At 49.6% G+C, this 60,401-nt stretch overlaps 1 protein-coding gene and 1 pseudogene across 1 annotated transcript; both read left to right on the top strand.

Annotated features, from left to right (window-relative positions):
- Window positions 1-7,003: 7,003 nt before the first annotated feature.
- On the top strand, window positions 7,004-42,372 carry POLE (DNA polymerase epsilon, catalytic subunit). The gene is made up of 48 exons (XM_066331107.1): window positions 7,004-7,234; window positions 7,688-7,768; window positions 7,846-7,890; window positions 8,029-8,121; window positions 8,643-8,797; window positions 11,709-11,850; window positions 12,146-12,226; window positions 12,475-12,582; window positions 12,986-13,096; window positions 13,366-13,451; window positions 14,748-14,867; window positions 15,602-15,734; window positions 16,354-16,467; window positions 17,238-17,450; window positions 18,156-18,263; window positions 18,936-19,064; window positions 19,958-20,060; window positions 20,155-20,301; window positions 20,879-21,024; window positions 21,793-21,941; window positions 22,313-22,405; window positions 23,061-23,205; window positions 23,669-23,826; window positions 25,764-25,959; window positions 28,147-28,361; window positions 28,620-28,722; window positions 28,893-28,973; window positions 29,048-29,170; window positions 29,258-29,476; window positions 30,888-31,097; window positions 32,227-32,370; window positions 32,690-32,830; window positions 35,271-35,424; window positions 35,505-35,611; window positions 36,635-36,811; window positions 37,191-37,414; window positions 37,562-37,782; window positions 38,354-38,558; window positions 38,979-39,152; window positions 39,412-39,537; window positions 39,833-39,965; window positions 40,059-40,248; window positions 40,339-40,470; window positions 40,578-40,771; window positions 40,977-41,177; window positions 41,464-41,589; window positions 41,715-41,804; window positions 42,011-42,372. The coding sequence occupies exons 1-48, from the start codon at window positions 7,004-7,006 to the stop codon at window positions 42,122-42,124; spliced, it is 6,891 nt and encodes a 2,296-aa protein (XP_066187204.1). The 3' UTR covers window positions 42,125-42,372.
- Window positions 42,373-50,662: 8,290 nt separating this feature from the next.
- On the top strand, window positions 50,663-51,409 carry LOC136369124 (olfactory receptor 6F1-like; annotated as a pseudogene).
- Window positions 51,410-60,401: the final 8,992 nt, after the last annotated feature.

The raw sequence follows: 60,401 nt of genomic DNA, 5'->3' as shown, positions 1-60,401 counted from the left end.
ACAGAAATCTCACAGAACTGCTGGGTGGTGTGTGCACCCATGATTGTTGTTTCTTGGGCTCCTGGCACTGGCCCCATTACCCTGACACCACTCCCACACTGAGCACTGCCTGCACTGCAGTGTTGGTCACTGAAATGTCACCGATAGGTCCTGCCCCAGTAGGTCCTACCCAGCTCCTGAGCTGACCCAGTCACCCCATGGTGATTGGTGGGGTGCTCAGCCATGCTGCTGGCAATGGGTGGCAATGGGTGCTCTGGGGCCCAGCTTGCAGCTCCACCACAAGTGGGACAGCCCCTCACTGCAGGGCTGACAGGGCTGTGCCAGCAGTGCCAGGCAGCTGCTCACTGTGCTGCAAACCCTTAGCTCTCTGCTATCTCTGCAGGTCTCAAGGAGATGACAACTTGCAGCCCTTCACCTCCCACTACCCCAGAATTAACACCTCATCATGCCACTGAAGCAAGGACAAGGGCGAGAGGTGTCCTATGCAGCCTGGGGCAGGCAGAGACTGCCCAGCCCAGGCACATGCTGGGATGCCAGGAAGATGCAGGGAGCAGGGTCATGGGCAGCTGCTGAAGTGACCTCATAACCCGATGGTGGAGCCTTCAGCATTCCCAGACCGGCTTTCCAGGCTGGATTGAAGTCTGTGCTTCAATGTTTCCTTGCAAGAGAACTTGTGCCGTTGCCTGCACAGCCCTGCCCTGCCTTTCCCTTGGAAGGAAGTCCTGGAAGAGGAGTCGGGTGGGGGAGGAGAAAGGGAAGGGAACAAGGGAGAGAGGCTGTGCAAATGGGCAGCCCAGGGAAGGGAGCAGGTGCAGGCAGGGCCATGGGCAGAAGAAGGAGCATTCAGCTGGGACATGAAGGTGCTTTGACAGTGGATCAGCCTTGACATTACCCGGCACTTCCAGTTTCTTGGGAAGTGACAGAGCCAGAGCTTTGGATCTTCTGGGATGGCTGGGACATATGCCATGGCACAGCAGCAGACCACAGCTGACAGCCCCGGCCAGCTCTGCATTTTCATCAGGACTTTGTGTAGTAGAATGTCCACGGGGCTGGTGCCTCCATGCAAGAGCTCCAGGCACTGGGCTTCTCCCAGCCCCCCCAGATGGGAAGGCTGCACTACAACAGAAGGCAGATGGAGATCGTCCTGACCCTGCAGAACCACAAAATCATCTCCAGATGCTTTCTGTGCAGTATACCGACAAGTAAGTGCAGGGTGAACTGGGGGGAGTGAGTGAAGATTTGTCCAAAAGGGGGGAGGGGGAGTATATGCAGATCGGGATGGTTCCTGGAGAGGGACCCTAGCCAGGAGCGCAGGCAGGAGGGAAGGAGCCAGGTGGCTGTGGCTCTGTGTGCACCAGGGTGGTGTGAGAAGGAATCATCAGGTCAGGTCATGCCCTGGTCCTCACTGACAGCCTGGTGAGTGGGCTGCTGGAGCTGCAGGGTCATGGGGGAGGATGTGGAAGTCACAAGCACATGCGAGAGTATACAGTGGCACCTGAGGGGACTTGTGCAGCTAATAGGATCAGGAAGGCTGGGTGAAAATTGCTGAAGGATGGCTTCTTCTCACAAATATGAGGCATAAAGGATAAAATCGTCCTATTGTTCCAGACACAGATTGAGGAGCTGGTGACCAGCCTTTGCACACTTCTGACAGATGCTCCTTGAGGAGCACAGAGGGGCAGTCTCACCTGAAGCTGAGGTGCCTAAGGAAAGAGCACTGCAGGGCTGGGGGAAGGCAGGACTGCAGCACATGGGTCACTGTGGATGGGGGTCCAGCGTTACACATAGGAGCACCACATCATGTGGCAGGAGCTGCCCTCGATCCCAGGAGAGGGACAGACCCTGGTGGTGGGCTAGATGGGCTCAGTGCCCATGCCAGCCCAGTTCCATCCTGCAGGAGCAAGGAGAAGGGCCAGAACCACACTTGGTCCTGGGGCTGCTGTTCATGTTCTCAGATTTCTCCGCCTGCCTCCAGCAGGTCAGGCCTTTGCCAGTCTTGGTGTGGTGTCCTGGGGTGACTTTTTGATGCTTGTATCCCCAGTTGTCTGTTCTGTTTATGTTAGATATTATATTCTGTACCTTTAAGACCAGCTGCGAGAGCGAAGCAGGGAGAAAGAGAAGCATGTAGTTTGTTTTCAGAAACAGCACTCACTCCTCCACATTCCACTCCTGGACTGTGTTTGTCTGTAGCACAGACAGGCATCTCCTGTGCTTTTAGTTAGTTCAGCTAGCTGAGGCAGACAAGTTCCCTAGACTATTTTTTTTCTTTTTCTTGGGACTGTTTAAACCTGTTCTGGACTGAAAAACCCAAAAGAGCATCAGGAGTTCGCTGGAGCCTGGACTTTGGCATTTTCCAGTACTGCAGGGACTGGTAAGAGACTGAGCAAGCTACACCCATGTCAAGGACTTCTCTCAGTTTTGCCATCTCTCTTCGGAGAGGCAAGAGGTTTTATTGTTTCATATTATTAGTTTTTTATGCTTGTGGGCACTTTGCTTGTTAAATAAATAGTTTTTTCCACTTTTATCTGAGATGATTTTCTCCCAGACTGGTTGGGGGAGGGGCCTTCTGGATTTTGCTTCCCAGAGGGATCGTATTCGGAGGTTTTCTCACAGATCTGCCCTATACCAGGACACCTGTTTAATGGAACAGGAGGATCTAGAATTGAGAAAGTGGGTAAGGGTTTAACCCAGCCTCCTGTTTAACTGGTACCAAGGAACGAAACCTAAAGAAAACTCTTGATTGTGTGGTAAATGTAATGGATACATTCATGTATCAAAGATTTGTTCTACTAAAAAGCTACTCCAGGGCATCTCTGAGATTCCAAGACCTGTGGTGCAGGGTGCGAAACCACAACGTTTGCAACAGAAATGACATGGCCGGACTGGAGATGGCCCATTCATCAATGATGGGCCTCCACTTCACAGCTGCTCGACATCTGATATCAATCTTGATAGGGGATCCAGAGGATGATCATATCAGCCCCCCAAAGACGAGATCCGGGAAGACTATCAACGTCTTTTCATACTTATGGGAACCCCTTTCAAGACCTTGCTTGGAAATAAAAAGACACATGAATATTTGGACTTTCAATGGACTTAGCCTCAAGACAAATAAACCATATAAAAAGACTTTACGCCAGACCTAGAGTGTGTGGCTGAGGTTGGAAGGTTGTTACTGTCACTCTGCCCACCCAACATTTGATTGATGTTGTCCAATTTTATTGGGGTTTTAAATTTTTTTTTTTTAATTTGCTAAATAAATTCTGTTATTTTGAATTGGCTTCTTATCATTTATAACAACTGTATCCACGTAACAGATCACCAGACCCGAGCTAGGGAGGATTTACAGCATACCCCATGGCCAAATGGAGAAAGGTGTTTATTGATGGATCTTCAAGAGTAATAGGAGGAAAATGAGTTTCTGGATATGATATGTTATAAATAACGAGTCAAATTTCTTACAAGAATGCAAATTTTTGGATAAAATTTTGCGAAATAGAATTTTATGGAAAAAAGCCAAAATCAATTGGACAGCACGGATGCCGGGATCGATGCTGGGTGAACCTCAGATCCAACTGCGTGCTGTATCCCTCCCCATTCACAAATTCTGCCCGTGCACAGTCCAGTTTTATACAGTTTTTCTTGCTTGAGGCAAAAAGTTGCCTCACCCCATTGTCCACTCTGTTGGTGTTTCAAATTCATATTTCCTTTCTTTCCCTCTGCTGGTCTGGTGAATGGTTTTCTGGGCAGTGTTGGGGCTCCTTATTAAATTTATTAAATTTAAATTCACACGCCCACTGGATGTAGATAAGATCCCAATCAGGTGATGATCACCGGGTCGTTGGCAATCCCATCTCCTGGTGGGGACTCCCTTCTTTGTTTTGCATATGAATGGCTCTCCTATTCCTGGAAGCAGCTTGTAGTTGCACCACACTTTTATTTCAAGGAGGCGGAGGCATTTGATACAGTATATATTTTTATACAGGATATCTATCTAAAAAGAATGAATTAATTCCCCAATATTTATAACATGGTATAATAGGAAGGGAATTACAAGAAGAGAGGAAGCTGTCATGCACGTGGTCAGCAGAGACTACAGAATTATATGCCTTAATAAAAGCTTGAAAAGTGTATCAAGGAAAGGTAGTGAATATATACAGATTAAAAGTATGCATGTGGGGTGGTACCTGAGCTTGGAATACTGGGAAGAGGGAGGTTTGTTATCTTGCAGGGAAAACAAAGCCCACTCATGAGGGCTCAATTACTTGCCTATTGGAGGTGGTGAATTTACAGAAAGAGGTAGAAATTATACATGTTAGGGGACATCAGGCAGGGTACTCAGAAACAACAGGGAATCAGCTGGCCGGTGAAGAGGTTCTGAAGGCAGTACTTCCGCCAGAGGTCTCTGGGATCCTCCCTTTGCTCCCTGTGGCTCAGCCATTGCCAGGGGGAGGGGGAAGTGATGGTGGTGCTGCTGTCTTTCCCACCAGAGGAACTGGAGATAATAAAAGGTGGTGGCTCAGAAGAAAGAGGGGAAAATTGATTTACAGAGGACCATAAACAATGGATGCCAGGAGGTTTGACCCTGCAAATATTGAAACATCTCTGTGGGGGGAGTCTTTGAGGCTCTCAAGGATTGGCAGAGATCTTCCTCAAGATGTTCTGCTTTGGGTCTTTTTGTTTTAGCAAAACGAGCGATTGAAGGGTGCCTGGCTAAAGTTAATAGCCAGACTACAAAGGATTGCAAGGCAGGGGAGTGACCCTGGGCTATAAGTCCTTCCAGTGACGTTGGGTGTATTTGAGATGCCCCGAGCAAGAGGGTTAAATATCCGCTGGTAGTGGTATGCCAGCTGGTAACGTGGCCAGAGGTGTTCCTAGCTGCTTCAGCAACTTATTTGATTAGTTAACAAATGATTTCTGAATATGGGATTGTGAAGGTAGTGGACTCGGACAGGGGCACTCATTTTACAGAGGGGTCCTTCAAAGGATTACGGTTGCTTTGAGAATTAAGTGAGACCTCCATACCCCCAGCCGCCTCAGAATTCAGGTCAAATAGAAAGGATGAACATGTCATCGAAACTGGGACGAAAACAAAAAACTCTCCAACAACAATTTTTAGTGTTAGAGAATCAAGGCATTACTTTTTTCTGGCCAGAATGCACAACAGAAATAATTTCACCCACACATTGCCCAGATGAGCAGAGAAAATCATTCCATGACACATATTTTTTACTATATTTTCCCTAGTAAAATAAATTCCTACTATATTTTACACAGTTGAACTCACAGAATTTCATTGGTTCAATGTGCATTAGTCCCAAGTTACAAGTTCTTAGTATTTGGTTTCCTATTGTTTATGGATTTCTTTGCCTCCAAGGCTTAATCTGGTCCTCATTCCTTGGTTCTCTTATCAGTCTTTTCCAGACCAGGTCTCTCCAGCCATGCCAGGGGACAGTGTCTGGGTATGATGGTTGATGTTTCTTAATGTTCATTGAAGGTTGCCTATCTGCTGATATCTGTGCCTAGTGGCTATTCCCAATCTATGCAGATGTTAAATTCACCAGTTTTTGCTCAGTGAAAGAGTAATTTGAAAAGAAACCTCAATTCCTTTTCCCCCTGGACCAACTAACCTGACCAAAGTTACATTTTAAAAAAAGTTAAACTTTGTATCATTTCCAACACTCTGTCTCCTTTAAATACACTGGCTTTTCATGGTGAGATTTTCTATACAAAGGGGACCTACTAATCCATGGGCTATCCAGAAACCCATTAGGGTTGACCCTTCCAGAAGGATCTGCCTGGGCTTGCCGCTGCTGAACATGTGAAGCAGGAGGACGCCAGACACGGGAAAGGATGTGGGAGTGGCGGTTGGGGTGTGATGTGGGTACTGTGCACGATACTGATGACAGCAGCACCTTGCAGGTGGCCGTCTGTGTGTCCGGTGCCTGTGAGTCCTGGGTGTCCTGTGTTTGCATCCATGTGTGTGTCTCTGGGATGTGTTTGTCTTTTGAAGCCCAAAACTGGGCAAGAAAATGAAACTCTATAGTCAGACAACTACAGAGCACATATTTGTTTATTCAGTGCTGGGAGTGAGAGGAGCCTCTCCGGCAAAAACTCACTTAATCTTCTTTAGCTTTCAGTTACATTTTAAAAGTCCTTCCATGCAATGTCACAATTACAACATATCATTAGCATACGCATATTTGCATTAAGCTGTGTCATGGTTTTACAACAGTTTGTTGCTTTTGCGCATGCATCAGTTCCTTCTGTGGTGGTCGTCAGCCTTCTAGCAGTCTTTTGATGAAGGCTTCTGTACTCTTCCTCACATTTGAACTTTCTATCTCTATCTTCAGCGCATTCCTGGTGCTTGTTTTTCAGTCCTAACTTGTTTTTAGCTAATTTTGCAGTTTGCAAGTTCCGTTCAATCTTGCTATCTTGCTCTTAATGGCCTTTGTTATCTCACTTGCCCTGCTATCTTGTTTTTCTTTACTATCTTGTTGTTTTACCTGCACATCTTTTTACAATATTACTTGTGGTTAACACTTTGTTACATACCACTTAGGATTCACTCTGGGACCTGTGCTCAGCTTCGCTGCTAGTTGAATTCGCAGTGGGGCAAGCAGAAGCCACATCCTGTGCCTGGGCAGAACCCGGCTCCAGCAGGCGGGCAGGAGGTCCCGCCGGGTGCACGAAGCCGCCCTTCCCACCGCCGGCTGGGGCCGCCCCGCGCAGCCCGGCAGCCGCTGCCGCCACACCGCGGAGACCCGCTCCGCCCGCTCGCCGCAGTGGGGCGGGGGGCGCTCGCCGGGGGCGGGACGTGGGGGGGGCCAGAGATGAGAGCTCCGCCTGTCATTGGTGGGATGTGCCCGCGGGGGAGCCGGGCCGCGTTCTGATTGGTGCTCTCGCCTCAGGGCACGGTGAGGGGTTCGTTCTCGCGAGAACCGGGCGCAGCGCGGGAAATTCCTCCCGCGGCGCCGTTGAGGCGTGGCCTGGGCCGGCCGGGATGGGGTTGCGGGACGGCGCCGAGCCCGAGGCGGCGCGGCGGGGGCGGCGGCCAGGCGGACCCCGGGATCCGGCGGAGGGCGCAGGGTCCAGCCGTGACGATGCCCCCGCGCTGTCTGCACTCAAGCGCCTGGAGCGGGCACAGCGCACGGACCGACTGGACGCGCTGTTCGGCTTCGAGCGGCCCGCGGAGCCCGGTGAGCGCACGGGCTGGCTCATCAACATGCACCCGGTACGGGCCGGCGCGGCGGGTCCCGTGGGGTGATCCCCGATAGGGCCTGGGGTAGGGTTTCCCACAGAGACACCCCAGCCGTACCAGGGATGGGAGTCCCAAGGAATTATCGCCGGTACGGCTGGGGACAAGGGTCCTATGCGGAGACCCCCGACACAGCCTGGGGTGTGGGGGAAGTCACCGGGGAGATACCCTACATAGGGCGTAGGGGAGGAAGTCCCTTGGGGAGACCTATGGTAGAGCCGAGCGACGCAGTTTCTACAGACAGATCCCGGCCCTTCTCGGGGGAGGAGGTTCAATGTCCCTGCTAGGCCTCCTATGTTTCCCTGGCCCTACCGGGAAGGAAGTCCCACACGGAGACTTTCGGTAAGCCCCGGGGAGAAAGGGTCCCGTGGTGCGGTCTCGGTATAGTCTCATGGAAGGACCTTGTTGAGTCCTGGTGCCCATGGGCAGACGGAGGTGCTGGATGAGGACCGGCGGTCAGTGAGCGCAGTGGACTACTACTTCATCCAGGAGGATGGGAGCCGCTTCAAGGTGGGTACTGGGGGGACTAAGTGGGTACGGTGTCCCAGAAAGGAACCTCTGATCATCATCTGCCTGCTCCTTCCTAGGTGGCCCTACCCTACAAGCCATATTTCTACATTGCCACCCAGAAGGTGAGGAGGGGCAGGGCTGAGCTCCCCAGGGAAGGAGACAGCATCTTGGGGAGCTCAAGACCTGCTGGCCAGGCTGCTTTGGGATGATCTCCTCCCAAGGACGGAGATGCACATCTCAGCCCCAGGGTCTCTTGACAGGGCTGCGAGCAGGAAGTGTCCTCCTTCCTCTCCAAGAAGTTCCAAGGGAAGATTGCAAAGCTGGAAACTGTTCCCAAAGAGGACTTGGATCTGGTCTGTATCCCTCTGTGGTGTTTTTTTTGGACCTTGCACAGCTCTAGTGATGTAGGAAGGGATGAGCAGGGAGAGAATGCAGCATGCTTGACTTAAGTCTCCTGGTGCTGTGGCATCTCAGAAGTGTGTTTACTATGGCTAATTGCTTTTCAGCAGTAATTACATTCCTCTCCTTGAACATAACAGCCGTTTCAGACAATGTGTTCAGGACATTAATCTCTGAAATTAAAGTGGTTGGAGGAAGAAGGATACTGCAGGAGGGGGATGCTGCTCATGCTCAACCCATTTTTCCTCTTTTTCCCTGGGTAAATCCCACTCGTGAGTGCCTGCACAAGCAGCAGGGCTCTTGCTGTGCGACTCTTGTGCTCTTGACACACCAGAATCTCTCCTCAGTGCTTTACTGTCCCACCCCTCAGCACTTCTTTTTTGGCCAATCTTTCCACCTGCATCAGTCTTGTTGGCCTTCCACCTCTCTCTCATGGTGCCCATCCCTGAGTTGCCATTTTCCTGCTGCTTTGCAGCCAAACCACTTGGTGGGCCTGAAGAGGAACTATATCAAGCTGTCCTTCAACACGGTGGAGGACTTGGTGAAGGTGCGGAAGGAGATCTCTCCTGCTGTGAGAAAAAACAGGGAGCAGGACCAGGCGAGTGATGTCTACACAACCATGCTGTCAAGGTGGGAGCTCCCTGCAGGGACTCAGTCAGTCTCTCATGTTCATAATTCATAGAACAATGGAATAGTTTGGGTTGTAAGGGTCTTCTAAAGGCTGCCTAGTCCAACCCACCTGTGATGAGCAGGGACACATTCCTCTAGACCACATTGCTCCAAGCCCTATCCAACCTGGCCTTGAGCACTTCCAGGGATGGGGCAGCCCCAGCTTCTCTGGGCAGTCTATGCCAGTGCCTCACCACCCACTTAATAGACTCTCTTGATTATTTCCCAGCTGTCCTCAGAGTTGTTGTCTTGCCTGGGTCTTACCCCTCCTATGCCTCTCTGCCACCCATCTTCATGGTGGTTTGTCCAGCTCTGTGCTGCACATTAAGAGGCCCCAGAGCTGATGGGATGTGGTGGTATCCCTGGTTGCCTGTCAAATAGTTTGCCTGTTCCCTGTGAAAGGATCCAGAGAGGCAATGCCTCTTCTAGTTGTGATCAAGACAGAAATAATCTGACATTTTCTATTTCTCTCCTATCCCTGACTCCTGCTGCCAGTGTCACCAGTGCCAGTAGGTGTCCCTGGTAGATGGACACCAGGGGAGGGACTATACTAGACCGGTTGTTTACAAGTAGAGATGGGCTGGTGGGAGGTGTAGTGGTTGGAGGCCATTTGGGCCATAGTGATTATGAAATTATAGTTCTTGATATTTGTTGAAATAAGGAGAAGCTTTGAAAAAATTTTCACAATGAACTTCTGGAGGGCAGACTTTGGCCTATTTAGGAGACTTATTCAGAGAGTTCCGTGAGAAGCAGCCCTTTAAAACAAAGGAGTCCAGGAAGGGTGAGTGTGCTTCAAAACAGAGATCTGAGGGCACAGGAACAGCCTGTCCCTGTGTGCTGAAAGATGAGTCAACGTAGCAAACATCCAGCCTGGATGGGCAAGGAGGTTTTGAAGCAACTTAGAATAAAAAGAGGATGTATCATCTTTGGAAGGAGGGTCAGGTATCTCAAGAAATATTTAAGGGGGTTGCTAAGGCATGTAGGAAAAAAGTAAGAGAGGCCAAAGTTCAGTTAGTACTTAATTTGTTGACTTTTGTGAAGGCTAATAAACAGTGTTTTTACAAATATAGTAACAGCAAAAGGAAGGGTAAGACCAACCTCAGTTCTCTACTGGATGCAGGAGGGAATTTAGTGACTGCAGATGGGGAGAAGGCAGGGGTGTTTAATGCCTTCTTTGCCTCAGTCTTTAGTGGGAAAGTGGCTTCTCCTCAGGACAGCTGCCCTCCTGGGCTGGTAGAGGGTGTCAGGGAGCAGAATGGTGCCCCTGTTATCCAGGAGGAGGCAGTCAGAGAACTGCTGAGCCACTTGGATGTTCACCAATCCATGGGCCCAGATGGGATCCACCCCAGGGTGATGAGGGAGCTGGCAGATGAGCTTGTGAAGCTGCTCTCCATCATTTACCAACAGTCCTGGCTCACTGATGAGGTTCCAGATGACTGGAAGCTGGCCAGTGTGATGCCCATTCACAAAAAGGGTAGGAAGGAGGATCTTGGAAATTACAGGCCAGTTAGTCTAACCTTGGTGTACCTGGTAAGGTCATGGAGCAGTTCATACTGAGTGTCATCACACAGCACCTACAGCATCACCAGGGTATCAGAGGCAGCCAGCATGGATTTAGGAGGAGTAGGTTGTGTTTGACCAACCTGAGATCTCCTTTTATGACCAGGTGACTTGCCTGGTGGATGCAGGAAGGGCTGTGGATGCTGTCTGTTTGGACTTCGGCAGGGCCTTTGACACTGTCTCCCACAGCACACTCCTGGATAAGCTGGCAGCCCACGGCTTGGACAGGAGCACTCTGTGCTGGGCTAAGAACTGGTGGGATGGCCAAGCCCAGAGAATGGTGGTGAATGGTGCTGCATCCAGCTGGGGACAGTCACCAGTGGTGTCCCTCTGGGATCTATACTGGAGCCAGTTCTATTTAATGTTTTTATTGATGACATGGATGGGAGTGTTCAGTCTATCATTAGTAATTTTGCAGACTACATCAAGCTGGGAGCATGTGTCGATCTGTTGGAAGGTAGGAGGCTCTGCAGAGAGACCTGGAATGATTGGGTGGATGGGCAGAGTCCAGTAAGATGAAGTTGACTAATTCCAGATGCTGAGTCCTGCATTTTCACCACAATAGCCCCCTGCAACGTTTTAGGCTGGGGATGGTGTGGCTGGACAGTGCCCAGACAGAAAGGGACCTGGGGCACTGATGGACAGCAGGCTGGACATGAGGCAGCAGTGTGCCCAGGTGGCCAAGAGGGCCAATGGCACCTGGCCCGGGTCAGGAGTAGTGTGCCCAGCAGGACTAGGGAGGTCATTCTTCCCCCGTACTTGGCACTTGTGAGGCTGCACCTCGAATGCTGTGTCCAGTTCTGGGCCCCTCTGTTTAGAAAGGACGTTGAGACACTTGAATGCATCCAGAGGAGAGCAATAAGGCTGGTGAAGGGCTTGGAACACAAGCCCTGTGAGGAACGACTCAGGGAGCTGGGGTTGTTTAGCCTGGAGAAAAGGAGACTCAGAGGTGATTTTATCACTCTCTACAGCTACCTCAAGGGTGATTGTAGTCAAGTGGGGGTTGGTCTCTTTTTCCAGGCAACAGTGGACAGAATGAGAGGACACAGTCTTTAGCTGTGCCAAGGGAAATTTAGTTTGGATGTTAGGAAAAAGTTTTTTACTGAAAGAGTGATAAAGTACTGGAATCATCTGCCCAGGGAGGTGGTGGAGTCACCATCCCTGAATGTATTTAAAAAAAGATGTGGCACTCAGTGCCATGGTTTAGTTTTGGTATTAGGGCATGGGTTGGACTCAATCTTAAAGGTCTCTTCTAACCTAATGATTCTGTGTGACACATGGGAAAGGCAGCTGCTTCCCTCTCCTCTTGCAGTGCTCTGACTGGGGGCAGTCTAAGCACAGATGAGGAAGGAGCCTCCAAAAAAATTGCCAACCAGATGGACAACATCGTGGATATGCGGGAGTATGATGTACCCTACCACATTCGCCTTTCCATTGATCTGAAGATCCATGTGGTGAGCTTTGCTTTCCCAGTCACACTACTGAAGCATAGAAAAGTTTTTTCTCTCCTACACCTTTACAAAAAGTATTTGTGACAATGACTTTATGTCTAGAGCTCAGTTCTGTTCTACTGGGCTTCTCCTTAGTTAATGGCGCACAGAAAAGCTACATGATTAATGCATGGCCATAGTTTGAGCCTTTTTTTCTGGGCTGCCTGTGATTGCCATAGTTCCATCCCCAGCAACTGGACAGAGTGACCTGGGGATGTGGTTCTGCCGTAAGGCCCTGCCCACCCTCATCTCTCCACAGGCTCACTGGTACAACGTGCGATACCGAGGCAACACGTACCCTCCTGAAATCACCCGCCGAGACGACCTTGTGGAGCGGCCGGTGAGCACTGGGCACGTGTCCTCTGTGCAGGTGTCTGCCCCAGCGGATTGGCGTCTGACACACTGCCAGTGTAAAACCATGGTGGCAGGGGAAATGCTGGGCTTGGGTAATGATTTTTGGGTTGATAGGGCACTAAAATGATTAACGGGGATGTTCTGATTCATTTACTGGACCAACATTGGGTTTTATGGGAACCACCCTTTCACGTCAGCTCTGGAATATTTTCTAATGGATTTGGTCCTGCCTAGGATCCTGTTGTTCTTGCCTTTGATATTGAAACAACCAAACTCCCATTGAAGTTTCCTGATGCAGACACAGACCAGATCATGATGATCTCCTACATGATTGATGGACAGGTAAGGATACCAGGATGATTTCCTTCAGGCTAGGGCAGCAAAGCCAGGAGGCAGCCCAGCATTCCCCTCCAATCCTGCTGTCTCCAGGCTTGCCATGCTGTCAGCTGCATGATGTGTGGCTGAGGGGATAGCATTAAAGCCTAGGTGTACAGGATGCCAAGTTTCATGGAACCCAGCCCAGGTTGCTGGTGCTCCTCTGCAGGAGAGAGACAATACTGGTGTCCGATGTCTCTCCATGGCCTCCTTTTCTGATGGTCAATAGTGCTCTTCAGTGAATGACTCCCAAAATGCTCTCACTTGACAGAAGCTCTGGCTTTCAAGAGGAAAGCATCCCATTGTTTGGACAGCATTTTTTAGTTGTCTGCAACCCCAGTCCTCAACTGCCTCCTTGTCACTTCTTCAGGGCTACCTGATCACAAACAGGGAGATTGTCTCAGAGAACATTGAAGACTTTGAGTTTACTCCCAAGCCAGAGTATGAGGGTCCATTTTGTGTCTTTAACGAACCAGATGAGGTAAGTCAGTTTTACTCTGCAGAATTTTGCCTGCCTGGAGCTTTTCTTGGCCAGAGATTCATTCCCTGGTAGATTGCCTCCCTGGGGAACACAGCAAGTCCAGCAGGGCTGCTTGTGCTTTTGTTTCTTGGGAATAAGGGTGAGAGAGATCAGGTTTGGGCTAGGTGCAGAGGAAAGTGGAAGGGTGGAACAAACTGTGTGGTGTCCACCACCTCTCTGTGGAGGAGATGAAGTTCCTTCAAATAAATGTCTTTTCCATTTCATTACAGGCTCATTTAATCCAGAGATGGTTTGAACACGTCCAGGAGACCAAACCCACCATCATTGTCACATATAATGGAGACTTCTTTGACTGGTAAGATCAGGGATGATGACTAAACTGGCAAGGTGTCACCTGACCTAGAGGGCAAGGTCACTTTGGATCCTCAACATCCTTCTATAGCTCAGACAGTGTGGGCAGGCCACATGTGGAGCAGCCATGTCCTGCACCTCACCAAATCCTGTGATCATTGGCTTGGCAGTAGGACTTTCTGAAGAGTCCCTTCCACTTGCCTGAACTGCTTTTAAACCCCTGGCAATGTAGGAATGTTAGCGTATGGATGAGCTTGGTTGTGGGAGAGCAGGGAAAGGGTAAAAAGAGACCTGGAGGATATTGGAAGAGGTGCGCAGACAAGTCTGGGGAAGCAGGAGAGGGACCACACACCTCTGCCTCCAGATGCAAGCAGGTTTGCCTCTTGAACCACAAAATGGTTTGGGTTGGAAGAGACCTTAAAAAAGTCATCTTGTTCCAACCTTGTTGTCATGACCAGAGACACCTTCCAGTAGAGCAGGTTGTTTCAAGTCCCACCTGGTTTTGAAGACTTCCAGGAATGATATGTCTACTTGTGCTGCAGGAAGTTTTCCCTGTGATCAGATACACAGATAAATCACAAGAAAAACTCTTTAGGCAGTTTTATAACAAAGTGGTTATGGAACCATTGCTGAAGATGCAGGAAAATGGCTGTTCTGCTCCTTCTTGTTCCTAGGGAGGAATGTAGAAGAGAATTTTTGAGAGAATCAAAAGTGATTCAAATTTGCAGAGCTGAATGCAAACAAAACAATTTAGTGCCTTATATTTGGTTGGCACCAGAACAAGTTGGGGAAAAAAACCAAAAAAATACTGTGCTAAAAGATTTGCTTGGAAATTAAGAATGGAAAAGAAAATGCCTTAAAAAAACCCAAACAAACAAACAAACAAAAAACCCCAAAAAAACCAAACCAAAAAAAAAAACAAACCAAAAAAAACCACCAAAGAAAAAGCATGAAGTTAAATCGGGTATCATGTTCATATCTTATTTAGTTTGCCTTTAGCAATGCAACCTTACCTGTCAATCAACCAAAGACCAATGTTTGGAGATCAGTAGTGTTGTAGCATTCCTTTGTTCGATAATAGTTTAAGGGAAATATGGGGTTCAATCAAATGTTATGTCTATGCTTTTTCGCTTCCCTTGCTTTTAGTAGTGCAAATTTGCCAGTTAGACAACCTAAACCAAATGTCTGGGCAGCTTTAGCCAATGCATCAGATTTAGATAGCATATGTCTGTTCAATATAATTCCAGAAAAGCCATTTTCAGCTTGTTTACATAGTTCTTCATGCTGCCTCTTTCCACAGGCCCTTTATGGAAGCAAGAGCAGCAGCTCATGGAATTAATATGTATCAGGAAATTGGGTTTCAGAAAGATAGCCAGGGAGAGTACAAAGCATCCCAGTGCATCCACATGGACTGTCTGAGGTACTGAGTGCTGCCGCTCTACTACATAGCTGTGTCTTTATCTCTTCAGTTCAGATAAAATACTTAGGGTTGTATTTGATTACTGTTCTCGCATTCTCTCTGTTGGAAGCTTTGTGTAACCTTCTTCATCTTTGTGATAATCCATTTCTGTGTTGTCTTCTTCCACATGGCATGCTACATCCCACAGGAGCTGCCAAGTCTTCCTCTGAAGGGCCCCCAGGCTGCTCTTGCCCTGCAGCCTTGGGTGTTTAATTGCTGATTTGGGAGGACAGAGAATGGAAGAGGAAGTGGGTTAAGATCTGGTCATTGGAGCAGGGACTATAGCCTCACCCATCAGCCTCCTGACACAGAGGGAAGAGGAAAGGACACATGGGAGAGACAGAACTTTGGGGTTTTATGTGGGTTTTCCTCCCTGGAGCAGTCTGGGCTCTGGAGCACAGCTGGATATCCTTGCAGTTCTTGCAGGTGGGGTCTTCAGTGGTGAAATATTTATCTTAAAGCCACTGAGGGAACTGGAAGGTAGAAATTATGAGAAGTGGTGGTGGGATGGACAGTGGGGGTTGTTCTGGTTGGGCTGCTAAAGTTGGACAGCCTTGTACTCCACTGTTCTTGGATGCTGGGCTGTCCTTGATGAGAGATCCTCATGGTAGTTGAGGTCCCCTTCACCCTGATACTGTTTTGAAGGTCAGGGCTGGTTCCTCTGCACAAACTGATATTTTCCTGATTCTGTCCAGGTGGGTGAAGAGAGACAGTTACCTCCCAGTGGGAAGTCACAACCTGAAAGCAGCAGCTAAAGCAAAGCTGGGTTACGATCCAGTGGAGCTGGACCCTGAGGAGATGTGCCGGATGGCCACAGAGGAGCCTCAGGTATTCCCTCCCTGTGCTCTATGAGAAAACATACCTAGAGCAACTGCACTATGACTGAATCTGTAAGTTAGAGTGGATTTTGAGAAATTAATGGAATCTGTCTCCCCAGACTTCCAGTGGCTTAGAGCTCACAGGGAGAAGGAATAGGATTCCCCTGAAGTGGTTCTGGCCCTGGCATTGCACTGTACATTCTCTGTATTTATATACATCACTGTGAGGTGAAAAGAACCGCAGAAATCAGAAACACCACAAAGAACTGAGACCTGCTGGGGGAACAGGAAAGGATTAGTGCTCCAGATGTCACTGGCAGGAGGTTCTGCTGAGCCCTTTAGCAGCTTCCTGAGACCCAGACTGGCAAATTCTGTGCCTTCAGCTCATCTTCCCTGTTCCTTCTCAGTTAGAGCTGACATGTTGCTGTTTGATTAGAGCTAAAGCAGGATAGCCTCAGAAGCAAACACATTATTCTTTGCAACTTAGGCTATGGAGAAATATACCTTTTCCTTCTTCTTGCTGATAGGAGAATGTCCATCAGGAAGCAATGAAAGATTATTGTCATTGAGCCACTCTGTCACATGGGATTAATTAATTTTCTTAATTTTCTTCTCTCATTCCTTGACAGACCCTGGCCACCTACTCAGTGTCTGATGCTGTTGCTACTTATTACATGTATATGAAGTATGTGCATCCCTTCATTTTTGCCTTGTGTACCATCATTCCCATGGAGCCTGATGAGGTGAGTGCTTCCCCAAAATGATGATCTCTTTGCTGGGTGAAGTGCCATGATTCCCATGCTGAAGGGATGCTCTGGCCACAGATCTGATTCCCACTGCCTAGCCACTCTGCATCTGTGGCAGGAAGGGATGGTGGATTTAGAGGCTACTCCTTTCTCCTACAGCTGAGGGGTGTTTGGAGACAAGTTTTTATAAGAAAAAGACACCTGAGATTTGGCAGTGCAGGGCTGGAGCAAGAAAGTGTGGCTGATACTCCATGCTCAGCCAAGTTCACTTGCAGTTGCGGCCATGCAAAGTTGGGTCTCCTGATCGCTGTTGTCAGCTGTAGAGAAGATGATGAGGAAGCTGTCAGTGCTAAGCATGTGAAAGATGGCAGTCTGTTCCCACCAGGTTGAGTGACAAAGGCACTTGATGGAGTGGTGTTGCAGATGTGTCACCAGCTGAAGCTGTCCAGCTCATTGTGTGACAGTCCAGTCTTGTCAGTGCTGGGACAGCATTTCTACAGAATCACAGACTGGTTTGGGTTGGAAGAGATCTCAAAGATAATCTCATCCACCCTCCTGTGAAGGGCAGTGACACTTTCCAGTAGACCAGACTGCTCCAAGCCCTGCCCAACCTAGCCTGGAGCACTTCCAGGAATGATGCAGCTACAGCTTCTCTAGGGAACCTGTGCCAGTCCAGTGCCTCACCAACCTCACAGGGAAGAATTTCCTCCTCATATCTAAATATACTGTTTTTGAATTTGAAACCAGATTTCATTTCTCATGTGCAGGTGTTAAGAAAAGGATCTGGGACACTGTGCGAGGCACTGCTGATGGTTCAGGCCTACCATGCCAACATCATCTTCCCCAACAAGCAGGAGCAGGAATTCAACAAACTTACAGAAGATGGACATGTGCTGGACTCTGAGACCTACGTGGGAGGCCATGTGGAAGCACTGGAATCTGGGGTCTTCCGCAGTGACATTCCCTGCCGCTTCAAAATGGTAATGGGCCAGCAGCCAGCCCTTGTCCTTGTGGAGCAGCATTGTGGGGAGGGATAGCATTTCCACTGTTGTTGGCATCTGCAGTGTATACCTGATGGGCTTCTAGGGCAGCACTTAGCATCATGGAAATCAGTAAGGTTGGAAAAGCTCTTTAATGTTGCCAAGTCCAACTGTTAACCCAGCATTGCCAAGTCCCCATAAACCATGTCCCCAAATGCCACGTCTGCATGTTTTCTGATCACCTCCATGATGGTGATTTCACTGGCCTCAACAGCCTGTTCCAATGCTTGGCAACCTCCAGGAGACTCTTGCTACCTGAAGCTGGGCTGGGACAGGATGGGGGGAGATATCTAAGTGGCCATCTGTGCCTCACTGGGAGAGCAAGAAATCCAGAGCTTATTGACAGCAGGGGATTGTGGTGAAGTAGGGTTTTGTGTTTGTTTTTTAGCCAGTGGTTCTTGGAAGTTATGCCTCTGTCTCTTGGGGTCCTGTCCTCTCTCCCAAATGGAGCTTCGTCTGAACCCTTCCTGAGGGTTTTTTACGTGTTTTTGCTACCTCCATCACCTCTCCCAGTGCTTCAACATGTCCCTTACAGAGCTTAGAGGTCCCCAAGCCAAGCAGGGACAGGGGTGCAGGACAGAAGCTGCCAGTCTGCAGCCAGGGACAGCTGCCTATGGCCTCACTGCCATCTCCATATCCCTGTAGAATCCTGCTGCCTTTGACTTCCTGGTGCAGCATGTGGAGAAGACCCTGCAGCACGCCATCGAGGAAGAGGAGGGCCTGCCCTTAGATGAGGTCACCAACTTCCAGGAGGTACAGCACCTGCAGCACGGCTGAGTTGGGCAGGAAACTAAGACTGCTGCAGCTCTAAAATGCTTGTTTGGGTTTGGTTTATGCTCTACGAAGAGAGATTTAGAAGCCCATCTACAGGCTGAGTCCTGCAGCTCAGCCTGTGGATCAGGGTCTCTGCCCCATCTGAGGAACGCAGCTTCTGATTTTCCCTTCACAGGTTCAACCAGGAGCAAAGCTCTGAGAGAGCTGGGAAAGAATTTAGGGAGAAGACAGATCCCTCAGATATCCCAAATCGCTTGTTCCCCACTTCTTATCAGCTACAAAAGTGCAGATTGCCCTTTTCCAAATCCAAGTCTAGGATTTCTTGGGAGGGCAGCACTGGACTGGGGACCTCTGGTCTTTGCTGTTGTCTCCCATTAACCCATTTGCACCGAGAAGGTGCTCAATCAAGTCATATTTGGAAATCAGCTGCTCCCACTTGCCAGGTATCCCTACAGAAAAGCTTACCCTGGAGGTCCGAATGAAAACCTAAAGCACCAGTGGTTAGAGAGTTCCTGATCTGGTTCTTTGGTCCTTTAGATCCATCCCCAGAGCCTGTGGCAAGTGTCCCTCTGAAGAAGAACCAAATTCAAAAAGTATTTGATTCATTAATTCCTTCCTGCCCTAGTTTCAGTTCTGTTTATATCACCACAGGTTTGTGATGAAATCAAGGCCAAGCTGAATTCTCTGAAAGATGTTCCCAATAGAATTGAGTGTCCTCTTATCTATCATCTGGATGTGGGGGCCATGTACCCCAACATCATTCTGACCAACAGGTTGCAGGTGGGTAACATCAACCTTGTCTCTCCTAATCTGACTTCCAGATAACCTTCATGGTCCCTCTGGATCCCCTTAAAAGCAAGGGCTGAACTTTCTGCACAAAGCAGGGGAAGCAGATAAGGCTGGGTGTGAAATTTGGTCAAGCTGACATGGAATTGTGGAATCATGGAATTATTTTGGTTGGAAAAGCCCTCTAAGACCATTGAGTCCAACCACTCTGCTAGCATCACCACCACTAACCCATGTCCCTAAGTGGCACATCCACGTAGCTTTTAAATGCGTTCAGGAGAATGCCACTCTGGGCAGCCTGTGCCAGTGTCTGATCGCCCTTTCAGTGAAAGACTTTTCCTCAGTATCCAACCTAAACATCTTCTGGCACAACTGGAGGCTGTTTCCTCACTTGTTTCTTGGGAGCAGAGCCTGACTCCCACCTGTCTGCACCCTTCTATCAGGGTTGGAATAAGCAGGTTGGAATATTCCGCTCTCCTCAGTGATCATTCCCACAGTGGTGTTTTGGGGTTTTTTGAGATAGGGATTCTCTTGTAGGAACAAGAATGTCCTCCCTGAGCCTACTTTTCTTCAGGCTGAGCCCCCCAGCTTCCTCAGCTACTCCTCATCAGACTTGTGCTCCAGCCCCTTCCCCATCTGTATTGTCCTTCTCTAGATGGCCAGATCTTCAGAGGCTCAGCTACAGCTTTAGTTAGAGCTCTTCCCAAAAAGCCAGCTGTTGTTTCGTGGGGCTCATTCTCATGAAAGGTTCTGCAAAGGGGAGCTCACTGAGTACCGTCTCTGATGTTCAAACCTGAGCTCCCCTGCCACTCAACACCTGTTCTAGCATGAGTTGTCATTTGGGTACCTGACCCCTCTAACACCTGTGTGTCTGTTACTGCATCCAGCCCTCAGCCATGGTAGATGAGGCCACATGTGCTGCCTGTGACTTCAACAAGCCAGGCGCCAACTGTCAGCGCCGGATGACGTGGCAGTGGAGAGGAGAATTCAGTAAGTACAGGAAGGACCATGTAGTCTAGCCCACAGAGATGGAGCCAAATTCCTGCTCTTCCCCTGAGAGATTGATCACTGCCCTCCTCTGCAGTGCCTGCCAACCGCAGCGAGTATCACCGCATCCAGCAGCAGCTGGAGTCAGAGAAATTCCCTCCCTTGTTCCCTGATGGACCACCCCGTGCCTTCCATGAGCTCTCTCGGGAAGAACAAGCCAAGTATGAGAAAAAGCGCCTGGCAGGTAAAAAAATTAATCAAGGTCATAATTCTGGCAGTGTTTTGCAACCTGGACTGTGAGCAATGTTCAGCAGTAGTGACCCCTCCTAGGGCTATGGGGTGAGATCAGGCTGGTCACGGAACTTCTCCAGGATCTCAACAGACTCATGTGTGCTTCCTAAGAGGAGCCAGGCCACTGGTGTCTGTTAATGTTTCCCTTTGTCTTGGAGAGCCACAGATTTGAGCTGAAATATAAATGGCTCTGTTTTTTGTAAGGCTGCTAAATAAAGCCAGTTAATAGAAGGGAAACATCACATTATCCTATCACCTGGAGTGATACTGTCCAGCAGAACCACCTGCCTGGCTGGGGGCAGAGCCTGGTAGGTGGGCCATATGATTAATTTGTTGTCCACCTTGCTCTCCACCTCCATAAAGAGGTGCTGCATCTTTCCATACTGGGACCTTGCTCTCCTTTTGCAGTAGGACTGACCCCCACTCACCCATGCCTTATGCTTAGGTGCCTCCCTATCCTTACTCTGCTCATCCCTCTGTAGCACAGCACCCATCCCTGAGAACCTCCCTCTGCCTCGTTCTTTGACCAGATTACTGCCGCAAAGCGTACAAGAAGATCCATGTCACCAAGGTGGAGGAGCGAGTCACCACCATTTGCCAACGAGAAAATTCTTTTTATGTGGACACGGTGCGAGCATTCCGGGACCGCCGATATGAGTTCAAGGGGCTGCACAAGGTACTGAGCTTGGGTGCTGGTCAAATGGTCTTGCCAAGCCTGGAGACCTCTTGTGGCGCACTGGAAACCTCATAGGATTGCTCTGTTGGCTTCCCACTGATAGAGAGCAAGGTTGTATTATTGGGAAGAAATTCTTTGCTATGAGGGAAGTAAGGCACTGTCAAAAGTTGAGGGATGGTGCAGCCACAGCTCCTCTGGTCAAAGTGTCCGAGGCCAGTTGGGTTGGATGGGACTTAAAGCAACCTGGTCTAGTAAGAGTTGTTCCTGCTCAAGGCAGGGGCTGGGATGAGATGAGCTGTGAGGTCTCTTATAATCCAAACTATTCCAGGAGGCTTTGAGGCTCTTTGTCTGGCAGAGTTAATTAAAGAGCCTGTTGCTTTGCAGTTCCTCCCAGCTCCCTATTTTGCCATGATCCCCAGGGCTGACAGAGGCACTTTTCCTACACTGGTGGTTTTACTGTTAGCCAGGCATCACTGCAGCAAGCAGTATATTGAGTTCTTCCCTGCACACATATGGTGTAGCACAGCTGGTGCTGGTTGAATTCCAATCAATTATGGGAGCTGCAAGTCTCTTCTGACAAGTGACAAAGTGCCTCTGGCCAAATCCTCCTGTGCTGTAAAAGAAAATGGGTTGTTTTACTCACAATGCTGATCTTTGGCAAAGATATTTCTGTAGAGCTACAATGCTATACTGGGACTCAGTGGAAACCAGTTCGATGCCACCAGAGGTGATATGTAGAATTGTCCTGACTCTGCCCTTGGCATATAGGTGTGGAAAAAGAAGCTGTCTGCAGCAGTGGAGACAGGAGATGCCTCAGAAGTAAAACGCTGCAAGAACATGGAGATTCTCTATGACTCCCTGCAGCTGGCCCACAAGTGCATCCTCAACTCCTTCTACGGATATGTCATGCGGAAAGGGTAAGTCTCCCCTGGCCCATCCAGGATCCTCTAGAGAGGATCCTTGGAAACTAGGGTTGTACTGGTGAGGTAGTCACTTCCTGAAGCACCAAGATGAAAGTAGGGCTTGCCTGTAACACTCATCTCTTGCTTCTACCCATTACTCCTTTTCCTGGAGACTCTTACCAGACATTAAATGATAGGAATATTGTCTGTTAGTGGGTTTTCAGCTTTTCTGGAGCATCGTAAGTAGAGACTTTCATAGGAGAACAATGTTCCAAGGCCCAGTGTTGTGTTTCTTGCCCTTCTTCCCCTGGAAATCCTCCTGCCTTTCCATAGCTGAGTTTTGGAGGGAGCATGTAATGCTTTAACCATGACTCCTCTGCCCACAGAGCTCGCTGGTACTCCATGGAAATGGCTGGCATTGTCTGCTTCACGGGGGCAAATATCATCACCCAGGCCAGAGAGCTGATCGAACAGATTGGGTGAGTGTGTGCTGAACTGAAGAAGGTCTGTCTGCATCTAGGACAGATGTGGGAGCATGTTAAACACTCAAGTTTTCAGAGGGATGGAACACATTTCCTATGACGAAGGACTGAGAAAGCTGTGGGCCTTCATCCTGGAGAAAAGAAGGCTCCAGGGAGACCTTAGAGCCTCTTTAAGTGCTTAAAGAGACTCCAAGAAAGGTATAGACAGGTTTTGGGCGATGACCAGGAGTGGTGGGACAAGAGGGAATGGCTTCCCACTGCCAGAGGGCAGGGTTAGATGGAATATTGGGAAGAAATTCTTCTCTGCACAGGTTGCCCAGAAAAGCTGTAGCCACCCCATCCCTGGAAGTATTTCAAGGCCAGGTTGGACAGGGCTTGGAGTAACCTGGTCTAGGGGAAATTGTCCCTGCTTATTACAAGGAGCTGTTGGGATGAGATGACCTTTAAGGTACCTTCTAACCTCAAGTGCTCTGTGATTCTTTGATTCTGGGAGCATTCAGATTCCTGACACTGCCACTGTATTTGAGGGTTTGCTTTGCAGAAGGGAACAGAGTGAATGCAACAGGCTGCTGCTGTCTTCATCGGGGACACAGAGCTGATCCTCACCTCCGATCCATTGTGCTCCTGACAGTGGCCTTCCTTCCTTCCTTAGGAGACCTCTAGAACTGGATACCGATGGGATTTGGTGTGTCCTTCCCAACAGCTTCCCAGAGAACTTTGTCATCAAGTCAACCAATATCAAGAAGCCAAAGGTGACCATCTCTTACCCAGGTGCCATGCTGAACATCCTGGTGAAGGTGAGTCTGGCACCTGTCCAGGCCAGGTCTGTAGCCTGGGAAAAGGAGATGGAGTGCTGATGAGTAGAGAGAGACTCTCTTCCATCTCCACTCCCTATGTAGTGAATGAGATGTCAGGGGTGATGGTCCTGGAGAGCAGCTGAGTGGAGAAAGAGGCTTAATTTTCACCATGAGAGGGAGGGAGTCTGTAAGAGGCCAGGTTAAGTGCATGCTTATCTGTGCAGGTAGGAAGTCCAGCACAAGGTCTGAACCTATCCTCTGCTCACTCCAGGCTCTGTAAGACAAGAAAACATCATTTTAGGGTCCAAAGCCTTTTTCTCAACAGGCAAGTGTTTTGACTTTTGAGTCTAAATTGTGCTGTAGCTCTCAGAAGGGTGTTTTGGGCAGGGTGTGTCCTGGGGGCATCTCCTGGTGTGACCAGAAAACTGTGGATTGAACCTGTTCTCCTGGGGCTATGCCACAGGAGGGCTTCACAAATGACCAGTACCAGGAGCTGCAAGATCCAGCCTCACTCACCTACATCACACGCTCAGAGAACAGCATCTTTTTTGAAGTGGATGGTCCATACCTGGCCATGATCCTTCCAGCCTCCAAAGAGGAGGGCAAGAAGCTGAAGAAAAGGTGAGATTTCAAAGCTTGAAATATTGCCTCTTTCCCTGGGTTAAGCAGACTAAGGGTCTCAGTGCCTTTGTGCATGTGGGGCGTGGTGGTCCTTGTCTCCAGAGCCAGCAGCATTTGACTCGCTGGCTGTAAATGACAAATTTCTTACATCACATCATTGTTGAATCCAGCTACTGTGGCAGTAAATTTTAGCAGATAACAGCAAATTTACATTTTCCTAGCCTAGTGACCCAACATCTCCATGTTTGGCGTGCAGGAGAACATTGATTTTACTTTGAAGATTTCTAATACTGCTTATATTCAATCTAATCTGTTTAAACTCAGCAGTTCCTGCCTTCCTGTCCCTCAAGAGTTCACCGACTTCTAGTAACACTTCTCCTGTGTATTTCCCCTTCCCTTTCCATTTGTAAGTAGGACTGGTTCTGTCATCACTGTCACATTATAGGACAGTTGTACCCAAACTTCACTGACTTATCAACGACCACCTCCTAGCCAAGAATGTGAGCTAGAGCAGTAGCATCCATTATTTTGAGGTGGCAGCCCAAAGACTTGGGTCTGACTCCAAAATATGCTGTTGCTATCCTCAACACCCTCTGTCCTCACAATTCTGGACTTTTTTGTGCTTAATCCCTGAGAGGACGAGATTCAGCACACACCATTCCTTGCCGGTGCCCCTCTCCAGGCATTCAGACCCTTCTGCAGGAGTCAAAGTGTTGCTCAACTCTGAGTGGGCTGTGCCTGTAGGACTCCCTTCAGGGCCTCTGGATTCCTATAGTTTAGGGATCTTAGAAAGGGCATTTATTTCCTGGTCACTCTCCAAGCACAAGAGCGTGGAGGTGGCTGCAGGCACCATGATTAATGGAGGAAGGAAAGGCTGTGGTGGTGGGAATGTGGGCAGGTGAGAGAAGGGCTGGCCAAACAGGTTTGAATATCCCCTCTCCTCAGTGATCATTCCCACAATGGTGTTTTGGGGGTTTTTTTGAGACATACAGATAATTTTCAGGGAGGTGAAAGGTTGAAAATTTTCTCCTCAATGCAGGAGAAAAGGTAAGAGGGAGGAATGTTCTGATGGGTATGTCATGGCTGCATCCAGTTTCTTCTCAACCCCTCTGCCAGCATTGGAGTTGCCAGTTTCCTTCTTTCTAAATCTCTTCCTAATATCTTCATTTTCCTACTTGAGCTCTCATCTCCCACCCTTTCTTACAGGCAGTTGAGGTCATCCTCCACCAATTAAGGTCACTCCTCACCCTCAGTGCAGCATCAAGGTTTGGCATGCACAGCACAGGAAAACATGGAGCTGCTGGATTGAGTCTAGAGGAGCATATGGAGATGCTCCAAGGGCTGGAGCCTCTCTGCTCTGGAGCCAGGCTGGGAAAGCTGGCATTTTCACATGGAGAAGAGAAGGGTGCAGGGAGACCTTAGAGCCCCTGCCAGGGCCTCAAGGGGCTCCAGGAGAGCTGGACGGGGGCTCTCGACAAGAGCTGGGAGGGACAGGATGTGGGGGAATGGCTTCCCACTGCCAGAGGGCAGGATTAGATAGGATACTAGGAAGGAATTCTTGGCTGTGAGGGAGGTGAGACCCTGGCACAGGTTGCCCAGAGAAGCTTTGGCTGCCTCACAGTGTTCCTGGCCAGGCTGGACAGGGCTTGGAACAGCCTGGTCTAGTGAAGGGTGACCCTGCCCATGGCAGGGGCGTGGGACTGGATAATCTTTAAGATCCCTTCCCCAGTGGTTTGGTGAGTCAGTGTGGATGGTAAAATGGTTGCAAAAGAAGCTGTAGAAACTTGAGATTATCCAGGTGCTGCTGTGGCTCCTTTGAACATGCTGGATGGTGGCACAAAGGCATGGGGAGAAGTACCCTGGCAGGAGGGATATCAGTGGCACCCTGGGGGACATGTCCTGTGGTGTAGGCCAGATTTATTCACACTCTCTCCTAGGTATGCTGTGTTCAACGAGGATGGGTCCCTGGCTGAGCTGAAGGGGTTTGAGGTGAAACGTCGGGGAGAACTGCAGCTGGTGAAGATATTTCAGTCATCTGTGTTTGAAGCTTTTCTGAAAGGCAGCACCCTGGAAGAGGTCTATGCTTCAGTGGCCAAGGTGGCCGATTACTGGCTGGATGTGCTCTACAGCAAGGTAGGCCCAGCTCAGCAAATCCGCGCTCCAAAGTGGAGCCTGGGAAAGAGTGTCTGAGCTGGTCGGGCACTGTGGGAGGGTAGACTTTGCTTGCACAGAGTCAGTGGTCCCCTGTACCTCTTATACTCTCAGCCATTTCTCAGATGACACTGAGCTGGATGGGAGTGTACATCTGCTGGAAGGCAGGAAACTACAGAGGGAACTGGACAGGCTGGATCCATGGGCTGAGGCCAGTGGTGTGAGGCTCAAGGTCAAGTGCCAGATCCTGCACAACAGCCGTATGGAATACTCCATGCTGGGGACAGGGTCTGGGAAGGTGCCTGACAGGAAAGGATCTGGGAGTGCTGATCAGCAGTGACTAAACACATGCCCAGGTGGACAAGAAGGGCAATGGCACCTGGCCTGTACCAGCCATAGCGTTTCCAACAGGACCAAGACAGTGACCATCCCCCTGTGCTGGACACTGATGAGGCACCTTGAACCCTGGAATCAGTTTTTGTCCCCTCATGACAAGAAAGACATTGAGGGGCTGGAGCATGTCCAGAGGAGGAAAAAGAGCTGGGGAGGTGGCTGGAGTGCAAGTCTGATGAGGAGCAGTTATGGGGGCTCAGCCTGGAAAAAAGGAGGTTCAGGGGGACATTCTTAGTCTACAACTCCCTGACAGTAGGATGGAACCAGGTGGGAGTTGGGCACTTCTCCCAGGGATCAAGTGACAGGATTGGAGGAAATGGCCTCAAATTGCAGCAAGAGAGGTTTGGGTTGAGTAATAGAAAAAATTTCATCTCCGAAAGGATTGTCCAGCTCTGGCACAGGCTGCCCACAGCAGTGGTGGAGTCCCTATCCCTGGAGGAATTTAAAAGTTGTGTGGATGTGACACTTGGATACATGGGTTAGTAGTGGTTTTGGCACTGCTGGGGGAATGGTTTGACTTGGTGATATTAGAAGGCTTTTCAACCCAAATGATTCTGTGAGTCTATGAGACAAGGATGGGGGAGGGAACAAGAGTCTAGCTGGATCCTTGTCATCACCTACTGGTCTGGAGGCATCATATTCGTCATAAATTCTCATCAGGTTGAACAAAGACACTGGTCACATGTCAGGAACTCTTATGTGTTACTGTAGTCACTGTAACTCCAGCAACCAGCCCACTGCTTGAACTCAAAAGGTGATAGTCAACAAGCCAATTCTTACAATAGACTTTGTACAGAACACTTCAGTAAGTTCTCAACTCCCACCACATGGTCCTCAAAAGGCACTGGCTCACAAGCTGCAGTAGACCACTGATATTCAAGGGTACTGGCTGACAAGCTGCAACACACCATCACACAAAGGTGCTGGCACATAAGCCACAACACCACTACTCAAAGGTCCTGGCTAACAAGCAACAACACAGCTTTACACAAGCTCCCCACTCCCACATCACAGTTCAATACAAAGTATGAAGTAGAGTATGATGACCTTGCTTTGCTCAGGCAAAGCAAGGGAAAAAAACAGTATCACCAGTCCTTAGATCTGTGTTGGTCTTCCTTTGGTCATGCCACATGGATGGTCCAGAGCTGGGGCAAACAGTGAGACAAGGAAAGTGGAAGAGAAAGAGGAGAAAATCTAGTTGAGGTGTTAGGGCTGGGTTGGACTCGATGATCTTGAAGGTCTCTTCCAACCTACACATTCTGTGATTCTGTGAAAAAGAATAGAGGGGGCCTGTTTGCTTCCTTTCATGCACAGCCAGCCCTTATGGATGGGCACTGGGGAGAGAACTAAGCATGAGTATTAAGGTGTGGGAGGGAATTGGCTTGGAACAGTACTGCCATGCCTCCATGGGACCCTCTCCTCCAATCACAGCTTTCCTGTAGCAATACTCAGAATGTTTGAGACAAAATATGTTTCATTCTAATCCTCTACAGTCCTTCATTTTGTGATGCTGTTTTACAACAAATTCTTGCTGAGCCTAACTTCACATGCACGACACAAAGCTGTGCTGCCACAGCCCAGCCGTGGCACAAACTGGTGCAGCCTGAAACCCACACACCCTTTTTTCTATAGCTCCCCCTGGCAGCTGCACCAGGAAGCAATTCCCTGGCTCCCTGTCAAGAGACACATCAGCTATGTGTGGTGCTCCCTCTTCCTGACAGCAAAGAAGTTTGATCATTAGTTCTTGCTAACTTTAGGCTTTTCCCTGTCCTTCAGGCTGCCAACATGCCTGATTCAGAGCTGTTTGAGCTCATCTCAGAGAACCGGTCGATGTCACGCAAACTGGAGGACTATGGGGAGCAGAAGTCTACCTCCATCAGCACTGCCAAGCGCCTGGCAGAGTTTTTGGGGGACCAGATGGTGAAAGATGCAGGGCTGAGCTGTCGCTTCATCATTTCCAAGAAACCAGAAGGGTCTCCGGTCACTGAGAGGTAACCTCACCTGAAGGGGCCAGGGTTTCTGGCAGTGTGGGAGAAACCAGGGGAGGATAAGCAGGTAGCAGGAAGGGAGGGAGCTGCAGTACATGGCCAGGTGTTCACCTGAATCTGGCATAGGTCATGAGCAGGGCAGTGAGTAACACCATGCAGCCCAGTGGTGGCCTTGCAGGAGTTTAGGAGAAGCCTGGAGGATCTCCACAGTCTGGTAGAGTAGATTGTGGAGCACTAGGACATTGATTCCTGCTTTCCCAGGGCCATCCCCCTCGCCATCTTCCAGGCCGAGCCCAGTGTGCGCAAACACTACCTCCGAAAATGGCTGAAGAGTCCCTCACTGCAGGACTTCAACATCCGTGCGGTGAGTGAGGCATTCCTGCACATGACCCCGCATCTGGGATGGGGGCTTGTCCTTTGGAGACACAACCTGGGTAGTGGCTGGGGTGGGGGTGCTACTAGGATGTTTGATCCTGTGTCTGGAGGCCCTTCTGCTTGGCTTCCTTCACTGCTCAAGCTCTGCCCTCTTCCCAGATCCTAGACTGGGACTACTACATCGAGAGACTAGGCAGCACCATCCAGAAAATCATCACCATTCCTGCAGCCTTGCAGCAGGTACAGGGCAGGGGGCATGGACAGGAGGAAGGATTTGTGCAGGGAACTCAGTGTAATTTGAAGCTACTCTGCAGGTTAAAAACCCAGTGCCACGGGTCCGACACCCAGACTGGCTTCACAAGAAACTCCTGGAGAAGAATGATGTGTACAAACAGAAAAAAATCAATGAGCTCTTTGTTTCAGAAGGCAAGAAACAGGTACAGAGGGTATGGGGAAGGTGCTGGTAGTGCCACTGGGGCTTTTCTCTTGCAGCCCCCATCCTCCTGCTCTCCTTGCTCTCTCAGGTTCTTGCCAGCCAGCCTGTGGAGGGGGCACCCAGCTCACAGGTGGGTGACATAGAGGACTTTGGGGCTGTCAAGATCCCTCAGCCACTGATTCCCATTGCAAATAAGCGGAAGCGCATCCCTGCAGCAGAGGAAAGCCAGCAGCTGTCCCAGGACCTGGAGCTGTCCCAGTCCTGGCGGGAGATCCTGGGCCCACCTCCTCCCCTTGGCACCACTAAGGTAGGTGAGGCAGATTTTGCAGGGGATACCCCAGGACTGTACTTATCTGTCCAAGCAGCTTGGGTGCTACTTCCAGGAGCAAGCTGTGGGTTTCCCAAAACACTCTGCACACACATGGCTCTCGGGTACAAGGAGAAATATAACCAGGAGACAGAAAAACAACCACTGATACAGAAAAGGGGGGTGGTGGCTTTGCAGCTGGGGCAGTGTCTTGGTTGGAAAGACAGGTATCTGCTAGGGAGGGGCAGGGCCTCTCTTTGGAATGGAGATTTCAAATCCCCTCCCTCCAAATTTTTCTAATTCAGAAAATCAAAGGGGCTTTCAAGCAGAGCTATGGGGATAGGAATAACAGTTCTTTATTAGTATGTATAACAAAGCAAACAAAACCAGCAACTACAGTATTAATAATAACAGAACCAAGAACCTCAAGGGGCTTTGTTTCACAAAGCCTGGAGCTGCCCAATCTCCTGGGACCCCGAGAACACCAGGCTGGAACGGTGGAAAATCCCAGGCTGGTGGATGATCAGAAGCTCCGCTAGTGGTTGCTGGAATGTCAGGAATGTCCCGGCAGGGCAGGGAGTAAAAGGCTACAGCATAGCAAAAAAGGCTCAAGGCAGTGCCAAAGGAACACTGCGGTACAAGGCTGGCCCACCAGGGCAGGAGGAAGCAAGCTCAGCATTCCAGGGCTCACAAGCAGATGGTGGTAGATTTTCTCAGGACCAGACCTGGTGGGGAACAGCCAACTCCTATCACAACAAGCAGCAGCCTTACCATGTCCTCTCTCCGATGTGATGCTGAGAGCAAGAGAGAGAAGCTGCCCCCAGCCCTGTCCTTTTCTATCGGCGATTGATTGAGAGACGGGAAGACTGATTCATGATCAGAATTCGATTTTATTGAGGTTTTCCAAGTCTTATATACCATTTCAGTGAAGTTAATTTCTACTACAATAATTAGGTTAGAAGATCATACAAGCAACTCATGCATTATACAACATCTTTATCGTTGGGGGTTGATTGAATCTTTTCCCTTAAACAGGTTTTAATCCCATCTTCTCATAAGGTCAAAGTTCTGTTTGTCCCTGCCATGGCATCCTAGTCACCAGACTAGTTATGCTAATTAAGTCTGTTTTACTCTCACACTTGTGTATTCCCACACTTCCACCCCCCACCCCCACCCCACCATTCCTGACTTTTGGCTACCTCTTTGTTTTGGTCAAGCACGCTTAAGCACCCAGTACTTAGTCTCTAGCAACTTATGGGAAAAAATTCTTTAGCCTAAAAAAGGAACAAACCTAACCCCCAGCAGGCAGGAACATGATGTGGGACTGTGGGCTGGAGGGCTAAGGCAGTATGGTGTGATGTGGGGCAGGGAAGCCTTTGCTGATCTCATGCTTCCTGTCACCCCACTCAAGGAAGAGCATCTGGTCTGGCTGCGCTTCCACCAGAAGAAGTGGGATCTGCAGACTCGGCAGCGGCAGGAGCGGCGGAAGAGACAGCGTCTGGAGGATGGTGGGGTGGTGGCAGGTGGAGGAGTGGTCCGTGATGCCCTCTCCAAAGGGCTGAGCAGTTACCTGCGCCGGACAGCACGCAGCATCCTGGACTTTCCCTGGCAGGTCGTGCAGGTACCAGGGAGGGGACCTGGCACAGAGCAGCCTGGGGCACAAGCCCCACCACATTTACACTCTTGTCAAACTATGAAGTTCAGGAGCCCTGACATATACCCCATGTAAGCCCTGGGGAGCCCAGGAGAGGTGCAGAGCCTCAGAATCAAACCTCTGGATGGAAACAGGTGCCTACAATGTCATTCTTGATGACTTTCGGATGCGTGGCTAGATCTGCTGGTGGAGCAGCTCTAGTTCAGCCCATGGGCAGCTCTGCGCAGTCACAGAATGGCAAAAACATCAGCTGAGGCTGCAGTGGCTTTCATGTCTCTCTGGTCCCACATCTTGCTCAGTCAGGGCCACCCAGTGCTGGGGTCCCAGGATCATGTCCTGGAATATCTCCAAGGATGGAGAGTGCACACCTTGCATAGGCAACCTTCACCAGGTTCACCTTTGTGGGGAAAAAGTTTCTGGCATGCAGAGGGACCTCCCTGCATTCTGTTTTGTGCCCATGATGTCTGGTCTTGGCTGCTGAACACCACTGGGAAGAGTCAGGTTCTGTCCTCTCTGCACTTCCATATGGGTACATATATGTGGATGAGATCCCTCTGAACTTTATCTGCTCTGGGACAGACAGTCCCAGTTCTGCCAGCCTTTCCTGATATGAAGGATGCTCCAATCCCTTCTTCCTTCTTGTAGCCCTTCATTCTATTCAGTATGTCCGTGTTCTGTGTTGAGAAGCCCAGCATTGGACAAAGGATTCCAGTGGTGCCTAGAAGCAGACAATGTACAAATGAAGAGGTGGGGTGGTGTCATCCAGGTGTTTTTACAAATCTTTGTTATGGGCACCTAGGCCCAGCCCCTCTCACTCACTTCATCCTCCAGAAAGACCTCAGAGCTGCAGGTCCAGGACTTCAGGGTGTCTGGATGACATTCCCTGGAGTTGCCAGCCTGAGGCAGAGTTTTCTGTGTTGTACCCTGGGACAGTAGCAGGACACAGGGACTCCAGAGCTGAAAGTGATGACTTTCTGAGTGCTCCCACTTTGTTTTTAGCCACCAGCTGACCATGTAGAGCACTCTGCAGTGTAGATGTAAGCACTGATAGCATGTTGGATCTGCTAATGCTGACATCGTGCCCCATGTCCTGCAGATTGCCGAGACCAGCCAGCCTGGGCTGTTCCGGCTGTGGGCAGTGATAGGGAGCGACCTGCACTGCATCAAGCTGAGCATCCCCCGGGTCTTCTATGTCAACCAGCGGATCCCAAAGCCTGAGGAGGGAATAGCCTACAGGAAGGTGAGGACCTGCCCCTTCTGGAAGGGGAAACAGCAGTTTGCACTTAGGTAAGGCACTTCACCTCCCCTGTAAGCAGGAGTGACAAGCGTCTGCCATGCAACACCTCATTCTCCTACCCCATGGATATCCCTAGTCCCTCTGCTAATCCCAGTCTGCCTGGAAATCCAGATCTCTGTTACAGGAATTTGTAACATGCAGGAGCACAACCCATTGATTTCCTTAGAGAGAGCACGAGGAGCTGGCCTGGCTCAGAGCCTGGCTCCTGGCAGTTGTGCCCTGTGGTGGGATGCCTCAATAATCCTGTCCCTTACCTTGGCAGGTAAACAGGATCCTGCCCCGCTCAAACTTAGTTTACAACTTGTATGAGTACTCTGTTCCTGAGGACATGTACCAAGAGCACATCAACGAAATCAACGCAGACCTCTCTGCTCCAGACATTGAGGGAGTGTATGAGACACAGGTAACTCCTCCAGGTGTTGGTCTTTGAGGGTTGCTGTACAGTAGCTTGTTATTCTGAGTTCCAGTGGTGAGACACCAAAAATCCAAGACCCTGGACATTGTCCAGGGAACATATGGACAGAAATGCTGAGTACCAGCACATGGGTTACAGTATGTTGAGAAAGGGGCTTCAATTTATTTGGAGTTAGGAAACTTTGGGGAAAGAAATGAAGAGTTTCCTCTAAAACCAATCCAGTGCCCACCTGCTGGTATTGGAACCAGGAAAGAGAAGGAACATTTGGAGTAAAGTCAGGGAAAAACCCAAGAAAAGTGGAGCGATACATTGGTCTGAATGTCTGAGTGCCATGTCCTCTAAAACAAGGTTGTAAAAGCTTTAGAAAAAAGAACAGCATATATCTTGAAAGTTTGGGAAGAGCAAGAACAACCTAATTGAAATTCTGTAGAAAGCAATGAAGCTAAAATTCAATTTGCCAGTGCTGAAAATGGAGCTGAGAACATGGGATTCTTGCTTCCAGTGAGAATAGTGGTTTGTCCAGCAGATCAAAACCTAATGACTGGAATTTAACTAAGAAGATATTGGAGTGAAAATATCTGGCCTATGTGGAAGTGGCAGAATAGACCACACCATTGTAAGAGTGGAGTTAAAGAAAGCATAAAGGCAGGTGAATTTGATACTGAAATGCACTGTAGGATTATTATGGATGAGTAGGACAAGCTTTGCTGTGAGCAGAGGTGCTGGCTATGAAATGCTTTCTGAGGTGCAGGAGGCTGCAAGGGCAAAAAGATCATCACAGAGTTGGGAGACTTCTGCTACTGAAGTTACTGGTATAAGCTGTGAAGCATTCAAATGGGATATAGTAAAAGAAAACTTTTTAAATTCACCTGAAGTTTCCGCTTTTGAAAACTTTGAAGGAAGGTGTCTGAAGGCAAAGCACAGCTTTTAATGATTACATGGAGGCTGTGAAATCCTGTGGTGATGCATAAGGTTGAACCACATATGTCATCAGCAATTGAAAAGGGTGCCCACCAAACCATACTGAGGTTTAGTAAGCAACAGCCAAAACTTACATCGCATTACTTGTCCGAAGTGACTGGCATGTTCCCAAATTCTTTATATCTGTAGACCTTCCTCTAGGAAAACCTGCATCCTCTCCACTCTAGTAGTGTTTAATAAATGGGAAGAGATAAAAATCAAGAAGTTAAGAGGAAACTAAATGAGCAGCTGAAGTAAAACAAAGGGCATGGAGAAGTTTTAAAGATATGAAGGAATTTGGATAGTCATAGGGTAGCAGCATCTGTCATCTGAGGGGAGGTTGAGTGAGTTGGACTGTGCAGCCCAGAAGAGTCACAGGGGACCTACTCAATGGGAAGAGTGAAGAGGAGCCAGGCTCTGCTCTGGTGCCCAGGAAAGAATGAGAGGCAGTGGACACAACCTAAATGATGAAAATGCTGTGTAAATGTCAGAAAAATCTTCTGCAAATATCATTGAGCAGGTTGCCCAAGAGGTTGTAAAGTTTCCATCCTCACGTGGAGACACCATTAACCCAGCTGGACACTAACCTGGGCAAGGAAGGTCTGTCTTGGTCTTAAACAACTGCAGTGCAGCTCTGATCATTGATCCTAAACAATGCAGCAGGAGTTAGAGAAGGATGCAAGGGAGGGAACAGTTTGACCTCAGGGATGGAACTTAGATGGGAATGCGTCATCTTGCCGAAGAGATGTGAGGGGCCTCTGCAACTAAAACTAGTACAAAGGAAGAGCAATCAGGCAAGAAATGTTTATTGCTTCTCACTAGTTTGGGACCAGCTTCCTCAGCAAGCTATTCAGGAGTCTTCTGCACCAGTGTATTTGACAGCTGCAGGGTTAATAAAACAGGATGGATCTGTGGTGAATCTCCCACCCATGCTGATTATGTGGAGGTTTAAATGGAGCCTCTGCCTTGTAGTGACAAACCACAAGTTGCAGAGGGGCGAGAGAGGTGACAGAGGGAACCGCAGCTCCATCTCTCCTTAAGTAGAGGGTCTGAGGGTGGGGCAAAGGGCAGGTAAGGGCATTGACCTGAAGCCAGTGGAGACACACTGAGAGGGGAGGAACCACAGGCCAAGGTCATTGAGGGGGAAGGGCAGAACCAACCAAACCATTGTGTATAGAGATTACATTGAGTGGCTGAAAGTACTCCACAGCAGAGCAACCAGATCACCCAAATATTGCTCTACACATCCTCCAAAGAACCTTGATGGTAGGATCTGGGCATAGATAGGAAGATGTGGATTTTGAGATACCTGTTCTAAACCTTTAGAGAGGCTGATAATACCAAACTCATGCCGAGGCACCTGAGATATGTGCTACCTGTGGGTTTTAATCTAGGTTATTCTAGGTCTGCAGCTCCCAAGAAGAGCTTACTAGCAGTTGTTCCATCACATCTCTCCCCATCATTCCAGGTGCCACTGCTCTTCCGTGCCCTGATCCACCTGGGCTGCGTGTGCATGGTTAACAGGCAGCTTGTACAGCACCTGGCAGGGCGAGAGGCTGAAACCTTCAACATCGAGCACCTGGAAATGCGCTCACTGGCCCAGTTCACTTACCTGGAGCCAGGTGAGGCATCCTGGGAGAGGGGCTCCTGGGGCACCTTGCACTCCTGGGCACCACTGATGCTCTGTGCTCTGTGTCCCCAGGAAGCATTCGCCACATCTACATGTACCACAGCTCCCAGGGTAGCAAGGCACTTCTGGGCCTCTTCATTCCCTCACAGCGCAAGGCTGCCGTCTTCGTGCTGGACAAGGTAAGGAGGGCTGTGGAGAGTGGGAAATTGGAGGTGCTCATGGCTGGACATGCCCTGGCCATGTGCTCTGACAGCCCAGAAACCCCCCATGTCCTCCCTATCCCCACAGCATGGGCAGCAGGGAAGGGAGGGATTCTGCCCCTTTGCCTTGTGCAGGTGAGACCCCACATGCAGAGTTGCCTCCAGCCCTAGGATTTGCAACATAGGAAGGACATGGAGCTGCTGAAGCAAGTTCAAAGGAGGCCACAGAGATGCTCTGATGGAGGCTGGAGTGCTTCTGCTTTGGAGACAGGCTGGGAGAGCTGAAGGTGTTCAACCAGAAGAGAAGGCTCCAGGGAGACCTTAGAGCCCCTTCCAGTGCCTAAAGGGGCTCCAGGAGAGCTGGAGAGGGACCTGGGACAAGGGATGGAGGAACAGGACACAGGGAATGGCTTCCCAGTGCCAGAGGGCAGGGTTAGATGGAATATTGGGAGGAAGTTGTTCCCTGTGAGAGTGGTGAGGCCCTGGCACAGGTTTGCTGGCAAAGCTGTGGCTGTCCCATCCCCAGAACTGTTCTAGGCCAGGTTGGATGGGGCCTGGAGCAACCTGGTCTAGTTGACTTCAGGTTGCACCAGGGGAGGTTTAGGATTAATATTAGGAAAAAAATCACCAAAAGGGTTGTCAAGCCCTGGAACAGCTTCCTAGGACAGTGGTAGGGTCACCATCCCTGGAGGGATTGAAAAGATGTGAGGATGGGGCACTTGGAGACATGGTTTAGTTTTGGGTGAACAGCTAGACTTGATCATAAAGGTATTTTCCAACCTAAACAATTCTGAGATTAGGTATTGTCCTTCTCTGTGACAGGGAGTTGGACTAGACAACTTGTAAAGATCCCTTCCACCCCAGACCATTGTCTGGTAGGGCCAGGCAGCAGGAGGTTTCTCCATACATCACACATCTCTGCCATGTTTTTGCAGTGCCCCTGGCACTGCACATTCCAGGGTTGCTTTTCCCCTGCTCTTACCTGGTCCCTCTTCCACCCAGGTACGCAGCAATCAGATGCCAAACCTCACCACCTTGTTCTCAGTGGAACGCGCAGCTCTGCTGGAAAAAATGGGCAAGGAGCTGTTGCCTCCAGACAAACACACCTTCGAGGTGCGTGCTGAGACCGACCCCAAGGCCATCTACAGAGGTGTCCAGCGGCTGCTCTTGGGCTACAAGGTGAGATGAAGGTGTGCAGAAGGTTTCAGTGGGACCTTTGAGACTAAGGGAAGGATCCTGTGGAAGGCACTGGTGCACCAGTTCCAAGAACACCAGCACATAACTGCTGGACCCAAGGTCAAGAAATGGGTGCTTGTTTTGCTTGTGGGGGGTTTGCCTGGGGCAGTGCCAGCAGCAAGGCCACCTTAGGATCTTGCTCCATCCCTGCACTCAGCTGGAGAGCTGGTGGTGTTGGAGGTGGATGGGTGCTTCAGGCATGCTGGAGTATGCTGTCCCAGGACCGTGGGGCCCTGCTGTGGGTATGGGGCCCCTCACACCACCAGCTTCTGCTGAGCAGGTGAGAGGTGCACCAGGACATATCTCTTTCTCCTTGGCGCAGGACGAGCGCCGGGGCCCCACATTAGTGGCTGTGCAGTCCAACTGGGACCTGAAACTGCTGGCGAGTGGTATCCCCATCATTGAGGAGTTCCCCTTGGTCCCCATCCGGCTGGTAGATGACATCAGCTACTCAGTCCTTGACTGGCAGCGCCATGCTGCCCGCCGCATGATTCGCCATTACCTCAACCTGGACACCTGCCTCTCACAGGCTTTTGAGATGAGCAGGTACCCAGGGTGGCCATGTTCCTCTGAGGCTGCCATGTCCTCAGTGGGACCACAGGAGCTGCCTCGTCCCTTGAGGGGATGGTCAGGGTTCCCATTTTCCCTGCAGCCATACTTATGCCAGTGACCACTGATGTCTCTATGCCTCAGGTACTACCACATTCCCATTGGAAACCTCCCTGATGACATCTCCACCTTTGGCTCTGACCTATTCTTCTCACGCCACCTTCGTCGTCACAACCACCTCTTGTGGCTGTCTCCCACAGCCCGCCCTGACCTGGGGGGGAAGGAGGCTGATGACAACCGCCTGGTCATGGAGTTTGATGAGAGAGCCTCAGTTGAGATCAACAACCCTGGCTGCTACTCCACAGGTGAAGAGGCAGGAGGGTGGTAGCACTGAATGGGGCAGAGCTGGATCTGCTCTGTGAGTCCTGCAGAGGGTTGGATGCAGTTCCCAAAGAGTCTCTATGGTGGCAGTTGTAACCAGCAGCTTTTGGGTTTCAGCATCAGTGGTTTCAGCAAGGTGGATGCTAGAAGCATGTCCTGGAGTAGGGAAGGCTCACCTGTAACATGGTCAGGCATCAAAATGAGGATTCTTTCCCAGTGACCAGTGACAGCGGCCCTTGGCAGACCACCTTCCATGTTGTCAGCCCAAGGACAGCTCACTTGGTCATCACTGGTGCTGCTGGTACAGGTCTCTCTTAGGCAGCTTAAGTGTAATGAGTTCTTCTGAGGTTCAGTGTTGCAGCCTCCAGGAAAACTGGTGGTCCCAGAGGGTCAGTAGGTCCAAGTCTTGTTGAAAGACAAGGTTCAATCAACATCTGTGAAGGTCCAGTCTCACATAGGCATGACTGAAAGCATTTGGCCTCTGAGTGCAGCAGCAGAGAGGGTGTTCCTGGGTCCTTTTCCTGCCTCCCTGCTGACAGTTGTGTCTGCTCTTAGTGTGTCTGGAGCTGGACATCCAGAGCCTGGCTGTGAACACCGTGTTGCAGTCCCACCACGTGAATGACATGGAAGGAGGCTCCAGCATGAACATTAGCTTCGATGTGATTCAGCAGGCATCCCTGGAGGACATGGTGACAGGGAACCAAGCTGCCAACATCCCAGCCAGCTATGATGAGACTGCCCTCTGCTCCAACACTTTCAGGTGTGGCTCGAGAAACAGTAGGAGGTGGAGCAGGTGGTCTACATCCTGGCAGGTCCTCTCAGAGTCCTGCTTCATTCCCTCCTGGCTTTAGCCTTTACCCAGCAGTAGGGCTTTTACGGTGCTCTAAGGCTAAATTCAGGCCTCAAGCGCATTGCAGGCATCTTCTCCAACACATTGGAAGATATTCAGAGCTGCCTGTTGCCTCAGCCAGCAGATATGTGGAGATGTTGCTTTCTCCTTTGTTCATGCTCCACCAGGTTGTAGAGGCACATATTTACCTTGTGTCTCATGTGCTGAGGGCTGAACAAGGGAGTTCCTGTTCTAAATCCTCTATTGTGTCCATAAACATGTTTCTGTCAGGAAGGGGGAAGGGTTTGCTGGTTGGCTGGTGGAGTGATACTGGTCTCTGCTTGCTGGCAGGATTCTGAAGAGCATGGTGGTGAGCTGGGTGAAGGAGATTACACAGTACCACAACGTCTATGCAGACAACCAGGTCATTCACTTTTACCGCTGGCTCCGCTCTCCTTCCTCCCTGCTCTATGATCCAGCACTGCACCGCACACTCCACAACATGATGAAGAAGCTATTCCTGCAGTAAGTGAGGTCTCAAGTGTGCCAGGCTGATGCATGGGGAATGGAGAGGTGTGATGTTAGTGATCAGGATGTTGGCACCTACAGTGATCCTTCAAAAAGGTGGACAGTAGGATGGATCTCTCATCCTCTTTGGGTGGACATCATCCTCCTCCCTTGCCCATTGTTGTTGCATGTTGACTCAGCACATCCTCTTTGGGTTGCACCTGCCCCTCGGCCATTGCTTTCCCACCCACTGACCCCACCCTGTGCCCTGCTGCAGGCTGGTGGCCGAGTTCAAGCGCCTGGGCTCCTCTGTGGTCTACGCCAACTTCAACCGCATCATCCTGTGCACCAAGAAGCGGCGTGTTGAGGATGCCATCAACTACATGGAGTACATCATCAACAGGTGGGGTGCACCTGGCTCCTGGGTGGTGGGGATGGGGCAGGGCTCAAGGCCAGGATCCTCATCCTCAGAGAGGAGGGTGGTGACTTTTTGCCTTCTGATGCACCTCAGAACTGGATTTATTACTTTTTTTGGCAAAGCTACTGAAGGGACAAAGCTTCCCAGTTCTCTTGCTGTCATGCCTCCCCATCTGTCCCTAGTTGTCCTCTTTAGGCAGTATTCCAAGTGTACTCATCGCAGTCCCATGGAGAAGAGATAATGCTGACACAGGGACTGACTGTAGTTTTCCTCCCTCCAGCATCCACTCCAAGGAGATCTTCCACTCTCTGACCATCTCGTTCTCCCACTGCTGGGAGTTCCTGCTCTGGATGGACCCAGCAAATTATGGAGGTATCAAGGGAAAAGTGGATTCTCGCATCCACTATGGGGAGGTAAGAGATTGGAAGCACCCTGTCCCTTGGGAGCAGAGTAGGGAGGTGTTGGCTGGGCATGTGGGACTACTGTGGCATTGCTGGGACCCCCAGAAGGCCACTAGCAAGAGGCAGGCGTTGGAGGAGGAGGAGAGTGAGGAAGAGGAGGAGGAGGTGGCGAGGGAAGAAGAGGAGGAAGGGGAGCAGCCAGATGTGGAGGAGCTGCTGGAAAACAACTGGAACATCATGCAGTTCCTGCCCCAGGCAGGCTCCTGCCAGAGCTACTTCTTGATGATCATATCAGGTGAGCAGTACAGAGAGATGCTGAGGTCATTGTGCCCTACCCCCGTGCCAGCTCTGGGTAGGAGCTGGAGCCTTGCCTATGTCTTCCCAGCCTACATCGTGGCTGTGTACCACAGCATGAAAGAGGAATTGCGGCATAACGCCCCTGGGAGCACCCCCATCAAGAGGAGGAGCACCAGCCAGGTGTCCCAGGAGGCTCTGGGGGAGCTGAGGGCCATGCCTGGTGAGTGCCAAGCCCTGGGGCAGCCCTGCTGCAGGCAGAGAGCCACCTACCTTGCTTGCCCGATGTGCTGCCAATCAGTTCAAATGGTCTCTGCTTTACCCCTCTAGGCATGATCACCTTCTCACAAGATTATGTGGCAAATGAGCTTACCCAAAGCTTCTTCACCATCACCCAGAAGATCCAGAAGAAAATGGCTGGTTCCCGGAATACCACAGAGCCCTCAGACATGTTCCCAGTCCTGCCTGGCTCCTACCTGCCACTCAACAACCCAGCTCTGGAGTTCATCAAGTATGTTTGCAAGGTCAGTGGGGATGGGCCAGGCCCCTTGGCTGGAGGATTGGGATCTGAACTGAAATTCAGGTCCTTGTTCATTGCTGCAGCTTTTCATAGGAGGGATCTACAACTGGTCTATTGTGCCCTTAATCCATATGAGGGTCACAAGGATCTGAGCTGTCCTGCTGAGAACAGTTTCTGCTGCTAGGCTCACCTGGCTTTTATCCTTGCAGGTCCTCTCCCTGGATGCCAACATAACCAACCAGGTGAACAAACTACGCCGGGACCTGCTGCGCCTCATTGAGGTGGGCGAGTTCTCAGAAGCAGCCCAATTTCGAGACCCTTGCCGCTCCTATGTGCTTCCTGAAGTCATCTGCAGGAATTGCAACTTCTGCAGGGACCTGGACCTGTGCAAGGACCCTGCCCTTTCCCAGGTGCAGTCTGTCTCCTGGGGACAATAGAGGCTCCAGTACAGCAGTGCTGGAGGCCAGCCAATCATCTTATCCCCTTTATTGCTTTATCTCCCCTTTGTTTTGCACTCTGCCTGCTTCCCATGATCATCCTCCCCTAAAGCAAGTTTTCTGTTCATCTTTTCTAGCTGCATGTGATGGATCTGAGCATGCTTGTGCTTTGGCTAATGTTCTGTCCTCTCCAGAAACAAGTTCCACCATCCCAGTGCATGGGACTTCCAGTGCTCACCTCCCTCTCTTTTGCCCCTAGGACAGGTTGGTGCTGCCTGGCTGGCTCTGCCCCAACTGCCATGTGCAGTACGATACTGATGCCATTGAGATGGCACTGGTGGAAACCTTGCAGAAGAAGCTGATGGCCTTCGTGCTGCAGGACCTGGTAAGCACAGGAATCCCCTGCTCTGCCCATTCCTGTGGTTGTCTGAGCCTGGACACATTCACTTTGCCACTGCCACAGGGGCTTGGCCTCATCTCCTGACCCACCTGAACCTCCTTGGCCTGCAGGTGTGCAAAAAGTGTCATGGCGTGAAGGAGACACACATGCCTGTGTACTGCAGCTGTGCTGGAGACTTCGCCCTCACCATCTCCTCCCAGGTACTTTAACACCTGCCCAGCCCAGCCCCAGCCCAGCAGCTCAGTGAGGGGCCCTAAGGTGCCCTGTGCCGCCTCTGCTCTAACTGCACGTCCCCTGGCACCTCCTGGGCTGCCCTCTGGCCAGCCCTGCCCAGCCATTCCATTGGAGCCCCCGGCTGCCCAGGATGCTGGGCAGCCTCCTTCCCTCCCTGTTCTCTTCTTCTCAGACCTTCATGGACCATGTCAGTGTGTTCCAGAACATCGCCCGGCACTATGGCATGGCCTACCTGCTGGAAACCATTGAGTGGCTGATGCACACCAAGCTCCAACTCCAGCAGTGAGAGTTGGGCTGCTCTTCCTACCTACTCCATGCTCTCACATCCATGGGCCAGACCACAGAGACAATGCGCAGCCCTCCTGCAGTGAGGGAAGGGAGGGAGAGCCATACTTGGAACTGGGTTGTCTTTGCCCCTAGCTGCCTGGTGAGGGAGTTGGGGGTTTCCAGTGGCTGGAGCTGGGCTCCACAGGTCTGTACTGGCCCCAGCTGTGGTTTTAATTTTTAGTTTCTGTAAATAAATGAGTACTAGAAGGAAGGTGTAGTTTTTAGGGAGGGAGGAATCGGGCTGCGGGTGCCAAGTGGCTGTGGTACCACTGACGGGCTGGGGCATACTGGTGGCTGTGGTACCACTGGCTTCACCCCATCCTCAGCCCAGCCCTTGCCAGCATGAGGCTGGCAGTGCACACAGGTGCTGCCCACACCTGCCACCAGGTCCTGCCTGTGGGCAGCTGGCTACGGTGGGATGACTTGCCTGTGCTAAAGCACTTGGGCAGGCTTGGCCCAAGCACTTGTCAGGTCTCATTAAGGTATTAGTGGGTCTGTCCACTGAGGTGGGGGGCCTGAGACCCTATACACATCTCTGCAGCAGCCCATGGCTGGAGGCTGTACACCTCCCTACCATGGCAGTGCGGGGCTGGAGGATGAGGACACAGCCACCAGCTCTAATCCCCATGTCCCTCCATTTCACTGCAGTGAACAGCCCTAGGTGGGGTTTACTGACAGCCTGGGGCTGGCAGTGGTGGCAGGTGAGCTGTAGGACATGTCCCACTCATCCATATGTGGTGCTCTTCGTGGAGGCAGCAGGTCCCTCAGAACTGGGGACTGCTGATGGTTTCAGGCAGAGCACACATTATCCACCTTTACACCGTGATTTTTCCTGCTGTCGTGGTACCTGGGATGGGATGGGATGGGATGATGTGAGGCTGGAGCAACCCCAGGGTCATGTCCGCTCACTGAGGAACCATCTAAGGAGGAGACTAATGGGCATTGTGATGGTGGGCCATCACCTGTAGCTGTTGCCAGGGAAGCCAAAGTCCTTTCAGGGTGGAGACAGTGGGAGGAAGAGCATGGGCTGCACCGGAGTTCAGACAAGTCCAGTTTGGACTTATGTCTGATGATCACACTGAGCCCACACAGCAGCAGGGACCATCAGCCCCCACATGCCATGGGCACAGCATCCCAAAGTGCATGAACCCACCACAGCCATGCATTTCAATGGGCACAGGACCACCGCAGCCATGGCATACTTGTGGCACCAAGAGCTTTTGGGCATCTCAATACAAGATCGTAAATCTATTAATTAGAAAGCATCCAATGAAGGCTGTGAGGATGGTAGAGGGTCTAGATGTCAAGTCATAGATAAAGCAGCTGAGGACATTTGGTTTATTCAGACTTCACCTGTCGCCAGATGGACACCGAAAGACCACACTCACACTTTCAAGTTGTGAGATGAGAAAAAGGGAAGTTTATTTTGGTTTAGGGTTCAAATAGGGTTTGGACTTCAACCAGCAACTGGGCGATGAGGTTGACACTTTTTTGACCCCACTGGTCAAACCAAAAGTCTATCAGTTTGTCCTTCCCCCTGGAAAGGAATGCATTATTTATAAAACTTAAGTCTTTATGTTACAAGCATGAGAACTCTAGTACAGAAATGTAAAAACATCAAAAGGCTGAAAAATCAGGACGACACTCACCAGGGGGCTGCAGCTCTTCTTGCAGGGCCTGCACTGATCTCTGCTCTCTGAGCAGGGACAGGACCTGAGGGAAGAGCTGAAGCTGTGCCTGGCAAAGGTCAGGCTGGAGATCAGGGAAAGGTTCTTCCCCCGGAGGATGCTGGTGCTGGGCACTGCCCAGGCTCCCCAGAGAATGGGCACTGCCTCGAGGCTGCCAAAGCTCCAGTAGTGTTTATACAACGCTCTCGGGTGCACAGGGTGGGATTGGTGGGCTGTCTGGGCAGGGCCAGAACTAGGACTTGATGAGTCTTTTGTGTGTTCCTTCCAGCTCAGGATATTCCATGATTCTAGGAAAAGCACTGACTGGGTGCCAGGGAGTAGCTCTAGAGTCCTTGGAAGATCCCCAAAAGGGGGAAGAGCTCTGGGCTGGGCAGACACGGAGGCAGGATGGAGCAGCACTGCAGTCGTAGTGGAATGGGTTCTCTCACTCCCGGTGTGAGGCACGCAGGGGGATGCTCTGCTCCTCTGTCCCCTCCCGTTACCCGGCTCACACCGGAGGCCACCCCGGAGTGACTGCACCGTGCTTCTGCTGCGCCTGATGCCCGCTTCCCGCACAATCACCCCTCTGGCTGCCGTGGCCTTGGGCCGGGGCCTCGGCTGCAGGAGCCGCTCCGTCCGCAGGGGGCGCTGCACGGCCGGCTCCGGGAGATCGGCTCGGCCGGGCTGGGCTCGCCTGCGTTCGGATGGATTTGACGGCTTTCGGCTGACTTCAGCGGGACTGATTTCGGCTGCATTCATCTGAGCCGGGCTGGCCAGAGTTCGGATAGATTTTTACTTCTACTAACTAAAGTCATGATGCCCTGGGTAGCAGTCCAAGGCTGCCCCAAGGAAGCTACTGGCGATGTTTGATCTGTTCTGGAGGGAGCTATCCTGGATGACCCCAAGACTCCTCCCTGTCACCTCCTGGGGCCTTTGGATCTGTGATTTCAAGACCTTAAATCCCAGGTAGCAGACCCAGACTGCTCCTGGGAAGCCACCTGTGATGTTTTGCTCTTTGGGAGAAGCTCTCTGGGGATCCAGCTGAGACTCCTTCCAAGCATCTCACAGAGTCTTTTCACTAATAGTGATAAATCCTGACATCCTGAGTAGCAATCCCAGACTCCTACAACCTGAGATTTTTTTTTTTTTTTTAACAAAAATGTATCTGCTGGAATCTCCCTGCAACTTCTCGCAGGCATCTCCCAGTATTTTCATCTCTAATTTAGGCACTTGATATCTCAGGCAGCATCCCCATACTCCTCTAGAGAAGCTGCTCAAGATGTTTTTTCTCTCTTTGTGGAAATTGCATCTCCTCTGTTCCACACGAGGCACCTCCCATGCATCTTCTGGAGTCCTTCTGTCTTTTTTGTCAGCACCTGAAATCCCAGAGAGCAGCCCCAGATTTCTCCAGGGAAAGTATCCAAGATGATTCTTCCCTGTTCATGGGAACTACATCCTCAAGGACATACCCAAGACTCCTCCCAGGCATCTCCTGAGGGCTTTACACAGCTACTTTTGTCCACTGAGAACCTAGTAGCAGCTCAAGGCTCCTCCAAGGAAAGCGACCTGGGGTGACCATTTCTCATTTGGAATGATCTCTCTTCTGGGATCCACCTGAGATTCCTCCCACTTCTTACAGTGCCCTGTGGTCATGGGTAGCAGCCCCAGATACCTCCCAGGGAGACCTCCAAGATGATCTTTCTCTTTTGGAGGACTGTGTCTTGTATCTGTCTGATGCAACAGTGGATGTTTGCAGCACTGTGGATCATGCATGGTCCTCTGGTCAACAGCCCCAGAAATGAGTCCAGGGGCACTTCAAGGATCTTGGATGGTTTATGACACCTTCTAAGACATAAAAGCCTCCTCTCACATCAGCGTGGTTGAGCCAGTTATGTCCCATCGGAAGGGATGAAAACCCTCAGTCCATGGTATGAATGTCCTGCTACTTTCCCAGGGCTGGGGGGGTTTAACTGGTCTGAGCCAGTTGTGTAAGGGAGCACATTGGCTTGATGAAAAGCAGTATCTCACCTCCCTTCTCTGCCTCAAAGGCCAGTTTGCACCCCTCTCCCCCTGGGCTTGTTCCCTTGTTGTCAGCAAAGTGCTCAGAATGATCTATCTGTTCCACAGCCTTCCCAGCCACCAGAGTCAGGCCTGGAGATCTTCCTTTTCATCCTTTTTGTAGAAGGACATCACATTTACCAAGCCCCTGGTGAGCCAGGACTGCTGATAGATGATAAATTAAAAAGAAGACCACTTGCTTAAAGGACAAGATGCTTTCTTAAAGTTAAAAGAATGCCTGTGCCAGTTAAAATAAAAAAAAATATTTTGCTTTATATTTAATTACATTATTTGCTTTCTCCTCTAAAATTATTTTCCACAATGGATGCACAACTTGCAAGTGTTGCCCATAATTCTGTAAAGGAATTTTCCAGACAGAAATCCAAATATCTGTGTGCATGCTGTGGCTTCAGCTGGCTCAGCCCTCCTTCTCTGCTGTCCTCACAATGACACTGTCACACAGCCACTACCTAGAGGTCTCTCTGTTAATGATTCATCAGTCACTTTGCCTCTTTCTGAGGTCTGTCCTACCTGTCAAATCCTTGGCCGGATTTCCTCTACTGATTCTTATCTGTAATTCAACTCAGATACCTGTCCATTCTCCCATGTTCATGTATCCCTGTTTGTTTGTGTCTCTTGACTGCATGTCCACCTACATCAGGCTGATTTACAGGTAATTTAGGGTTGGATGAAAAACATTGAATTTTGGGTGGGTTTTTTTTAAACATGGCATGGCTTTTGATATATTTTGATTTCTCCTAATGCTGTTGTCATGGTTTATAAATTGTATTCTCCAAGGTAGTAGTCCCATTAATACCATACGCCCCTCCCCTCTCCAACTGGAGGTACAAAGGGTGAAGATACCAGGTTGAGATAAGAACAATTCACTGGAAACAGCAAGGAGATAAGAAAATGGACAGTAGCAGCAACAATACTAATTTATTCACATGGGAAAACTCCCCACTAATAGATACAACAGATGTTTTCTCAGCTGGAAGAAAGCCCTTCTCTGAAGACAGTCCCTTTCCCCTGCCCCCAGCAATGACATGAGGTGTATAAAATATCATCAGGGTGCTGGACATGCCTGCTCCTGGCTACTGCAGAAATGGCTAGAACCAGGACACCCCTAATGCAGGTAAGCTTACAGAAAAGGCATTGGACGGACCTGAAGCCCTCACAGGACTTTCCCAGGCTGTGTTCTGTTGTGCTCTGTCAGGGGTCAGTGACAGAGGAGATCTCACCAGATACAGCTTAGTCCTTGTTGCCTGAGCAGGAAAATGACTGGCTCGAGGCTGCCCAGAAACTAATTTGCCTCAGGGACTGTTGTGCTACCTCACATGGGACAGTGTCAGATTCCCCAGAGGAAGCAGAGATGGATCATGCTCATTTGACACAGACCAGCTTCTCAAGCTTAAACTGTCAAAGAAACAGTTTCCTCTTGTGTTCATTAAAGCCATGATTCCTGGAGCCCATCCCAGAAGACAGGCTCACCTACCATCCTGGCTCTGGCTCTGTGAAGAGTTTCAGGCAAGAATGAGCTCACCATAGTTCCTGCACTCTGAAACTCCTGGAGGTAAATCACACTGTGTGAGGTGAGGTGGCGTAAGGATGTTTTAACAAGGTGTGCTAAGAGCTGATAGTGATAAAGCTGTTCCAGGACATCAAGGTGTCCCTGCAGGCAGATTTCAATTAGGCAAATCAGAGGCACAAGCTTCTGGGTGACAGAATGGAGAGAGGGACAGGCCAGGGACAGGTGGCAGTCCCACCCCAAAGGGTGACCCTTTCTGCCACCCCTCAGCCAAAGAGTCCCTCTGGTTAGCAGAAGGCTGTGGGCAGACACTGACCAAAGGGGAGCAGAAATAAGGCCGTGACATGTGGAAGCAGTCCTCCTCTGGTGGTGCCAGCAGCAGAAGCTCTCAGGGCTGTGAACAGGTCAGGCTTCCTTATGTGTTTCACCCCAACAGCCCCCTCTCTTAGGACAGCACTCAGAAACTGCTGCTCTACCTGTGGTATATGCAGAGTTTTAGGGATGCAGTAGGACCTACAGACCATGACAACCCTCAGAGGGTCCCTTCACATGACTCACAGGATAAAATAGTATCTCTCAGTACTAAGGGTATCCCCTTGCAGGTCACTGGAAGTCTGGCCCAAAGATAAGGTTCCTACCTATTTTGTGCAAAAGCTCATCCGTACCCAGAGCGATTCCCAGCTCACCAGACCCCACAACTAGAGTGGTGCTGCTCAGCTGGAAATCTCTGACACTGGACCCTTTTATCCCTGAACCTCTCCTCACCAGAGGCTTTTCTGGGTGGCTAACATCTTTTCTCCAGCTTCTGTCTCCCCTGTAAGGCTCCCAGAAATGGAACAGTGTTTTCAAGCCATGGAAACCACCATGTTGCTGTAAGCTCAGTCAGCATCAGGTTTTGAAGACTAAATACAGGTGAGTCCCATCTTCAACCTCTCTCAAGCCTAAGAATAACGTGTTAATATGTTTAACAGCCTTTCATCAAGGTGTTTCCGCAGTGAAATCTACCCAAAATCATGACAAAATCAACCCTGAAAACTGATCATTTCCAGCTTCAGTGACTGCCTAGAAACAGACAGTTGAACAAGTGAGCCAAAATCTTTTCTTGATCACCAGGATGGTGCTTATTTATTTGCATTGTTGGCTTCTCATAGGGTTGAAGGAATGGTCATGTACAGCTGTGGAAGCATCATGAGAAACAAAAAGCAGAATACTTCCAAAAGCAGCACATGCTGATGGCAGCCAGATTAGCAGCCCAGCAAAAGATCCCTGCATGTCAAGTGCAGCTTCTCAGGATATCTGGCTAATAGAGCAGGGAAGGACTGGGGAGGGGAGGGGGGGGTGCAGGGGAAAGGGGTGGGGTGAATAAAACAGTCTGGTCTCAGACTGGAAGATATCCTTAAGCCATTAAGTGTTGATGTTGGGAAGGTAAAGAACTTGGCAGGAATTATAACACACCCAGACAAGAAGGCAAAGAACAGCAAAGCTGGTCTGTCTCAGAGAAGGGAGTCACAATGCTCTGGGAGAGGTGCCTGTACCTGAGAGGTACCAGAAGGGAGACTCAAAACCTGAACATGACTGCCACCCTAGGAAGAGCCCAGGAAGTGTGAGAGTGATGGAAAGCCTGGCATTCCTCAGCTTGAGTGTCATCACAAGGGATCTGGAAGCCTCACAGAAGATGTGAACGCTGACATCATGGGATCTCGCTGTTGGGCAGTTTCCTTGGAGACACCTTCCCTGAAGACTAGGAAGCCAGACAGAAGGAATGTGCATGAGGGAAAAATCTTTCTTCTTCAGTTCAGTTTTAAAGCAAAGCTACCTTCTCTTCTAAAAGGTCTTCTATTAACTCTGTAATCTTGTTGCAGTTTTGCAACATTATTCTCTACAATTTTGTCAAATCTAAGAGATTTGTAATCACTTCTGTTCCAAGTCCCTGGCAAAGATGGGAACTCCTGAAAGTGAACACAACTCTTTTCACCCTTGGACAAACACAAATGCTATTCAGACAAAAAACCCCCACAAAACAAAACAAAACCAAAACCAAAAACTACAAAAAAACCACACAAAAACCCAACCAACCAACCAAACAAAAACACCACTGGGGGAGTGAGGTGGAAAATTTCCTGATCCCCATGGACAGCACAAACATGTCCCTGATTTCAGGTCACCGTAATTGGAGAAGAGTGTAGTTCTCAGCAGAGAGTTACTCCAGGGGTTTAGGCAAAGGAATTAAGTAACACTGTCCTATCCACTTGTGCACTTGGCCTGGATGAAGTTCACAGCACAATCTCAGATCTTCCAGTCAATAGATTAAAAATAGGTGAATAGATTGCTGTTTAAAAGGCAGGGAGAGGAGAGGAATGGAGGGTTTGGTATGTGCAGGCATAAAGAATGGGCATATAAACTGATGGATGAGATGAGAAAATTTGCAGCCATGAAAAGAACTGGGTTTTTTGGCAAAGCTTTTACAACCTGAACCGAAAATTGAACTGATATTTTTTTCCCCTTATTTCTGGGGTTTTTTCCTGTCTTCTTACTTGGAGCATATCTTCAAAATCTTAAATCCCTTTCAACTTTAGGTTATCTTAGGGAAAGGCTGGGGAAGAATAGTCATTGTTAAATACCGAGGATTGTTTCTCTCCTAATTTCTTTACCCTGATCTTTTAGAGAGCAGATGTTGACCTTGCTCATGTTCTGCCCAGCTCATTACAGGCATCAAGAGCTGATTTATTTCCATCACAAGTTCCTCTGTCTGATACAGTCCATGATGTCTCCTCATAGCTGGGGAGCAGAGATCCAGGCTGAGACATGATTCATTAGCCAGCAGCAGTAAAGGGTTTGGTGGGGAAGCAGCTGCAGCCTGGAAGTGCCCGTTTCTCTCCCTTGACTATGACCAGCCCTGATGAAGAAGACATCATTGTCCCATCATCGCCCCATATGAAAGTGCTAAGGCCATGATAGTCTGAAGCAATATCAGCCTCTGTGACATTTATGCTCTGAATGTAAGTTGGCCTTGTTCCCCTCAAGACCAAGGGAGAGTGAATCAGGTTTGTCCATAGTTGCCTCTGCTTTTCTGCATGCCTAGCCCCTGCAGTCTGTGGGATTTGCTGTTTCAGGCTGCACAACACAAGTTCTGCTGTGCAACAGAAGTCAACCCAAGTGAAGTTTATCCTGGTTGGATTCCCTGGTTCTCAACACGTGCAAGTATTCCTCTTTGTCTTCTTCCTCTCTGTGTATGTCCTGAGACATGGACAATCTCTTCATTATTGTGCTTGTGAGTACTTACCATCAACTCCACCACCCTAGGTACTATTTTCTCTGCAATTTTGCCTTCCTGGAGACTGCCTGCATCCCAAAGACACTGGCCAATCTTGTGTCACAAAGCCAGTCCATCTCCTCCACAGGTTGGCTCCTTCAGATGTACTTCTCATTTGGTTGTACAGAATATTTCTTCCTTGCAGTCATGGCATATGATCACTAGCTGGCTGTGTGTTACCCCCTGAGCTACAGCAGCATCTTGACCAGCAGTCTCTCCAGGGGTTTGACAGTGGCCTCTAGGGTGGGTGGTTTCCTGGGCATTTCAGCACTTGTGTCTTTGATTTAGAGACTGTCTTTCTGTGGCTTTAATGTCATCAACCATTTCTTCTGTGACATCTCCCCCTGGATTACTCTTTCCTGCACAAGTATCACACCTGCTGAGCTGATGTGCTTTGTCCTGTTTGCCATTGCCATCCTCAGCTCCTGTGCATTACCCTGACCTCCTTTATTTCTATCATCTCCACTGTACTGAAGATCCTATCTGCTCAAGGCCAGTGAAGATCCTCCTCCACTTGTTCTTCCCATCTCATGATAGTAATTATTTGGTACTGCTCCACCATCTTTCTCCATGTCAAGCCATGCATCTTCATTGGAACTGGCTAAAACAGTCACCATCTTAAATACAGCTGTAACACCACTGCTAAGCTCTTTCATCTACACATTCAGAAACAGGTGAAGAACATCTTGACAAAAGCTTTACGTAGGTAGACAAACAACTGTGTCCAAAAGTCTTGTCCAGGACTGTCTTTCCCAGTCTAGCAGAAAAGCAAAGCTTCAGCGACATCTCAGATTCCAAAGGAAGACTTCTGTTAGAAAGAGAAAGGAACTGTTCTCAGCTCTTAGCTAAGGTAATTGGCAATAATATAAATATTCATGACACAATCTTCACAAACTTCATTTGCATCAACAAAAAGAATTTCACACATCAAAGTGAAAATAACCACTACAACTGTCTAGAGGCAGAAGATTTACACACTTCCCACCCCTGGCCCCTCTGGCACAGTCATAACACAGCAACTGGCCACATCCAGGCCTCTGGTGTTCAGGACATGCCTTTGTTACACGTCCAGACCACAATAAATGTGTGCTGCAGCACAGCCTCAAGGGTATCTTTGAAAATAAACCAAGCTGTCTTTCCAGAAGCCATTTGTGCTGCCAGGTTGGCAATGAGCTGCAATGACTGAGACATGGACTCAGACCAGCAGGGAATCTGTATTGTTTAATTCAAAGAAATGAGCTGGTTTTACACACTTTTTCAAGGCACCATATTACTCAGTAATTCTTACTACGTGACCTATCCCATGTTGCCACGTCAGCTTTCTTAATGTCTTTCATTGGGGTGATCATGCACTGTTCACCCTTCCATCAGCTTCGGGCAGGCTCCTCTCTGTAGGGCTCTGCAACGTGGCAGCTCCTCCTCTTAAGATCAGGTGGACACAAGTCTCTCTGTGCTGCCATGTGCTTCTGCAGGCATGTCCCAGAGCCTGCAGCTTAACTCCATCCCATCTCTTCCCACTGTGAGCCCTTATTACCACTGGAAGTTCAGGTGGTGATGGAGAGCTCTTTCTCCCTTTCCAGGTGGACCAACTGTGCTGTTTCTTTTGCTTCTGCCTCAGGCTGCAAATGTAATTGTCTCTTCAGGCTATGAACCTAAATGATGGAAGCAGGTACCATGCCTTAGCCTTGCCTGTCCTTCTCTTGGAAAGCACAGGCTGCAGTTAGTGAAAGGAAAAAGAAAAGTGGAGGGGAAAGAAAAACAAAAACAAAAAAAAAACAAAAAAAAAAAAATAGCAATTCTAAATATCTGTCCTTTGATCATTCTCACCCCAGAAGCTTCTAATTTTTTAACACTAATCTCATTTCCCTCTTCTATCTTTTCTCCATTTTTTTATTTCCTGCTGACTTGTATTTTTACCTCTTGGCCCCACTAGTAAAGCGCTGAGAGGAAAATGACTGAGGGGTCTCTTCTCCCTGATAGATTTATTTATGCAGCAAGAGCTGTCTTTGGACCAGGGCTGATACGACCCACCCACAAAGGCAATGGTAACCCAGGTTCTCATTAATTAGAGTGAAATGACACTGAATGATTGGTGTTTGTAAATATACACATGTAGGGTTTATTGTAGGAAAATGTGACTGTGTAGGCAAGTAGATATGTAGTCATTTTGGTTGTTATCTACAGTAATCTGACAAGAGTAGGAAGATCTCATCACCGATAGGCCTCAAAACAGACTTGGTCATATCAGATCAGAGATTGGCCATTACACATCCAGAAGCTCTCCTCCTCCATTTCAACAAAGCATCCTGGCATCTCCACAAATGGGAGAATGTTTTAAATCATCATACCTTCACAGTTCAGTCTCTCACAAGGGGCCTCCTGGTACCTGGGGTGCAGGATGGCAAAGAAATGTTCTTCTCAATCCTGGACTTCTCTGTATTCCCAAAGCCCTTTAAGACCACAGGGTTTTGGATTACATCCCCAGACCACCTGCTGTTGCCTCTGTCCCCATCAATCCTTACCCTGGGGCTCTGGGCACTGTCTACAGAGGAGAAACTAGCAGTGCAGAAGGAGCCTCTGGCCATTCCAGCACCCATCCGGGACACAATAGGAAGCTGGGGCTGTTTTCAAGGTAGATTTTTCACCTCTGACAGCAATCCTAATTAGTTTCTTGAATGTCCCTTGTTCTTTGCACCTGAACTAGCCACCTTTGGATTCCTGCTTGTGTCTAGAAGGCAGGGCAAGAAGGAAGATGTGGCACCAGCTCTCTGAGCAAAGGGCAGGTGGCCCATCTCCAAGGCAGGTTCAGCACATGGTACAGTGCATTTAGGGCAAAGGGACATGGGCTTCCAGGCAAACAGTCATGTCCAGTGCTGGCAGGTTCTCTGGCACAGCTTGCTTGGCACGGACGGAACTGGATGTGGCTGTAGGCAAGCTTGGGCTCTCCAGGGGGTGTGACGGAGGGTCACACTTGCGGCTGCTGTTAGGAGCACGAAAGGACGACGCAGGCCAGCAGGAGGTTAAGCAGGAAAGCTTCTACTTTATTTTTCTGACTCCATATATATACAATTTTACAGACAGGCCAAGATTAGCCACATAGGTAGCCACCTCTTCAACCTCGTTGGTGAACATCACCATCAATCATCTTTCTCCTCCCAGAGGAGAAGTATGTCAACAAAAGACATGGTTTCTATAAACATACATAGTTTACTTGAAGCTGTGTGAGAAAAAAATGCAAACAGTGAAAAGCAGGCAAGCTTGAGGCAACATGGGGGGGCTGGTGGTAATGGTGGGGCTGGTGGGCAGGACATTGCTGCTCAGGGTGGGGTGGCAGCCCTGCATACCCATGCCCTTCCAGTGGGTAGAGTGTTTGGGGGTGACCTTGATGCCTTGAGAGGCTAACTAGAACAGAGGCTAGACAGTGTTAAAGAAATAAAATAGGTATTTATTAAAAAGGCCTTTGAAGGATACACCTTGGGCAGTACGAGAGCCCGGCCATGGCTCCACCCAAGATGGACGGGGGGTGTCACAAATTTTTACACTCTTATAAGTTTTTGGTCCATTTACATATTGTAATTACAGCTTCAAATTATGAAGTCCCATCCTCCCAGATCGCTCTCCTCAATTCGCTGTTATTTATACTTTTTGGGCCCAAAGATGCAAATGTCCTTGGTTCTCAGCCTGGAAAAGGACTGTTTTGTCTAGCTACACTGTGAAGAGAACTTGCTAACACTTTATACAAAATTCAGAGTTATATACTAATCCAGTACAGAATCTGGAAAATATGAAAGCTAAAACTTAAGGCATCAGTCCCCAGGCAGGCAAGTTGATCAAGAGCAGGGCCAGCACATGACCCAGTCCCTGCTGTGTGCCCTGGTACATGGTCTCTGCAGTGTCCATGAGGAGAGCTGTCTCATGGGGATGCCAGGGCTCTCCTGGCCCAGCCAGAGCTGCATCTGAGAGAATGCCAGTGGAGGGGATGCCCAGCACTCCTCAGGCACGGATGTGACAGTGTGAGAATCCTCCTCAGAGACTCTGTGTCAGAGCCCCCAGCTCTGCTCCTGCTCAGCAGCACAGGGCCACAGTACTGGCACTGCTGGACCCTGGACATGTTCCTGGGAGTACTGGGGATTGGTCCAAGTACGGGTGGAGAAGGGGGATGAATTGGGGTGGGATGGGACATGGCACAGAGTGCCCTGGGTGTCCCAGGTTTGCAGTCCCTTTTCCCTGACAGGCAGCATTTGCTGGTAGGTGCTGGAGGTGGCCAGGATTGTGCTGCAGTGGTGGCATCACAGGTGTGAAGGAGGCTCTAGCAGACCGCAGACCTGCCACAAGGGAAGCTGGGGATCCATCCTGACAGGAAATATGGGTACTAATGTCCTTACAAATGACTTGATGGGTGAGGGTCTTTAGCAGAAATAGGTGCTAATGTCTCTACATCAAGATGCAAGTTTCTTACAGAACCCAAACAATGTGACCCAGACAGTTTGAAGTTCTGGACTTCAATGGGTTCACACAATGTCTATTGTAGAACTCAGACAGTCTGAACTTCCAAACTTTGGGGGAAAATATCTTGATACATATTCAAGAGGGACTATGTTGTAGGCGGTTCGGGAAGGCTGTACCTTCCTAGTTCCTCAGCCAATGGGGAAGAGGGTAACATGCGGCCAGGACAAAAGGAGGCTGCATCCTCCAAAGCAGAGAGAGAAACCACACAGGGGTATGTCTCTGCAGACTCTCTCCCTTTACTTGAATAAAGTTGCTGGACTTGTCTGTCTCCTTTATAGACACTGGCTTTTCATAGTGTGGCTTTTCTGCACAATCCTCAGCTGCTATTTCCCTTTCTGCCCCACACAGCTCCCTGCACCACCTCTGTTCTTGGCCAGCTGCGGTTGCCTCCCTCTGTGCCAGCTCCCCACAGCCACGTGCATTGGCTGCTGCTGCTGCTGCTGCTGCTACTCCCTTTTGGGTTCTAGAACACTTTGGGTTCCAGTGCAAGCCCACAGCTTCAGAGAAGCTGGCCTTTAACTTGTTACAAGTCTTGTCACAGCATACAAAGCATCTCAAAGTCGGCGTTAACTCTGGTGCCTAATGACAGTCCCTTGACAGTGGCCCTGGTAGCTGATCCCTTCCTCTCCCAAATTGCAAAGAGGTCAAGTTTGCCTGTTCTTGGTTTAATTACCCTTCATTCAAAGATTCCCAGAGATTTTTTTTCATTCTTCCACTGTTCGAAGTGATTGCTGGAGGGCTGCAGAAATGCTACAGCAGCAGGAGTAGTCTCCTCTGGGGTTTTTAGAGGGAACACCCTCTCAGAGAGCTGTCCAGAGCCTTCCTGCAGCCAGGTTTTACTCCTAAAAAAGACACAGCTGAAAAGCTCCAATATTCAGTGACCTAGCTGAGCAGGGATCAAAAAAAGCAACACTTTTTATCCCACTGAAGCCTAATAGTGATGTTTGTTGAAAAAACTGTCCCAATAAGTTCTCTTGTACCAAACACAAAAGTTTTGGTACAAAATAAGAGGCTTCTGATAAACTAAATAAAAATGTAAAAAACAACAAGAGCAGACACTGCTTTGCCTTCTTGGGGGAGGAAGCTAGAATGTTTCTCTGTTCTGCAAAGGACATCCTTCTCAACAAAATGAAGAGCTCTGGGTTGCGCCACAAGGCAGTCAGTGCTCACCAGGCTCTGATTGCAGTCCAGCCTTGGCAGCTCAGCTCAGATGAGTGCTTGCACTCCTTCAGTGCACCCAAGAAGCATCTGGACCCCACCTGCCTCTCAGGAAATGTCTATAGAACCTAAATATTATCCTAATTGGAGGAAAAAAAAGTGGTGTTTATATTGAACTACAGGAGATGAGAAGTTCTTAAGCATCTGGAATAACAACTTGTATTTTATAATCCAAAACTACTGCAGAGTGCAAGCAGAGACAGGAGGCAAACCCTGCTCCATCCTGAGGAAACCTCTGTGGTGCTATGTCCAGGCTGGGACTCCAGGTAAATACGTAAAGAATGTCACTGACACACAGAAGTAAATCAAGTACAAGCCACCAGGATTGCTGGGACTGCAAGTAAGGGATGCATGAGGGGAGGAGGAACTGGGTTTATTCTTTCTGGCAAATCAAAGGCTTTGAGGATCCCAGTTGCTTGTCTTCAAAAGCATCCACCTAAAGAGAAGATAGGCAGACAGTGCTGGGTCCTTCGAGGTGCATGGTGATAGAACAAGAGTTGATGGGCACATGATAGATCATAGGGAATTCCAATTGGGTACACAAGAGAGAAAAACTACCATGAGATGGGTGAGGTGCTGGAACAGGGCCCAGGGAGTCTGTGGGATCTCCATCCCTGGAGACAGTAGAAGCTCAGACTAGAGGATCTGAGCAACCACTCCTAATGGAATCTGCCTGGAGTGTGAGACTTCTCTGGAGACCTCTGAAGGTTCCTTCCCACCTACATTGTTCTGTGATACACTCAGCAGCAGTGATAGCACAGACTTGCCAAGAAAACTTCCAATAGACCTCAGTGAAACCAAATGGATGACCACAGCCCTGCCCATGGCTGAGAGGAACACTCCATAAGAAAGGGAGAGGACAATAGAGGCTTGGTGTGCTAGGAGGTTACTGATGACAAACCTAGCCCACTCTCAAGATTTTTCATTGTACTCCACATCTTTATGTGAGAGGTTTGTTTAGATCTGTTTAGAGGACCACTTGTAGGAGTCTACTAAGTACACAGAGCAGATGTCTTCTCTCCACCTCATCCTGAGCAGTTCTGGCAAAGTGCAGACAGTCAGCCCAGTGTCGCCAGGCTACAGGGGGCCAACTGTGGAGTCCCCTCATGCCTTCCTTCCACAGACCATACTGCTTTTCCAACTGCTGAGCCAGTGGAGAACATGCCTCACTTGGTGAGGCGGCCGGAGAACAAATGACAAGCAGGAAGTGTGTCACTGGAAAGTTCAAAGCAGTGGCAGCGAGTGAGAAACCTGCCTGGAAATAAAAACTGTCCAGCTTGCACATGGGCACAGATTTCCTTGTCTCTCCGCAAGGCTGACAATCCACCAGGTAAGGTCTGTGTTTCCAAACAGCTTCTTCACAAAGTAAATTAATTACCTTGGAAGAGACTTCTGGAGGTCTTCTGCTCCAAGCCCCTTTTCTCAAAGCTGGGCCTTCAGCTCTGACACAACACTATGACTGGGTGCCATTCCCTGGCAGAATGCAGAGCTGCTGGGCTCCCACACAGGGACCACAGCGACCCAAACCCAGGGGAGAGTCCCGCATCCCACCGGGACAGGGAGCCAGCTCTGTTCCATGGGCTGGGCTCCCCTCCTGGTCCCTCAGCAGCACCAGTGGCTGCAGGAACCGCCTGGGCTGCAGGAGTGCTGCATGGCAGCACCGGCTGGCTCCAGCAGAGCCGTTCAGCTGCATTCGGTTGGGCTGTGCAGGATTCGGCTGGATTTGGTACCTTCAGCTGCCTTCAGCTGGGCTGTGCTGGACTCGGCTGCCTTCAGCTGGGCTCACCTCAGGGGGTAGCTCATGGCCGGTTCATAGTCAAGAGGGTGTCTTATCTCCTGGCCAGACAGGGAGGGAGGGTTATCCCCTGGATAGACAGGCACAGGTGCCCAAGGGCTTTTCCCTTCTCTCGCAGCTCTGAACACGACCCCATGCCAGCAGGCCTTGGAGCCAATTCTGGTAAGGGATTCCCGGCTGTGGCAGGGCCTGGAGTCCAGTTGTATCCTCCATCCCTCTGCCTCTCCTCCTTGTGCCAGGTTGGCAAGCTAACTGCAGCTCAGAGAATCTCCAGGTATGAGGTCACCTGGGGGGCTTCTGGTGCAGAACTTGGCCAACTTGTTAAGGCTTCTGGTGGCATGCTGTACCAGGAAGGAGTCACCACTTGCCACCAGGACATGCCTGCAATGAAAGCAGAGCTCTCTCTGCCAGAGCTGTGGTTTGTGCCTCAGTCAGTACCTCAGCTTGAGGATGTGTCAGGTTACATCATCATTAACTGGAATGTGAGCAAAACAGGAGTCTTATCTGCTCACAGGTTCTCCAGTGTTCCTGGAACTGAACTCAGGAAGCCCATGTCCCTGCATAACCCTGAAGTACATCCTCACAGGTGGAAGTGCATAGCAATGCTTGAGGGGTTCCTCCTGTGTTTTTATTTGTGCTTTCCAAAACAAAATGGCCAATTCTGCTTTGCCATTATGTGAATCCAAAAGAAACTGATGAAAATTAGCCCTTTTCTTTCCTGGAGAACCTCTGTCCCAGGGCAAAGGAAACTATCAGCTCCGAGAATCCATGAGGTAGCTGTGCATGTGGTGTGGCCACATGGCAGAGGCAGTCCTGAAGCTTGAGAGCCTGTGAAGCCGTTCTGGCCCTCCAAAATGACTGACATGGGCACAAGGACAAATTAAATCAAAGTTGTAGATGCTGTGAGCATCCAAAATAAAAACATGCAGCCTCCTGACCAGCACTGCCCTTTTTTCAGGGATGCTCCAGTGGCAGATTTCTGGAAGAGCAGCTGGATTTGCTAACTAACTTGGTAGTTTTCTAGACCAGATTCACTCCTTGGCCATGGGCTCCTGCTGCTCACAAAACTTTGGTGCTTCTGCAGAGTCACCATTTCTTGATGGCTGTGCTGGACCAGGTTTAGGCATGTTTTGTATCAAACATTCTGATTTACAACAGGAAAGATATGATTGGAGGAGAGTGTCCCATGGAGGTTAGGCAGTGCATTCTTAGCCAATTTCCTGCTGCCCCCTGAGTTTCATGCTCAGTTCCCTCCTCCAACTCACTTCCTGCAGGAGGGGTGAAATGGCTGGCTGTGGATGCATGAACAAAACAGCACAAAAAGTCAGGTTTACTAAAAGGCTCATACCAGGTTAACTAGGAAAAAAAGTGGATTGGGCCCACTCACTCTCTTTTCTCTCCCTTTCTTTGTCACTTTCTTTGTCTTACAACCCCAGCTCCAGACCACCCGTGTGGCACGACCAAGATAGGATCTACATACTGATGATAATCTGTCCCTAGGGGACACAAAAAGAATGACACACAATCAGATTGTCAGGGTTAAAAAGAGAGGAGTTTATTTTTCAACCTCGATTTATATAGATTTTGGACAATGACTAGATATTGGACAATGACTAGATATTGGACAACGAGGTTGACACCTTTCTCACCACACTGGTCAAACCAGAAGTCTATCAATTGTCCTTCCTCCAGAGAGGTTTGTAAACATCACTTTGTCTACCTGAAAATCTGTGAGAAACTCCACTACAAAAACACAAACATCAGAAAGCTGAAAAAGATCAGGATGACAATAATCTTTGTTCTCTCTCTCCCTCTTCTCTGTTTATTTCTCTCCTGGGCAAAGCACACGTAACCATATTCCATCCCATAGTCTGTACTGAACTTCACTGTGCAAGTGGGAAGTTTATGGGAATGTGTTGTAGCTTGTTAGCCAACACCTTGTGGAAGTGTGTTACAAGAATTTACAGGCTTGATGGCCAACAGCTTTTGAGTTTAAGCAATGGGCTGGTTACCAGAGTTACAGTGACTGTACAGTGAAACACCGGAGTTCCTGAGACGTGTCCAATGGCTTTGTTCAGCCTGGTGAGAATTTATGCTGAACATCATTCCCCTGACCAATGGGTCATGACAGCAGCAGCACAGGCACAG

This window comes from Sylvia atricapilla, chromosome 17 (assembly GCF_009819655.1).
Source record: "Sylvia atricapilla isolate bSylAtr1 chromosome 17, bSylAtr1.pri, whole genome shotgun sequence".
NCBI lineage: Eukaryota > Metazoa > Chordata > Aves > Passeriformes > Sylviidae > Sylvia > Sylvia atricapilla.
The sequence above is the reverse complement of the archived record's forward strand: the minus strand, read 5'-3'. Positions and strand labels throughout refer to the sequence as shown.

Coding starts and splice junctions, on each gene's coding strand:
- POLE (XM_066331107.1), top strand. CDS start 7,004: ATGGGGTTGCGGGACGGCGCCGAGCCCGAGGCGGCGCGGCGGGGGCGG. Junction 20,061..20,154: donor GCAGTGGAGAGGAGAATTCA/GTAAGTACAGGA, acceptor CCTCCTCTGCAG/TGCCTGCCAACCGCAGCGAG. Junction 28,723..28,892: donor AGGACTTCAACATCCGTGCG/GTGAGTGAGGCA, acceptor CCCTCTTCCCAG/ATCCTAGACTGGGACTACTA.